The sequence below is a fragment of the Haliotis asinina genome, chromosome 1 (genome assembly GCF_037392515.1).
Source record: "Haliotis asinina isolate JCU_RB_2024 chromosome 1, JCU_Hal_asi_v2, whole genome shotgun sequence".
In the NCBI taxonomy this organism is placed as follows: domain Eukaryota; kingdom Metazoa; phylum Mollusca; class Gastropoda; order Lepetellida; family Haliotidae; genus Haliotis; species Haliotis asinina.
The window spans coordinates 65,279,883-65,340,830 of NC_090280.1; the positions used below are offsets into that span (position 1 = coordinate 65,279,883).

General features: G+C 41.6%; 3 protein-coding genes across 3 annotated transcripts; 1 reads left to right on the forward strand and 2 right to left on the reverse strand.

Annotated features, from left to right (window-relative positions):
• Positions 1-12,218: 12,218 nt before the first annotated feature.
• Positions 12,219-14,239, reverse strand: LOC137281996 (short-wave-sensitive opsin 1-like). The gene has a single exon (XM_067813758.1). The coding sequence runs from the start codon at positions 13,961-13,963 to the stop codon at positions 12,674-12,676; it is 1,290 nt and encodes a 429-aa protein (XP_067669859.1). The 5' UTR covers positions 13,964-14,239; the 3' UTR covers positions 12,219-12,673.
• A 35,539-nt stretch (positions 14,240-49,778) lies between these two features.
• LOC137274550 (nascent polypeptide-associated complex subunit alpha, muscle-specific form-like) lies at positions 49,779-54,396 on the reverse strand. Its single transcript, XM_067807806.1, has 2 exons — positions 54,381-54,396; positions 49,779-51,727 (listed from the first exon to the last, which is right to left on the reverse strand). Exons 1-2 carry the CDS (start codon positions 54,394-54,396, stop codon positions 49,779-49,781), a joined length of 1,965 nt encoding a protein of 654 aa, XP_067663907.1.
• A 474-nt stretch (positions 54,397-54,870) lies between these two features.
• Positions 54,871-56,940, forward strand: LOC137274559 (uncharacterized). The gene has a single exon (XM_067807817.1). It carries the CDS (start codon positions 54,871-54,873, stop codon positions 56,938-56,940), a length of 2,070 nt encoding a protein of 689 aa, XP_067663918.1.
• The last annotated feature ends 4,008 nt before the right edge of the window (positions 56,941-60,948 follow it).

A 60,948-nucleotide genomic window follows, 5' to 3' on the forward strand; every position in this document is an offset into this window, starting at 1 on the left:
CATTTCCCTACGCATGCCTACAGTTGAAATAATTTTACGGAAATCAACATGTTTATTTGTTACACACTAACACAATTTAACAAATAAAATCTGCTACTTTGTCACCACTACTGAACTACTGATCAATTGCCAGGTGTAAAAATTTGCGTTGACCCCAACCACTGCGATTTCACATCCCCTTGACTGAAGTAAGTGTCTAATTAACACGGGGTACAAAGCTATGCTGGTAATTAATTAGGGATTGTTGTTGAAGGTCGCAGCTCAGCAGGGGAACGATCACCTTTATCTATGTTAGTGCAGGGAGTTTACAGGAAGCAGAACAAGCATCAGACGAGGAAGATCAGAATCATATGCTGTTTATATTTTTAACGTCGGGCATCTATCACTTAAGAGATGCGTGCTGATTTTCTAGGTTACTGGGACATGCAATCCGGTGGTGAAGGGGCAAGTTGTGTTTCCGACTGGACAGGTGGTCCACCAGTTGGCCTGGTTCATTGATTGCTGGAATTCAGCCATGAAGGAAATGATGTGTGCATCTGTGTAATGCTTACATGCATGGTTATTTGGAGAATCATATAGTAGAGATGAAGCAGGCAGGAGGTATAGTTGTGTTGTTTGCTGGGTTTATTGCTTGCTGCCACCCCCGATATTGCGGTCACTCTTCACGGTGAAGACCCGGGTTTGATTCATTGTAGACTGGTTCAATGTGTGAAGCCCACTTCTGGACCCCACTTCATGTTGCTTAAATATTGATAAAGGCGTCGAAAACAGCTCACTCACTCACTTAAACTCTTAAAAATACTAGAGGATCTTCAATTTTTTCATTTACGATCCAAAATATTTAGGAAATTTATCGGAGTCAATCAATGTTGATATGATATCACTGGATGTCTTGAGAATGCATTACCATTTTCACTTCTTTACAGCCATAGTTATTACCAATGTAGTTGCTTTTGAAGGATGATTAGTGTATGGCATTGAAGGATGATTGGTGTATGGCATTGAAGGATGATTGGTGTATGGCATTGAAGGATGATTGGTGTATGGCATTAAAGGATGATTGGTGTATGGCATTGAAGTATGGCATTGAAGGATGATTGGTGTATGGCATTGAAGGATGATTGGTGTCTGGCATGCCATTTGCAGGTATATGATTTTCATTTTAAGACAAACGACTAGAAACAAACACTAACAAATGTGTGACTCAAAACGAACTTCAAAATTCATGTTCTAGGTGATTTCTCGACCTTCGTAAGAACCGTCAAAATCAAGAATAGGACCCCATGTACGTGTATTGGGCTACCACGTGCACGTGTTTATCATGCGTTGTGTTTAGGGGTGGTAATAGAGGGAAATGGTGGTACGTTCATAACATGTCTGTCCTTGAAACGTTTGTTAACGTTTACACTTCCTATCCAAATTGAAAGTTCATTTTCCAATACTTCTTTAAGAGTACATAATGACCGCGAGTGCGTGAAATAGTCATACCGGCAGCAGCATATTAGTCACATGAAGGACTGTGACACCAAGGACCGTGTCATTGAGTAACACGTGGGACGTTTTAGAACGCTGAATACACATGGTGATTATAGGTTGTATGAATATGGATGAATGTTTTTATTTCATATATGACATTTACACACCCGGGTTCGATGCCCCGCACGGATTCACCGTGTAACGTCTGGTGTCACCGTGTAACGTCTGGTGTCATTTGTCATGACTTTGCTGGCACGTTTCTAAAAGTAAACTCATTCCCTCGTACTAGAACTGCAGTGCTACCTTACACACGGTTACCCACGACCAGATGGCTAGTCTAGTGACGTTCCAACAGTCCATGTTGTGTTCCGCACGTAGGCTTACTGTGGAAGCCGGATCAGACATTTTGTTTGGCCTGTGATAAGATCGTCGTGGTTGCTGTCGTACGTGTATGATGGAACGTGGGTCTGTGAACTCAGCATAAGTCACACATCATGTAACGCGAGAAAGTATCTGCATGGATGGCAGATCTCGTTCAGCAGCTCGGCAACTGAGAGTGTTTAGGGCCACGTTCTTGCCACACAATGAAGTACTTTCTTCTTGTGCAAGAGGTTTAAATACACGAAGGCTTTCTTGTTCTGACAAAGCTTGGTGTCGTATCAAAAAATAAAAGCAAATCTTCACAAATCTCCCAATACTCCGGATAAGCAGATACTTTCCTCTACCTCTATACAATATTTTTAGCTAGTACGTATACATAAATACAACCAAATGCCCCACACCACGTTTATATTTTGAATACTCTTACTTTGTTTTATCCTTCCGCTTGTCTTGCCGAGGACTCGGGTTCGATTCCCTACATGGGTACAAGCCCATTTCTGGTGTCCCTCATATTGCTGGAATATTACTAAAAGTAGCGTAAAAACATACTCACTCAGTCACTGTTCTGTTCTGTCAGCTTAGCGATTTAGATGGGTGTCAGGTAGGATGTGACGTTCCTGTGACTACTAACCCAGTATACTTCATAGGGAGTTGAACATGAAACATGATCGTGACTGAAGACTTGAATAGGATGATAATGTGAACAAGCCCCTAGGAAGCTTACACAATGTAATTATATGTTATTATACGTTAATCCATAAGATAGGGTTTAGAACGTTTTTAAATTGAGGTAGAAACAGATCAATTTTCGTGTTTGGGTGCATGGTTATGGTATCAACCACTTGCACCAATATTTCAGCAATGTCAGAACAACGCTACGCGACACAATGAACATGTTTTACACATGTTATACAGTTAAGACCTGACACTACCTTATCCACCACCTCCTAAATGCATTACATAGTGAAAAGAGTGACAGTGTTAAGCAGAGCATTGTGCTGTAAACAACCAGATCCTATTAGGAGCAAACCCATAATTCAAACTCAAGATCTGCGGATCCTTACCAGGTATTTGGAATGCCAATGCAAGCTAGGATGAACACGACATACGGACCTCTATATTGCTCTGTGATTTCATGATATGATCTGGAAATTTGAAACCACCAAAATGAAGATAGCTACTCATTTAAACTCAAAAATATAACTTTCATATCGAACGCAACAAACCTTAAACATCCCTTTTTAACAACTGGGCTTTTTCTAAGGCTAAGGCTGGGTTTTTCAGAAAGCTTGTTTAGGTTTAATTTCGCGAAATCACACCAGAGATTTAAAGAAAAATGTCAAGTAAAACATTTTATAATAAACATAATGACTATGACTGGAGGGGATTCATCGCCAAGGCTGCTGCTGTTTCATATCGCTGTAGGGGGTCTGGCGGATCACCCATACACGCTGATGAGAAATCGATTGTTGATTGACAACCGTTAGCAGGAGTCTAGAGAGTTCATTCACTAGGCCTGAGGGACTTCCGTCAGCGGAACACTGAGTCGTGGATTGATAATCCTGTCATCTTGGTTTTCTTTCGCAAACACAAAGCTAACAAGCATTATGAGATTGCCAGACCGTTTCATTAGTTGGGTTAATATTACTTCCACTGGATGGTGTTAGTTGCACAATTTTATGGAAAATGGCATTTTATGGAATAATGAAAAGTGTCCCTTTTGCGACTGTACCCACTCGTGTTCGTCTGTACACAGTGTCGTCTGTGCATACTTTAGTTTGTACATTGTTTAGTTTGTATGCAGTTTAGCGTGTACACAATCAGGTATAAATAACGTTTACGCTGTACACCATTAAGTCTGTTTAGGTTAAATTGTCAGTTTAGTCTCTACATAACGAAATCTCTATACTTTAGTCTTGAACAGTCTAATCCATAAAAACACTACATTAAATTGTCATTAAATGCTTATGTTTGTATACAATCGAGTGGCCAAACGGTTGAATCAATCGGCATCTGAGTTTGTACCACAACTTTGTTAACAGTTTGTTTGTACACAATTACACATGTACTGTCAGTCATCATTCTTAAACAGCTGAGTCTGTACACAGTTAAATCTGTTAACAGTTATCATTGCAGTTGATTACAGTGGACTAGCTATAGAAGGTTGAGTTTGTTGTACAAAATCCAGTATGCTAATAGACTGTAAAGAATCTGTTGAAAGTTGCCATCGTTCACAGCTGAATCTGTTAACAGTTGTTTATGTCCTCAATCGAATCAATGAAACGTTGGGTGTGTACACAACTGCATATGTCAACAGCTGAGTCTGTACATTGTCGGATCTGTTGACAGTTTTTGTACACATGTATCCGATGAAAAGCAGGACAGAAACATTAGAGAAATAAATGACCCACACCTGTATTCCTGACACGTTATGTATTTCTGTAACATGCCGATGTCCGCTGCGACACACGACAAATGGACTTCACACAATGTGATGTCACTGTAACGAGTGTTCCGGTACTACCAACATGTCTATTCTGAGCATTTAAAAAACGCACAGGAGTGACAATTAAAAATAAATACTCACTAATATGTTTCCCACATGTATATATCTTCGCGTGTTTATTTGTGAATTTTGGTTGCTTTCACGTACAGCTTCCCACACAAGATCTCAGTTCAAGAAACATTTACTTCTAGTGTAACCTATGATATCTTGTCTGTCTACACCTGTAATATACAAAACTGGGGCCATGTCTATTGGGTTGAATCCGAGGGGGACAAAGTCGTCTAATTTACGGCTGATAGAGGCTATGATTAGTTTTATTAGTCATTAATTTAGTTTATCTAAAAGACATGTTGATTTCAACATGTGACTGACAGGTGTGACCGGAACCCGGAAGCGAGCTGAACTGAGAGAATCTGTCTTTGACAGGTGAGTGACGTGTCGGCGTAAACTGACAAGCCAGCGAGCAGGTATTTACAATGGCGGCCGGGGGAGATGACAGATTTCATTATCAGCCAGGAACATATTGCACTGGTGAAGATAACAAGTTCATCACAAACTGTAAACTGAAGGAATAAGATTTTTAAAATATATAAAAGACTAAAAACGTTAACAGGTTGAATTGCCAGAGTTATATCCGGTCCGCTTGTTTGGTGATAATCAGATTGCGGTACTGACTTTCATGTCAGTAAGACATACTGCAATAATCTAAACATAATGATATCATTAACATGGGGGAAACAACTCAAATGTGTTTGAAATTACCACGCTACAAGTTCACTATTTATCAAGTGCCACATTGATATCATTGGATATCTAATCCAACATGTACCATTATGATATCATCAGTTACCATAGCCTCATTCTTCGTTTACAGTTGATACCATTAACCACAAATCAAAAACTAATCTGTAATAACATTAACAAACGGTATGTATAACAACTTCCTTCATTCCATGAATGCGACGTTTCGATACAAAAGTCTTGTCACACTGTCAAGCAGTAATGAGTGGAATAACATGAAGTAAAGGTTGTAAATATTCTACTTTCCAACTTCTAAAATGCCACTCAACGCATTGTGTCATGGTGCTGTTATTTATCAGTTGTAACACTGCTGAATTGTAATGTCATTGTTGATCACACCCTACAGTACTCCATTATATAACCCACAACATTGTGGGATATGATTATTATAAAATGCCATTATTTAACATTTGTCATTTTGTTACATGACGATGTAATATACAAGTACATAAAATCCGTCTTCGTTGCATTTTTTAACGTTTACGTTTATCCATTCCTATGAGCCGCCGTGATATGAGTAATTCTCAATCACTTCATTATCTCATATTCATGATGTCAAAAAATATTCCTATATGGTTTCATTATGACTTCATTATTTATCAACATTAGTCCTATATGGTTTCATTATGTCATTATTTATCAACATTAGTCCTATATGGTTTCATTATGATGTCAATATTTATCAACATTAGTCCTATATGGTTTCATTATGATGTCATTATTTATCAACATTAGTCCTATATGGTTTCATTATGTCATTATTTATCAACATTAGTCCTATATGGTTTCATTATGATGTCATTATTTATCAACATTAGTCCTATATGGTTTCATTATGTCATTATTTATCAACATTAGTCCTATATGGTTTCATTATGATGTCATTATTTATCAACATTAGTCCTATATGGTTTCATTATGTCATTATTTATCAACATTAGTCCTATATGGTTTCATTATGATGTCATTCATGAGGCCACTGAACTCCTGAACGAAACCGTCACGTGTACACACATGAAAAACCTGCAATGTTGCTGACTTCGCATAATATATCTCGGCGTAGGTATTCAAATAAACCCACAGCCAAATATGTTTTCCTTCGTGACGGTGGTCTCTACGATAAGGCTTTAAATGGCGCCTCTCACGATCTGAATAGAAAACAAAACACAAGTGCAGTTTTCAGTTTATGTTTTATATTCAATGTGTGAATGCTCACAACCAGAAAACATGACGGACATGGTATTGCAGAGGTCACGCAAACTGCATGACAAAAATAAATAACAAATAACGATTACTTATTCAAAAGCTTTAAAGAAATAGGAACAAAACAATAACAAGTACTCTTTCTCTATGGAAAATGATCGCGGTACTGATTACATGTCATATTTAACTGTATACCTAATAAAGTGAAATCCCTTCAATCCGGACTGTCCTCTATCCAGTGAAATCGTCCGGATTAACACATGTTTACTGGGTCATGGGTATATAAAACAATTTTATCCCTATGGGCGTTCCCGCAAATCATTGTCCAGATTAGCAAGTTCCTAAGGTAAGAGTGTCCGGACTTACGAGGTTTCACAGTGCTCACCCGATACTAGCTGCACGCTACATGTAGATATTTGGATACATTCAACTACCGAACCAGAACAGATGAAACATAATGTCAGGTAACCAACACTGGTTTGTGGAGTGCCCAATAAATTCATTTGTATCACTTCTATAAATGCTGTCTTGTGAATGGTATTTCCTAAACTGACATCCATCTTAAATTGTTGTAGCAATTGGTCCGTCAGAGTATTATGTTTCAGATGGTGGATCATTTGACGAAGAATATGATTATGAAAATTAAAACTTTCTCGCTAACACAATTTGGCGGTACTTTTCAAGGAGAAACGCATACCTCACACATCACGACAATGCACATGCCTAAGTACTCGACCACGTACTCGACCACGTACTCGACCACGTAAACAACCACGACCACATCCGTGATCTCTCCCATTCTCCAGCACACAAATCTTAACAAATGACCACCCAAAAACGACCCCACAGTTTGCCTTAATGAACTATTTGTGCCTTAATAAGACACCCCATACACCGTCTAACATGTGCGGCGGCACACGGAGTTACATCAACAAGATTCTGATAACTGAAAACACAGACGTTAGAGCTGTCGCTCTGCACTAAATAAGCAGCCTCAAGAACTTCCTCCACCTACACTCCAGAACACAACCTGCTGCTTTTTAATCTCACTCTAACATGCAGTGGTGATGTTGACAAAGTTCCGCTTTCAGTATGGAAATATACAGCAGGCAGTCACTCCCATTCAGTGATAACGTACATCGTACAGAGATAGGCATCGTGGTTCGTGGTGCTCACGTATCATATATTACTACAGTCCTGTTTAATCATGTCTACAAGGGAACAGGTTAGTCGTTCTGTCTTCAAGTACACTCTGTTTGTTTATCATTCAGTTATATTATGTCGGGGTCCCGTTCAATGAAACGTTCGTAGCGCTACGGCAATCGTAAACCTATAAGCTATAGAGTTACGACAGATCGTAACATTACGAACCTTTTTGGTAGATTAGAACCCTGGTATACAGTTTGAAACCATGTATAATCGTTTCTTATGTGATAAGAAAATGTATATCATATGGACGACCTAAAATGGCATTTTCATGAGCATCTGAGAATTATGGTTTTTAACAGACAAGAGACCTCATCTTTCGATTTTGTTATGAATCTTCCCTCCGATCTCATTCTAGAAAACACAGCGATCATGAAGTATGTTTGGGATTACACTTTGTCAAAAAAGTACAGATTTCGGAATAGAATGAATCGAAAATCGTATATTTGGCATTGCATCGCTTTTGGGTAAATTATCACACAGTGCCACAATACAATCCAATACTCTGTTTGGCGAGTGGTACCTTATGCTTTTACACACTTTGTATGATATTCTGGCGACACACAACTCCCAACAGTGTGTTGGAAACAGAACTTGAATTGTGAGACATTGTATCTCATGGCATAAATACAAACCTCATTCATTCATTCCTACGCTCACTAACAGCTGCAATCAAACCCAACTCATATGCTACCTCTTTCAAAATAAATAAGTTACCCATGTGTACATAACATAGCTTTTTGAAAACCAAATTGACTGTCCAATTTCTCCACTAGGCATTTATTGATTTCTGTGCGCTACAGCAATAAATCGTGGCTGCAAGTGAGAATATATAACAATACCATAGAATGACCATTGAAGTAGAAAATTCAATACCATCTATACAGACACAGCAGAATGATCGCCACTGACATAAGCTATTAAATAAGTTATCATGTGCTTTGAGCAAACATTTTGAGCAACAAAAAACAACAACGCCATGACCATTAGCGAAATGTGTTAACATTGGCCTTGAAAAATATTGTGTGGACTTGGTCCCTGTCGGATATTCAACACAGAAAAGGTTGTTTGTTATAGAAAAAAACAGTGAGTGATTTACACACACATAAAAGGTGAGTACCATACATCAACAATGCGGGGGACATATCGTATCATGTTGTTATAATGTGGTTCAGTCGCATGGGCTACAGATTCAATCCAAAAATATAACATACTGGTGATATTACAATATATGGTCAGTGATTCCATTACTCCTTGTATCAAAACACCACCACGTATATGACCACTGAAGTATATAGGACAAGGAGGCTGAAAAATAACGTCATATTATTAATAGTTTCATAGATAAATATGGTCTTGCGTAAGGCCTTTCTATGAATCTACAAACTGTACAGATAATACTGTTCCTAAAATAAGAAAAAATACGAAAATCAGCAATAACCACGGATTTATGCTGTAAACCAAGAACTATTTTGTATAGTTTCCATGATGTTTGAAGAACACAATATTTTCTAATACAAATGCTGATTTTCAAAACTGACAGTTCTATGTAAATTTACTATTTCTGAACTACTATTGAACTAAACACATCTTAAGTGTTTTGTGTCTCTTCGCAGTCATGGCATTAGATGAAATACAAATCTAGCTATCAGTATATGCTAATGTGAAAACACTGGTTCCCTGAGGTTAATTGTCTACACAACCTTATGAACGATACTGGCAAAAATACGGTAACTCATTATTCTGAGTTCCTGGTGGCACGAGTCTTGCTATATAGTAATCCGCATGTACAAGTGATGGGTAGAACACTGTATGTCCAGCCATGTATTTGTTTAAATATCAGCATGCCTTAACCGCGTACTCACGCAAAGAGAGATAACAATGTTGACCCAGTCCATTTTTGGTCCTATCCTAATTTTCAAACCAGATGGGATGTTTCATATTAATTCGGGGCCTCCAATGAAACTACTGGAACGAAGGCAAGCATAAGCGAAGGATCCCGACGTTTACATGCCTTCAAGAGCCTTTGGGGTGAGTCTGCCAGTTTAATTAACCTAAGCAGGGGGTCCCGTCTGGGAGTGCCTCCTTGCACTTGGCCAAGCTTAACAATACTACAGCTAACAGATGGCAGCTTTATGGAACAGGCTTGGTGCCGGACATGGTTGTATCTCTCAAGGTCGCAGCGAGTGGCATACGATGTATTAAACTGCTCATTTATGCCGAGATGTGGGGATGTTGGTGTCCATCACTCAATACTGAGCCAGGAGGGGAAGAATTACAAGTATGTTGCCGTGGTTCTTGTAAATCAGTGAGCTCGCAGTGGGGTTTCCTTTCCTAAACGACTTTTAGGAAGTACATTTTACAGCTAATGGTTATCACAGTTTAAACTTTATCTCTCAGGAATACATTAGATGGAGTTTCAGAATATATTAGATGGTAATATGAATATTTTGGTGGGTGGGTGGGTGGGTGGGTGGGTGTGTGCTCTTGTTTTCTAAAACTAAACATTTGCTGAATTTCAGTATCGCTGGAATAATAACATTTCGCACACACAACCTTTGAGTGGAGTTGGGCATATAATGAAAGATATCCTACTGTAAGTGATTTGACACATTTAGATTTATATGTAGACATCTGTTAATATGAAAACATCCTCTTTATCTTTTAATCTATTGCACATCGCATGCAGAAACAACGCCGCTGAAAGAAACCATAAACATATCTAAACTGGTTTATCTCGCTGGGAATTTGATCATCTTTCACTGAACGAAACTGTTATTATAAGGGAAATACTGTAAGAAATGATGTTCTTATTTACTGTGTTGTAATCATGAGTTGTGACTGCATGTCGAGTCTGTGTACGATACCTTGCTCTGTTCATACAGCTCTGCTGCCTGTGCGCATGCAAGCCAACATATCTATGTACTTATCTGTGAAAGACGTTGAGATATTTATGACGTACCAATAAGAAGTTAATGTTTTAGCTAGGAACCGAGTTTGTGTACATAATGCTGCGTCTTATCTCTTAATTGCGTCTCGGCTTTTATCACAACCAATTCGCCATGAGTCCCCCGATGCGAGCTTAGGCGAGAACCATCAACAATAACAGGAAAGGTAGATTTTCAGTAAGTCGAAATTGAAATGAGTTCGTTATCAATACAAACCTTACATACACATTGTGTAGGAATAAAAATACATTAGTAGTATGACAAAGACATTTATCTTCAGAGTTTTCTATTGTTGGCAACAAAGAGTACATGTCAAACGGAAATGGTAAATTTGTGCATTTGTATGTAGATTCTGTCATAACATCCTCCACACACTTGGTCAATGTCCACTCCCTAAAACTGTGTATTACCGAATGAATGTACACATTGTTGCAGTTAATAGTGTTTTTGAGAATTGAAGCTGATATACCATACTGTGCAGAATGGCGTATTTACCAATTCAAATTTCGACCCCATTTGAATACCATCGCCATTATAGAAGGGAATTATGCAATATGTGTCTAAATCAGATATTTGAAAAGAAAATGTCCCGTTTACTGGTTCCATGTGCAGATCAAGTCAGCAGTTACACGTAGACCAGCTTTCTTGGGAGGCCGTTGTGGCAGCTTTGTTAACCCAATGACCTCTGGAGGCTAATCTACACGGCGTGGCTACCATGTGGGGATGTGTCAATCCCGTACACTCAATGCCTTTGGATATCACACTACAATAATCAGCCGTCTTTCGTATCGATCGAGCGTGGAGTATGTTGAGCGGAAGCAGTGTTCGTGAACTGACACCTGATTTTACTTGATTTATATTAATTACAGGTATGTTGTGAGACATGAAAGGACAGAGATCCTAATGTTCAGATACTGTCAAATTTCATAAGAAAATCTCCCCTCTGAGGGTATCTGCCTTGAGAGGCAATTGGAAAAAGTAGTGCACCGACACACTTTTTAAACTGTACTTGTAAATGTTTTCAACACGAAACCTAAACAACGCGTGTTCATCCAAAATGATCTTCTTTAATGATTTAATGTACAGTCAGCGAAACACATACATAATCTTATCTTTTTATTTACAAGATAATTGAGGTAATTACCTTAATCTGAGGTTGGAATTGGAAAGCACCGAGGGACCTTTGCATTAGGATTGCAACATGGTACACACAGCCACCATAACCCTTAACACTACATTTCAGGAGCTATCAGCTTAATAACGGCACATTCTTCCTGTCTATTCCCCGATCTTCAAACAGTTTAAATATATTTAGAGAAAGTTCAAATTGGTGTTTTAAGATATTTACCACAGCGCTGAAGTGCAGACAACAGGGTCTAATCTTTAAGTGACATTAGTTCGGAGTCTGAAATAACCCATTAGAAGGCATTTATTGGGATGAAGAAGCTTTAAGATCACATTTTCTTCAGGAAATCTTAGCAGCATAGACAGCCTAAATGCAATGTTACCCATGTTACAGACAAAACATAAGAGGCGAGGTAAACTCGCAAACAGCCAGTCCATGTGGAGGTATATCCTATTTCTACCAATACTCATTATTTCTGTTCAGGTTCACACATGAGGAAATAGACATGAGTCAATAACTCCTACAACGGTAAGTGATTGAGCACCTTTCAGATGATTAGAGAGAGTGAAATGAATTCTTTTTTAAAAAATATAGAGTTTAAAGGAACGAAAAGTTGACATGCGTGTATTTTACAACGTGATAATTGTACCCAGTGCGTAAATTCGCACTGCACGGTAATACGTTGCCAGGCTTATTGGGATTTTGTGAGGAGGAATCAATGGTGGTACGGCATACATCATGGCGGTACAGTATATATAACAATACAAAACAAATATAAATATTAAATGGTCATCACAAATACAAATATCTCAGAACGTGCTTTTACCTTGATAAGCAATCATACAAACATTTAACAAAGGGTCACTGTGCAATTTAGGGCCAAAGCTGACAAGACAAATCTCTTGATGCAGATTGTCAATAATATCACATGAAAATGTAAAATGACCCCACCAACCTTTCGTTCGTAACGCTCCATATAAATACAAAATAAATATATTCACAACGTATATCTTCCTTCGTATGAAACTACAAACATTCTTGAATTTCTTCTTCTAAACAACTCACGGGTTGTCCATTCACGGCCATGACAGAAAAGGAATGAGGCCGAGGTAGGCCTTTTTTAATGTTGACAATAGGGCTACCTTGAAACCTCGTGGACGCCACTTGAAAGCTGTGGGTACGCCTCATAGGGCCCCGAATGCCGTTTTGACACTTCCGGTTTAGGTGAGAAAGCTTCTGGGTAGAGGAAGACTTCCGGGTTAATGATTTAACACTTCCTCTTCTCCTGTCTTTGTAACAAGCATGCTGGAGTCTCCGTCGAACGTAACGGTAAAATGAAGCCCGTAATATCTTATTTCGTAAACCATAAACGGAAGCATTCGTACACGGTGAGGCTTGGAACAAGGTTGTAGCTACGGAGACAAACGTACTATCAGGCATATTTTGTGTTATGACAGCATACATCAGCACAACAGCGTATGGTATGTACGTGACGACAAAGGATCCCACAAGCTGGAGAATAGTCCCCATTGCTTTTGTACCTCTCATTGATAACGAAGTGGTTGTATTTGTAGGAGCAATTGGCGCTTGAATCACACTGACCATTCGGAGCATTGTCGCAGCTATTCTGCTGCTTTGTGTCCGAGCTATTTGGAATATATGAGCATAGCAATAAATCATTATACAGAATGGCACAAAAAACACTACACAGACATATACGATGGTGTACCACCTGCCTTCAGAGTGGGAAGGGTTAACAGCACAGAGCCCCATAGCAGGATGAAAGATGAACTCATTAGTTCCAAACAGCGGCGGAAGTGAAAGGGTTAAACTTGAGACCCAGAACACTGAGAAACACGTCGACATCTTGACGAATGTGGCGGTGAGAGAATGGTGAAGGGGTGATGCGATGGTCTGATACTTATCCCAGCTTAATGCTGTGATTGTCCACACAATTACACAGGTGAACACGGAATTAAGAAATGCGTAGATCTGACACACAACGTCTCCGCCGGACCATTCTTTGAGGAATATAACCACAGCCGAGTACAACGTGGTCGTGAGAGAGGCCGCCAGTCCAACGGCCCCGAGATGAACCAGAAGGATGTTGCGGACATTCCTGAGTCGCCTGTTCGGGACAATAGCAATAATCATGAAGGCATTGAATGCCGTCCCTAGTACACACACCAACGTGAGAAAAACACCCCTGAGAATGTACAATGTGTTTGGGTACCATAAATCTTCTATGTTTCCTTTTGTTCCGTTGTTCAGTGAATATTCCGTGTGGTATTGTACTTCAGTTGCATTACGTAGCATGTCCACATTTACAACTTGATCACAGACAGAGGCACGATGTAACAGGCTCGCTAATCTCCCTCATTTTCCAGCGAGTCGTCCCTCAACAGCAGACCAAGGGAACTTTGTGTTCAATGACGTCCATGTATATATATAGCTGTTCCACTGAACTCTACGCACGCCGGAACAGACCTTCCCCTCCGTGGCAGTGGTTGTTTCTGTGAATTGCTAATACATTGTCTGCGAATTCCATCTATCATGCCTCACTAACTCGTCTTCCTATAGTTGTAGAGTTGTGGCGCAATCCCCGCGCCTGCCTTGGGCTGGTAACTCAACACCACGTTTTCTATTTGTAGATCCACCAGTGTAGTGAGGACGGTTGTGCCACGGGGAGACAGGTCTTTAAAACTCACCTTTTACTTGCAGCAAATCACAGTCCACGGCTGAATGTAGCGCAAACTGACCCGGGATAGGTGGCAGCACCAGGCTCTGCTCTCGGAACCGCTTCCCGGTGCTTCTTGTCAAGCTGATTGCGTGAACGGCTGCCTCACCGTTCTTCCTCACCTCGCAGGGTTAAAGTGTAAAAGATGTCTAGATATAACTTGTAAATCCATGTGGTTGTAGGGAAGTATTTCAAAGTTGATCACACAAGTCAACGATAAAAGATGTATGGAATCACCTCTAAGCGGACGATGCGGACTCGCTTTTCTAAGAGTGCACAGATGTTTTCAACATTTATGTTAAAGGTAAACATTTGAAGGAACAGGTCGTTAAAGCTTCATTTCCCCACAACGTGTGAAGCAATCGGAACTGTCTTGACGTAGATCACTCGGTCGCTACTCACAGACTTTAATGGCCTTTCCATGGGGTGTGGAATCCTCTGGGCGACCTATGGTAACTCGTGGGCGGAGACTGGACAGCACTGGTCGTGAAGTAGCCGCAGTAATGCTATTGAATCTGAACAAGGTGGCGATGGCCTAGCTGAATCTCCCACTCGTGTATAGGGCAAATCCATCGGCTGACGAGCCAGTTCTATAGTGAGCCAGTTTGCTGTCATAAATACTTAGTGCGCGTTCTTGCTTCTCGGCAGTGAACGTGTACACACGCTTCGCGGAGTCCACAGAAGCGTTAATTAGACGCTTTTCATGCAAACCTTCTGCGAGGATAGCTTAGTCTTAATCTTGAATTCACAACAATACACGAGTTTTGCTCAAAAATTAGATATTCAAAACAAAAAGAGAATCTTATTCATCCGTCTCTGTACATTAATCCAGTTATCGATTTCAGTCTGTGCTAACTGGACGATGCTGCTGTCACATTCAGGGACATGTTTGCTAGGGAGGAGTATGTAGGCTGTTTTATATGTCTGTGTCCGGATCTCGTAAAGGGCTCAGGGAAGGTCTCCTTTACTCCTGTCAGCGACTGAACAAAACAGACATTTTATTACCTTTTTCTTAGGTGCCTTGACGAATCGGCGGTAGATACTTCATTTACGTTTCTGTGCACGTTAATAAAAATCTTACAAATATTTGATATGTTTCTAGCTCCTGCTTCTAACACTTCCTAACTTTTGTCAACGGGTAAGTCCGGTTCATATAGGATTTAACCAATCAGAGATATATTTAGACGTCATTGGCTACAAACCTTAAGCGTAAGCAACGGCTAATGTCCATTTGGTTTAGATGAGATAAGAGTCAGTGTCAGAATTATTCAAATAACTAATAATAATAGTATGATAATACATACAGGATGGGACAATTAAACATTAAACCGGATACGAATTACACTAAATTCTACTGGTTCGCGAGTTATAATGCTTTTGAAACATAGCTGTTCTAACGAGATAACAAGACGAGATTTACGTTAACATATTTCAAGCAATAAATGTGATCATTTTTAAAGTTATTTACTACAGTTTTAATATGATTACTGTCTGATACTTTTTATGACGTTTATAAGCTGCAATTAATATTCTGTAAAATCATGTCAACAATTAATATTTAAATAGATAAAGACACAGTAACAGCACATGAAAGTAATAAACTAATAACAAAAGAAAATACGAATGATAATTCTTGGGTTTGGAGCTATTAGTTCATGTTGCCTTGTTGGGAGTAAATCCCACTGAAAGAGTGCGGAAGATGGTGAAGAGAGGTGATACTTACTCTGTATAAGTTACAATTACTAAGACATGAAGAGTCAATGAACACTGCGGGATGCAGATAAAGTTGACGACACATATCTGAATCCTGCTGTGAGTCATATCCGTCTTACTCAACTGTCATAAACAATAGCAACCTCTAAATGGACTGATTTGTACAGCAAACAAAAACAAAAACACAAAGGCGCATTACAATTGAAGCAATTCTCCACACCCATCCAGTACAATTCTGTACATTAACTACCAACTTCTATACAACTATTTTTCCACTCCATTGGACAATATAGCAATTACCCATAGACGGTTCAGTATTAACAATGTCATACGGGTGAACGGGGATGGTGGGGTTGTTTAATGCGATCGTCACGCCGTTGGCCTGGGTTCGATTCCCAACATGTGCCAAGCCCATTTCTAATGTTCCCCGCCGTGATGTTGCTGGAACATTGCCAAAAGCGGCGTAAAACTAAACTCACATATGCAACCACACAGCAGTCTTTATCAGAAAACTCTGTTCGGTAATATCTCATCTAGTTTCCGAAGAAGAACCTTTTTCTTCCATTTGAATGATATTCATTAAACATACACGCTGTTGACATTTTGTGTATACATACACACACCAACAGAGTCCATTGTGAACTGAAGTGTGCATTGTGCACATGAACTACTGGAAGACGAAACGAAATGCAGGTTTACTGATCATGTGATTTTATCACCACATTTGATGTAGAGTTTCCGTAAGCACAACCCCTTTGAAGTAAGCTGAATTTATTAGCAGCTAGGCAATACAACCTATATACCCTCAAACACTGCCATACTAACTCTTGATATGCTTCACATGTCGGAGAGGTGATGTTTCATTATCAGCGCATGTTCTCTTAATTACACAACGTTTAATGTACAAATAAAGTCCAGTCATTTCATCAAATATGAGACGTGCCGACGGATGAAATATCGACCAGTTCTCTTTGATGTGTGGCGGTCAGTGTAAGGCGTCCGTCGGATGACAAGGACAGGATTATGTCTGCACACCAGCTTGCAGCTCGACGGATGACGGAGTTGACAGCGTCTCGCGAGGGAGCCAAAGACGACGGTTCAACAAGCTGACCGGGAACTATTGCTCTGCAGAACACGGAAAGGTCAAAGTGGTCACCTTGAAAGGCCACGTGGTAAGCTTGACCGCACCATAATCATTAACAATAACTGATTATGCCATTAACAGTAATGAACATGTGAAAGGCGTTATATCAATTTACAGAATTCTTGGTTCACTTCAATAATAACAATAGGAATAATATTGATCAAGAAATCGAGAGGTACTAAACCAAGGGCACCGCGAACAAAGTGGAGTCTCATGGTAACATACCTGGGAAACAAGCAAGATATCTCAGTAGCAAGGTCTCAGTATTCACCATGATTTTTCAGAATCATGTCAAACAAAGTACTGTCAAAAAAGATATAAAATTAAAATGAATAATGTTTTTGGTTTTATCAAAGAGAACAGGTTCTCTTGTTGGTGCAAAGAACTTTGTGACTGACACTTGCCATGAAACCCTTCACATATGATGGGTTTTGCCATGGATGGAACTCTTATTCAGAACCACTAGCATCTCGGAGACGCTTATGAAGGGGCCAAGCAACACCATCATGCGCTAAGATACCGTCTCATTACATACTCTACGTGTATTAGATTTTGGCATAAAATCACACATTGAAGTGCCTGGTCTTGAACAGCAAACAGAAAGTGATCAAAGACAGAACGCATGGCTGGTAGTAGTTCAGAAGATGGTTACGTTAGTTATAGTCCGTTAATTAAATGATTGTGACTAAATCCTGCAAGCTTTGTTGCTCAAGTAAAGAGGACGTTGAACCTCGTCTTACATGAATCCCCTATTACATAGATGACCTTAAAACATCTCACCAAGGGGTATTGCACATTGTAAAATGAATTCTCCTTCTAGGCTCCTTTCCCAATGGCATTTGGATATCCTACGGACTCTGGAAAGGCTACATTTTTCATCTGAACCGTGAGACGGTAGAGGAGGAAGGATCGGTCAGTTGACTTGGAGGGAGACTTATTTACCATTCCGATGAAGGTCAGTTTTATTTGTACGGTGGGATGTAGGCCAGCGGCACACACCAGAACATCCATGTGGAGGATACACCTGGGGCAAAATAGAAATGTAGATAAAATTAACTATGAACTTCTTAAGTTGGCTAAAAGATCTCCATTGAAATGTTTCACAGCACATGTACTTGTCTCCCCAGGTTACGCGCGGTGATTCCCATGTTACAATAAGACGAAAAAAATCCCTGTATTCCTGTCTTCTGTATTGGGGACGTTTCGACATAGATTCAAATGTCGTTGACAAACAAGTGATACGTGAGAAGTAATTTTAGTGGTTATATATACATGAGAAGTTTGGACAATAGATGAGGGATGACGCGAAAATGAGTTGTTTAGACAATAAACGAGGTTGATAACACAGACAGTGTACAAGATTAATTGTAGTTACTGGAAGCCAGTACTAGTAGAGAAGATGTACAAACAAATGGGATTCAGGATGTTCTTATTCAATCAGTAGGGAATGATGTACGTACAATGTATATATACCACCCAACATTACTTCTCATGTATCACATTCTTGACAACGACATTAGAATCTATGTCGAAACGTCGCCTATACAGAATAGAGAAATTGTATGTCCATAAAAAACCCTCATTCTTCATTTACTCAACTTCAAAAATGCCAGTCAAAGATGTTATTCCACATTTTCGTAAGGCTGTTGGACACAGTTATCAGTGTCAACATAAATTATTTCATGGGTCCTAACAGCTGGAAATGAGTGTTGACCAAGCGCTGTACCACTACAAATCGGCTAAGACTCAGTTTATTAAGGGGTGATGTTTATGTGCTGTGCGTTGAGAAGAACAGAGACTTTCGCTTACATGAAACGTTTGACAGAAGGTTGTTTGCTGCAGGACTTATCACTTCTTTGTCGAAACGGTCAAAGTGTGACATTGCATGTAAGCAAATCGCATACCTGGCAACAGGAAACAGAGCCTCGCGCCATGAAACAGCGGTGATGTAAAGAAATCAATCATCAATGTCAGTTTCGAACATAGTGACCATTTACGTTGATAAAGGCTAAGCAACCGCGAGGCTACGGCGAGGCAGCTTCCGATGACTGAAAACGGAATCGGCATGTTGTTCAAAATGTCAACCAAAGACTTGTCCAACTTTGTTATTGTTGCCTCCTGCATCTCACCCTCGTCGCGTCGACCCATCTCCTACAAGACCTGTTCTGCCAGGGAGATGTCTCGAGTAACAGCCGATCCGGGCAGCTGCAGTGCAGCAATGTCCTCAAGGAGTTTATATAACTTGATCAACGTTGGGTGGACAGTGCCATGTCACATCCTGTTATGCGTAAAGCAAGGTCACATACAAATAACTTCTTGTTTCTCAATACCACCAGACACTAAAATTTGGCCCTACACTATTTTATTAAATGTGTTTAGCATTGGTAAATTTGCTTGTATAAAGAAAGTATATACGGCTCCCAGAATCCGTATCAGCTTCCGGCATTCAATTTTTGGTGGAAAAATTTGAATTGGAAATCAGAAAAAAACATTAAAAAATAACAATAATGTCCTCTCTATCTACCCATTTACTCTTTCAAAAAGTCATGAGAAACAAAGAAAAATATTTTACGCGACAAATTCCATTTGCACAAAAGAAATAATAGCACCATTAAACTTAAATTTGTAAACTCACGACTTTGGGTCTAGTAAACGTAGTTAAGACAATCTCCTGTAGGTACCCGGACGACTGTGAGAACGATTGACGAACAGCATCCTGTGCACCTACTGTCCTCAGTTGCTCTCTGCATCATGTTGGCGTGTCTGAATGTGACATGGAAGGGCAATAGAGATTTTTGCTGGACGTTGGCTCCGGCATGTTGTATTTCTTCAACTGGTTACGGCCATACTTGCCACAAACTGAGTCCACGAAATCTCTGAATTGTTGCTCGTTATGGATTCCATAGATACACCAACCGAATATGGTTGTCTTTGCTGCACATGCACAACTGGCGCATCGGATGTAATGAGATAGTCCCTGCTGTAGATAACGTCTAGTAAACATAGTGTCATGTTTCGTTAAAGATTAAAATGTCTGACCACTTTCCTGTTTGCAGCAAACCCACGGCTCGTGGACGTTTGTTGTTAGCATGTCATGACATTGCAAATCCCTTTTTTGCGATTCAGCAAAAGTGTTTGTAAGACTACCTTCTTGCCCAAAGAATCGTCGTGTTCTGTTTACATTTGAAAAAAAACATTTATAACTTCTTCGTGTATGTAGATGGACGTTTTATGTTTCAGGATAAATATGTTTTCTTAATGAGGCACGGTTACATTGTCCCACTGATATATGTGCATAATACATAATCATACATATCGTTACTGTTGGATGAAACCTGTTTGAAGGAGTTTTTAAAATCCATTCTCATTTTACTTTTCCTATATTGCTATTCGGAGACTGCACATTGAAACACTCATACTGGAACTGAAGGTGATGGGCACCGTGTATAATATATAGCGGTATTAGCAGTTCACTCCAACAGTTCTCAAGAGCGTTTAAAAGTTTGCCCATCTCAGAATTCCTGTTTGAAAATAACTAAGAATCCACTTTTCGTGATTGGGTTGCGATGCTACACACTCAATAAAGGATATGCGTGACACTCACACATCATAGTTTCTTGACAACTTTTTCTGAACACCTGTCACTTCAGAGCACAAGCCGAACGTTGTTAACAAGTCATCTGCGGGCCGGAAATACTCCTTCTCAAAGGAATTTCACTCTGTTGAAGTGATGGTAATTTATGTAATCCATGAAGAACTACTGGATGGTATGATTCTAAGAAGACTACTTGAGATTATTTTCGATCGTTGATTAGCATTTACAAACTGTGAAACATGACATCATTTTTTCACGGATAGCATTTTTTACTTCCCAAGGTGTAAAGTTGTTGCTTTCTAGATGTGTGTACTGGAGGATATGAATATAACGCCAAACCTGATATTTCATTTATTTTCGTAAGGAGTTCTGTTCCAAATGAAATTTAGAGACTATCAATTCTGCCTAACATTCATCTCATTAACCAAATTGAACACAGTACGTTTATCTCCTAAATGTATTAAACAGTGGCAAGTTTAATCTGCAACGATCTGAGAGAACCCACAATTACAAACGTATTAGTTTGTAGGTGGATGCAGCCATCTTGTTTCTGATAGTTAAAGGTCACATGCAACGTAAAACACCTCTTTGCAGATCCTTTCGGTATTCACTTACCGATACAAATAATCAAAAATGCCAATTCAGCCTATAAATTTGAAAAAAAACGCGATGAGCAAAACCCGCGAAATAGGAGTTCAAACGATTCACTAGCTGGTTGCAATAGGTATGCTCCGCTGCGCTGCGCTCATGACGCATGCGCAGGGACTAGGTTCGCGGAGCTTGCAACGGCGGCGCTGCCCGGAGTATGGGTTCGTGAGCAGCAGTGTAATCTTGGTTGTGTACATATACAAGTAGACAATCTACTCGTTACATAAAAAGTAACAAACAGAATTGATTGTCACAGAGAAAACTGAATGTCTGGGTTATTGACACTTACATGTCTACACGATCTGCCTGCCTGTCTGCAGATGACAAATATACAATGCACACCTTCAATTACTGACCATTTGCAATTTGAGATTAACACCTATCGGACATACAAGTCGTAAACAAAGAGCCGGCTAAGCGTATCGGCAAATGAACCAGTGGCCGATGACAAGATGCCGTTACACATGAATGCACACTGGGTGCTGTATCGTTTCGAGGGAGGTAAACCAAAGTACAAAATATTGCACTTTTGATTTGCGATTATACGCTTATCATTTTGTTTGTTTGTTTTTTGAAAATCACCAATACATTTTATATATCACTAACGAGTGATAACTGTGTTTTAAGTGTGTATGATATTTTGGTTGCATGTGACCTTTAAAGGGAGTCTTTGACAGGTAAAGTAATGTGTGATGTTATTTCCCACTGTGGAAACTCTTTCTGCACTCAAAGTTCACACCAGTGTCACCAACCATCATATGAAAACATGTTTTAATGTTAAGCAGTGCAATAGACACAGGATTCAATGACTACCCTTATCACTGCATGTAATATGTCAAATCTTTTCCGTAAAATGTTGGACTGGTAGTTTATGAAAAAGTGAGTTGTCCTTATTCAGCTATTCGACACGCCTTGGATTGTTGGAGGTGTGGTGTGTGGGTATAGCTACTGAGGGTCACTATTTGTTTCTTATGGAAGTTTTTCTCTAAGGGGATATCACTGTTTCTACCACAACCCTAGCGAATTAATTTCGTTTGGTTTTGCATATAAATAATCACTCCTACAGAGGGATCATGTTATGATAACAAATTATTAATATGGTTAATGAAAATGCGCATTATTCTTTACCATCACATCTAATGTACTCGCATGTATCAGACAGCTGAAAACTTGGTTTGTGAGAAGGGGAAAGTTCTTGACCATGATTAACATTGAATCGGTTGTGTGATGGTGTGAAGCGGTGCATAATTTGGTTTATTGCGGATGGAAATTTGCCTGGGCAAAAACAGTGTGTGATTTGGCTGTTCCCGTCTCTGTACATATCTTCAAAAAGTGTGACAGTAAAAGTATGCTACAGATGCCAGACCACATGGTGACTACGACATAGCCAGTTGTATTACTAAACCCCACTCTGCACTAAAGTATACTTTTCATTCTAAGCAACGTTGAATCAAATCATTAACAAGGGCCAAGCTGCAACTGACATTGTAACTTTTTGCTTTTTTATTACTTTTTTATTTATATATATTTATAAAGCACCAGTATCCAGATCAAGTGTTCAAAGGCGCTTTGTTTTCCCTTCGACCACTGGATGTCAGTCTCAGTTATCAATCTCAACTCCCTGGAGATAATACATCTACTTTTATGAGGTAATTGTTGTGTTGCAAAAATATTATTGTTAAAAAATTTAAGCATTTATTTATTCACTAAACTTTAGTGATCAAAGGTGAATGGGTGAGGTTTAGCACAAATCCAGCAATATCACATCGGAGGCCACCAGAAAAGGGCTTAACACATTGTGTCCATGGGAAGCGAACCCGGATCTTTGGCGTGGCATGATTAAAAGGATCAAAGCTATTTCAAAAAATAGTTTTTCAATATATGTAAATGTGGATTATAAAAAGCAATATTTGTAAACATTCATTTTGTTTTATCGTCATGGTTAAAAACCTAAACTTAACTAATGACAGTATAGATACCGACAATTTATATATGTGTCTGTACAGTCGTTAATCGAGTTCATTGAAGATCACACCACACACAGTCCAACTGAAGTTAAGCTCTAAATACAACTTAACAACCTTCAACAAGGAAGCTCACGAGACATATATATGAGAAATCCCCTCGTTCCGTGACCCTAACATCTTTTATGAGTCCGTGATGAGACACAACAACGTGATGCATGTACCGCATCTACAGTGAGATTTACAGAGTTGTCTGGTCGCTCTTGACATGAAGGATTGCACCTTTAGTGTGGAGCGTGCATAGTTTCAAAAGAATAGACCATGTGTATGCATTCACATTATGTACTGTCAACAGGTATTCTCAGGTAATACCTTCCACAATTTCAAAGATACACGTTTACGTGACATCTATTTATCTTTTAGGTCATTTTTCAAATGGAACATAAAATACATTTGAAGTTGTAATTTATGGATAGGTGACGGAATTTATGGATAGGTATGTGTGTGTGTGTGTGTGTGTGTGTGTGTGTGTGTGTGTTGACATTACTTTAACGTACTTAACACCGTATTTTATAGATTGTATTAAATGTCAATACTTTTTTCCATTTTCGAATGAAAGAAGTGGGTTGTTTATTTCAGCATTAAAGAGTACATGTTTACTTAACGACTTAACGTCGACTATCAATACAACCGGAGAGATGGTTTCATCCCTGAACGGATTCCTTCCAGCTCGTAACACCAGTTCCAGACCCTCATTGCTGGTCCGGAGCACAAGGTATCGTTGTTGAGAGCTGACAGTGCTGAAAGGCGATGGAATGATTTCGACAAGCTGGATTCCACCGAATCTGTTCTCCGCCCCTTCTTAATTATTTAAACCCTCGTTCTGTTGATCGATAGTTTTTCTGTGAAGAACTTGAAGACAAACGCAAATGAAGTAGACTCATCACCTTACCCTCAGTACGATTCCAGTCTCATCTCCATCCTTCATATAATATTGTGAATGTATCGCACTGTGTAGCACAGCACTAACCCCACCCCACCTCACCCCCACCTCATGCCCACCTGCCCCCACCCCACCTCACCCCACGCTCCCAGTTCTCAGCCATAACACAGTCTGAATCTCATCTGTCCAAATCATGCAAATTACATTTTCACCTCACACCAACATAATCTTTGAAAAGAAGCATTCTTCTCCATACTACTTTCTAGAACAACGACATTTTCAGACCATATCACGTCATAACGTGGTGACGATCTGTGCTTGTTGTACTGTATGTAGCACACTGGTTATCTCAGCCGGTATTATTATGTTGCATAATACCTATATCAGCCAAATGTATTTTAGAGCACAGTGACTACATCAGCTAATTACATTTTAGAGCAGGGGGGCTATATCAGCCAATTGTATCTACATATATACCACACTGGCCTTGTTAACAGCAGTACTTTATGACACCATGACAGATAGAAACTATTTGTAACATTTGCCATTCCCAAGTCTTCATCAGTCTGCCAATTTATATCATATGTACAGAAGTAGACGTGGAAACAATTACAACTATTAACCCGATTACGATAATGCAATATAAGCAACCTCTGTTTGCGTTTAGCTGTCACTTTAACTAACCACACACACACCCCTAGTACATACATACGTCGGTTCTCAACGGCTGCTATGGCAGTTATGCTGATTGGCTAACGGCAAGGATAATCTCATTGAATCTCCACAGCAGATGAAACATCTATTGAATCTAAAGATCTTACCAAACCAGCACGGGCAGAAGCAGAATCTGAGTTTGCCTTCATGTTTGCAATGACCACCTCGAAGCTCTTTTTCCGAGGAGGCCTGCTTTATTTGGAAAAGATCTTGAAGCTAAATCCGTAGGACTTAAACACTAACTCAAATACGATTTTCTGTCCCCGCCATCTCTAATACAGACAAGCTCATTTATCTAGTAACATGAGTGGACCACTACACGATAGCTATGAAGCAGGAGTGTGGCAATGAACTTTGTTTGAGGTATGTAACTCTTCGTTCTTCGTTCTTGTCTGTCTTGCTCCTCCTTTAGAGCACAACGCCGGTATAAGGTCTTAGAAATACAGAACCCGCTTATATTACGTATGAAAGATAATATGGAATGTTTATGGATAAAAAATTCTTGTTTATTGTTCTGTGTAGATTCTTTCACCACAACGGATGACTACGACGGATGACGATTGCAAACAGCAAACCTCCACCTTCATCTAATCCTGTTCGACAAAGATGAAATCCTATCAACCAAAATTTCAAATACTACAACGATGCATTCATTGAACTCTTCCAAGCTTATTTTACATTAGTTTTTATATGAATCACTTTAGTCACAATAAACAGACAGTAACTCTGTAACTGTACAAGGCAATAAACGTACTCATCCTAATTAAGTGACCGTTTATAGTTGATGGCACAGGGAGAGGGGTAGTGGGTCGAGGATTCCTATGTAGTAAAAGTACAGAACAAAATCGTATTGTATTGTCTAAATACTAAGATTAGTTTTAACTTTCCAAGCTAGTTTTAAGTCAACTTGTGATATTCTTGTTGTATTACGGTCTTTCGTTGACTTTTAAAATAGGTTCCATTATTCCATTTCAATGTTAAATGTTTTCGTCACGATATGGCCGAGATATTGCCGATGTGACGTTGAATTACTCTCTCGCCCTCAAGAACTATACATACCTGGGTTCATCTGTTTGTAACGCTGAGTGGCGTACTCAGTGGTTCAAGTATTTCACACTGAAACTTCCCGTGCTGATAAACACCTCTCTCCAATCACGTACATTTTAATGTTTTTCTCGCTCTACTGCAATGTATTTTCAGATGCTGATTATATTACCAAATGTTATGCTTATGTGGAGGCTTACAGTGTGCTGTTATATATAGATGTTAGTAAGTATAGACGTGGTCAGTGGAATTTTGCTTCAGTTATAGCATAGAGCTGTAACAAGTTGAAAGCGAAACCGGAATATAAACAGTGAGAATCTCGGAGAAACTGCCCACGGATCGATCCTCCATCAGTGTACTGTGGTACGCAGGAACGTTACACCTCATCAGTTCCTCTGTTAAACTAACACACTGTTTCATCAACATCCAGTTCAAGGATCAAGCACCTTATATTTGTCACAACCTTTACTCAGCCGCGGTACCTCAGACTGTACGCAGCGTCTGACTGAAAGTGGCAAAATCAGAGCAATTCAGTAGTAAATACGATTTGAGTTGAATTGAATTTCCAGTCAAATAGAAACGAGATCATGTTTGCACACACACATATTTAAATCAAATGTCCAAAGGAGTTTCTTAAAATACATGTCTCTTAATTACAGTGTCATCTGCAAATGGAAAGTAAAAACGCCCCATTTTCAAACAACCAGTTTGTCATACATGCACAGTTTATGATACAGATCACTTTCTCTCAAGTAGTTTGAAACATACTGCTTGGTTTTGTTTCTTGTATTGGTCCTTGTGTTACGTGCGTGCTTTTAATCAATGATGTTTTGAGATATCGAAGGACTTGGGCCTATTCTGGAAAGACGTTTCGTATTCATTAAGTTAGAATATACTGTTAAATAGGTGTTGAGGATGAATTTATAAGTCCCTGCCTTTTTGGTCCAATGGAATGTGTGTTTGTATGTATTTATACATATGTATTTGTATTGGCACTGCTATTAGTAATGTGAACATGTGTAACGTTCGTATAGATCACAGGCATGTTCTAATAAATGGTTATAATATGCCTTTCCCTTTTGCACACGTACATGTTTAGTTTGACTCCTTGCAGGTTCAAGTACAGTCTCACTGAAATCAGATCCTGATTCCGACTGTCAATTAAGAAATGACATCACGCTTCGAGTCATGTCAACACGACCTTTCGTGAATTTTGACCGACCATCAAAATAAATAACTAGAAATCGATATTAGCCACGTGAGAAGTTATCTTTGCATAAGTCTGTCTAAAACAGAGAGGATCTTTTTCGAATCTTTAAAACGGAATCATGCCGTGGGGAAGTCCTTAACCCTACCTGATGCCTCTACAAACATATTTAGCTACATCACCTTGGGTTTCAGAATTGCCCATATGGAACATGATGTCTGGAATCCCCCAAATGTATTTTTAAACAGATTCACATTTTAGCTATTTGTAACACGTGGAGTTATTGTGAGCCCAACATGCATGTGTTTGAAGAAAGTCTGATATCATTCATGTTATTCATTCATTTATTCATGTTTAGTTTACACACTTTATAACAGAAAACGTTCATAAGTGATGCATTATGGCAAAAATAGCATAAACGCTACTTCCACATTTCTAGGGGCCTTCTGTAATGTCTCTTGCGCAAGTGTGCATAGAAGCGTTATCACATTCCATTTGGAACCTTTAATGCAGCATTTAGCTAAACGTCAGAAAAAAATTGAGAGTTTGCATAGCTGTGTACTCATGTGTCTCATTCTTGAGAACGCATGGAAGAAAGACCATATATAGTCTTCTAGTCTATCCATCCGTCCGAGAATATACATCAGTATCTTTGTAACACTTCTTTATAGTCACCTGCTTGTTGTCCACAAGTTTATTGGATATACGTCTCTTCGTGCTACGGGTCGTGTCGACTATTTTGGCGTCCTATGCGTGACGTAATTGTTTTTGCGACGCACTGTCATTGTGACATACTGAACTTCCTAAACATTATATTCCATGCGTGTCAACAAGCGCTCGTGTCTTCGCTCCTAGCGTTTTCATTATTTGATATAGATACATTCAGGGTTGGCACAATTACGCTTGAACCGCTGGGAAACGTCGTGACCTTGACCTTCGGAATGCACATGGGATGCATCAGCTACAACAGTCCGCGTATGACCGCATGTTTCCAAGAACACTACAAGATGATCGCTTTCACTGCAAGGGTCAGATTCATGAAAACCGAGCGAGGTGTTGAAACTTTATAATTGCTTTGCTTGCAGAAATACACTACCAGTCCTTCAGTATCGCTTGCGGTGTACTTTCGGCGTGCTGGGCTAGCTCTCCCTACTGGCCACGTCGAGTTGGACTACAAGGCTGGTGGCTGTTAGCATCACTTGTTTGATGTGCACGACGGTATTCGGAGCAATTTCCGGACCTCGCCTCAGCGTGGAAGGATGTAAATGTCCCAAACACAAATCTGACGAGGCTTAGACGTGTTTGTAATCAATTTTATGGATTTAATTTGGTAACCTAATACCTCATGAGGCAAATTCAGACGCCACTGAAGGCCACCATTGTGGTTCTGACAATGGATTGGCATTAGTATGGAGACTGGTGTTTTACCCTGGCTTACTGATATGCAAATACCGACATTCTGTGGCATATGCTGACATTCTCCACGCTTCTACTCTGTCAAAGTAAACGTCATTTAGTGATCCTAACAATTGCCTACTTTGGTAGTCTTAAGTCAGACACTCAGCCAATCTTACCTCTCATTTTACAAAGGATACAGTAACAGTGGTCACTACAGCATATGGCAATTCCCAAATTGTTCCATGATATGTTTATGTAACATAGTGACCACAAGTTCACATTCATATGACTTCTTTGACGCATTTTACTAACTCTGTTGGTTATTTATTGGTGGGCCTAAATATGACGATGTACAGATAGAGTAGTAGACAGTACAGAGCAAATTTGTAATATTTTCCATAAAAAGATCTGAAAAACACAACTGTTTAAGTTACTTAAATCGGTTATACTCCAAACTGTGTACCAGATGTTGGTGAAAGAAATTCATCTATTTTACTAAGTCTTTATTCAGTCTGAGATTTAGAATACATTAGTGCGGCAATCTTTTACGCGTGATTGCGACTGTACCTGTTGCATCTGAAGACGCAAATATATGGAGTATGTATAAATTCTCGTAAATTTAGCACTATAGTTCTTCTATTGATCATATCCTTTAAAAGTTTAACCACCAACTGCACTCATGAGTAAAAGTGTGAATTTCATGAAGTCGAGAGAGACTGTTATTTTTGTGCAGAAAAACAAAGGTCCTATCTGCACCAGCTATAACACAATACATATTGTCTTATGCGGAGAAAAAGTGCTTTTGCAGACCAATTGGAGAAACCTGATAACTGATCTTTGGATTTTCTGGTATATCGGATATGCGAAGTAACTGAGGACATTATAGCACACACAACATCTTTTTTACTTACTTACTTACTTACTTACTTACTTACTTACTTACTTACTTACTTACAGCATGTTTCGTCAACGCAGAGTTATGTTAAGATATTATTATAAATACATCCAAAACAATGAAGTGTGTTATAAATATGCATTTTACATCGAGTGAAGTCACAAATATCCTTGCCATCAAACGTTCAGGCTTATTAAATACTCACTACATGTTATGTATACTGTACATTCATACATTCGCGCGCTTCTAACATTTACTTCTAAGGTTGATTCGTGACAATAATCTGTTCAACATTTCGAATTTGTTTTACAATATACCAGTCCATGTGTAATCAGTAATCAGTACCTTTAAACATCAAGCTCGTGAGTCTAAACTTTTGATAGGAAGAATATGTATGCATACACTGACTTTTATTGTTTTGTCATGTTGGATGCACGTCCACATATTTGCATTAACAGGCGAGATAAACAATGTAAGGAGGGACACATTCCTTTTATAACGACTTGGTTTTGTTTTAGAATTGATCTTCAGGTTGTTGTAAGAGGCGACTAACGGGATGTTGGTTGATGCTTGTCGTATCCTACTTGCGTAGATGGATGTTCATGCTGTTGATCACTGATGTGTACATTCCGGATTATTTACAGCTGGAATATTGCGTTAAACAAACAAAAAACCAAAGCAAACAAAGAACGTTCCTGTTTGCTATTATGTCTTTATAATATCAGTGGATTCGGACACACGAAGAATATCCATGACGACGTAAATGTTTAACAACCACAGTAAGATGCAGTTCAATAGTGGTCTATTCAAAACGGAAGAGATTCCCTAAGGATGTATCATTTTATCACGTTTCTCTTTTGTCTGTCACAATTTGCAGATGAATCCAACCAGCCTACGTGCATGCCATGTTAGTAACTAGTCACAACCAACACTAAGTAGAAACGTGACACAAACAGTCGAAGGTACGACATAATTTCACAGGGTTCACATGCCAAGACTTTGGCCGTGCTGTATCTCAAATATCATTAGTCGATGACAGAGCACGTTTCCACCCTACGTTTTTCAGCTTGCCTTGTCTAACGGTGGAATGAGTTGTTGGTAGAACAGAGGAATCAATACCCGTATCACGACTTATAATGACTTTCACCGAATCATCCCTGATGTTAAACAGACTGCGTCCACAATGACATAAGCTGATGGTTAAGGAACATGAAGAATTAAGAATTCATGAGACTCAATCCATTGTACGATTACGATAAATCTATTTGCGTGTACATGACGTCTTGTAAGTCTCAGTTCGACAAAGCTAACGGCCCTTAGTTTATAAATGTTAATTTGCCGTGTACATCTTAAAAGATACTGCCTTTGAATGACGTTATATGAAACTGAAACTTAGTTCTGTTCGCTCTGTTGTTATAGACCCATGGTACCTCTGATAAAATATCACTACTAAGATACGCATCTTTTATAGTTAAAGTTTTACATGTTCATGCGGACAATCATATGAATTACATTGAACATTATCAAATATTGTCAGACAACATCTTTTCAGCATTTCGGGGTCTTGCCAACTGGTACGCTCAAAACATTTAGGATCATTGTATTTCCAACCGGAAATGTCAGGAAGTAGCCCTTGGGAGTACTTTTTTGAATAATTTGATGTGAAAAAACAAGCAATAAAAACAAAAGCGTCAACACGGATTTCTCCGTGGACCACAGTATCACATTTGCATTCAAGGAGTATCACGGATGCATTATTAGCCAATATTCACGACACAGATCTCTCCCCAGCTTTCCTTCACCTAGACTGCGACCCGGTCTCAAGGGAACGTGTCAGTTGATGCCTGCGAACGCGTAGCGCTACAGAGTGAACATATACATATATAGCCTTACGTAACTAATACCTAATGGGAATAGCACACCAGTTGCAAAATTACGTCAGTGCTAATTGTCCAAATTTTTATGACTGTGGTTCCCTATTTCCGTCTCGGTTGTTACATCCACCATCTTTATCGTAAGTATATGTTACAGAGAATATTTACTGAAGAAACGAAAGTATTTTGTGACGGCAAACTCTAGCTCAGTTAAACGTGGATTCACTATGCTGCTAACTTATGTCTGTGAGCCTGTTCCAAATGCGTGACTTTCGCCATGCCTGTCAGTGAATGTGGAAATCATCGTGATGAGCATGCTGTTGTCAAAACATTTCTGACGATATACTGACGTGTAAATCAGTAAACAAAGTGACTCTTACAGTTACTGAATTCAGTTAAATGTGCCAACACCCGTGAAGATATGGGTTAGAATTGGTCTCCAGCAACCCATGCTTGTCGTTTGATGCGACTAACGGGATCCGGTGATCAGGCTCGTGTACTTGGCTGACACGTGTTATCGATGCTCATGATGTTGATCACTTGTCCAGGTTCGATTATTTACTGACTTAAATGTTCCTGAGTGAAGCGTTAAACAACAAGCCAATCAACCAATCAGCTAATCAACCAAACAACTAATGAATATGGCAACACGGACGAAACCCCTGCTCAGATTCATCAAATGACTATTATTATGATTCAAGTTGTTTTAATGTGTCAGTGTTTCTCTTCAATGCTTGAAATATGACAAGTGAAAAACAATCTCATTGGGCTGCACTGGCGTAGTTGTGGGAAATCAAAACAGTTTTAAAATGAAAAATGCAACTGTCTCTGCACAACAGAAGGAAAATAATCCGAACTTGTCATAATATAGGGTTTTCATACGTTAGATTAATGATACCGTCACCCTGATGTACATAAATTGATCCTAAAGCACCCTACACATTCACACATGGCTCAGCCCGGTCCCATTAGTCGCATCGTACGACAAGCAGGGGTTATTTACTAACAAATCTAACCCGATCTTCACAGTGTCTAAGATTCGTCGACAAACACGAATTTTAAAACTACGAAATCCAAAATGTGAAAGCACGAAGAATGGCCCATCATGGAATCATACACAATCTGTCCCTTGACATATGTTTGCATGCAATATCCAAGACTAACATCTACTTTCTGAAATGAACATATTTTACCCAAAAATAACTGTTCTTAACAGACAATCATAAATTATAATGAAAAGGTGTCCAGAGATTTTCTTCATTTTCATACACGTGCTTTCTTGGAGTTATACTAATGGCCAAAAGAAACATTACACATATAAAAATGAAGTAATTCGAATGAAAAATACTTTTAGCTCTGTTGTCTCTCCTCGTTGGCGGTAAACACGTTGTCTTCCATCAGACCTGAACATGGAGAGCCTGCTCTCGTCACTGAAGACGACCCCCTGCCGACCAGGTCACTGCCATGGACATACAGCTCCGGCCCATGCCCATTCTCTAACTGTCCTCTTAGTGGTCGGTGTGCTCTAACAAACGCTGCATCAAGTTTGTTCCAGCAACACGTGAACAACCGAACATTCTTTCAATGCAGGAGTGGGTGACCCCGATCTTGACGCTTCCGATGGTTCGCTCTCGCTCTGCAGCTGGAAAATATGGCATTTGTTTGAATTTTTTATTGCAGTGAACGATGGGTAAGCCTTCAAACCCAATTTAATACCGACCATAAGCGTTTTTTTCATCTTTTCTGGTTTTCTTCGACGGTGGCTGTGTCCAAGCGATGTGTTTCCACATGGGCCTATAAACTATTCATTCCAATTCTTTCATTTTTATTTTGTAGAGTTTCTCTTGCTCGTTACAGTGTTTGTTGCAGAGTCTGTGTGACAGCCCAACAAAGTCCTTGCAAATCACCTGACCATGTAACTCTACAATACATTTAGGATTGATTAGACCGGGGTGAGAGTTTCCAGCACCAAAAGCTTGGAGATGGCGCCTAAGAGGATCGGGTGGCATGCTGACTCGGATGACACATGTCATCGTATCCCTATTACGTAAATTGATGCTCATGATATTAGTCACTGGACTGACTTCATTATTTACGAGGAAAAATGTCGTACAACTGGAATAGCACCGAGTGCAACAAACAAACTAATACTGAGGAGATATGCGTTATGGTGGGTCCAGGGAGATATATACACCAAGGGCTAACGTTTCTTAAATACACTCCAGAGTAAGAGTAAAGAGTAAAGTCATAGGCACGGGACTACACTACTGGGGGCAGAGACAATAGATTGTGGAATTTCTGTTTACATGAAGGAAAAAATCTGTCTTTTGCAGTTCAGTATTCATTATCTCAATCCAGTGTACGATTACGATAAATCTATTTGCGTGTACATGACGTCTTGTAAGTCTCAGTTTGACACGACCCTTAGTTTATAAATGTTAAAAGATACTGCTTTTGAAAGATGTTGAAGAATAGTATTTCTGTGATATAGGAAACTAGTTACCATCTACTTTACTTGTACAAGGGTTCTAACTAACACTTTAAACTTGACTTTTACCACCACCAACATCCCGCCATAAATCAGGATGCTAGATCCTTGACTTACAGACGTTATTGTGGGTGAGATGGCGAGCTGAGCACAACAACTACTTTGTAAAACATTTACCTCTTGATGTATTCTTGTTGGTTAGACGGCAAACTCGACGCAGTGATTACTTTGTGAAGTCATCAACACTGGGTGTACACACATGCGTCAGATAGCGAGCTCCATGCAATGATTGATTTGTAAAGTCATCAACACTCGACAAACACACAAGCGTTAAAAAGCGACTCCATGCAATGATTGTTTTGTAGTCATCAACACTTGACATACACACTTGCGCTGGATAACTAGCTCCACGCAATGATTGCTTTATGAAGTCATCAGCGCTCGACATACACACATGCATCAGATGGCGAATCCCTTACAATAACAATCTCGTTAAGTACTTTACACACAGACGTCAGAGTAACAGATGAGTATTTCATCTACATCTGCCCCTGCAACAAAGCCAGGAAACTGATACTTAGATCGTCATTTACTCCAACGTCATCTTTACTCTGGTTAGAACACTTTTTTCCACGTACAACGATGCTGTTGTTTTCTGGTATTTTGCCCTTTGCTAGTGACGTGGTGCGAACCGCGTAGTTAATCATATCTACATTCGACATATTGAAAACAGTGGTACACCCAGATACAATAACCAACACAGACTATACGTCAGTAAGGCGTGCACAGTCAAAACCTGTTTATACTTTTGCAGTAGAACGAACTATAAATTTTTGCCTGTTGATATTTAACCTCGGCATGCTGAATGATTATGTTACGAATATCACGAATTCCTTGTTGATCACACCACGTTAAAACGAGGAACTTGATATCCTCACTGACCCTGCAAGGTACATGTGTCATTGCTTATACTCAAGTTTGATGGACCCGTGAAGGTCCCGTGGTAGAATGGACCTTCAGCAACCCATGCTTGCCACAAAAGGCGACTATGCTTGCCGTAAGAGGCGACTAACGGGATCGTGTGGTCAGGCTCGCTGACTTGGCTGACACATGCCATCGGTTTCCAGTTGCGCAAATCGATACTCATGTTGCTGATCACTGGATTGTCTGGTCCAGACTCGATTATTTACAGACCGCCGCCATTTAGCTGGAATATTGCTGAGTGCGGCGTAAAACTAAACTCACTCACCCCCACTCAAGTTCGATGTGAAATATCAATCTATATGTGATCTGTGAGTACGCTCTTGGTGCTTATTTGTTTGAATCGAGTCACAAGAACACATCAGATTGAGACTTGTGTTGGCACCCAGTTAATTGAAATCCGTTGTCTAACCAAATGACTTGTTAGTTTCAAGATATGAACGGTTTTCTAAATAATTATGACAATAAGAAGAATATGGTTCTGTGAACAGTTTAAGAGGTGTAATGTGACTGGGATCGGGCATCCGGTCATCATAAAATCACATCATTGATGTATGACATCTGAGATCATAATCACAGACAGTCGTGTAAACATGTGCTCAGTAAGCTGGATTGATGATTCATGTCACTGCTGCCTGTCATACACGATTATTAACTTGTACTGGTTACGGTGTCAGATTATTCGTTTGCCAATAAATCAGGCTTTTCCCATCAAAACCCATTTTTAAAACAGTGTGTGAGCGTGCATGGCTTTACACAACGTTCAAGCATATTCCAACAACATCATGGCGAGGGACATCTCAAATGAGTTCGAAATTTAACGAAGCGAGCGAGCGGTTTTATCACTTGGTTTCACCACAGCAGATTTGGGAAACAGTTGCAACAAAAGACGTTTTGACTTAAACAAAGAACAAAGGTATAGTACATCTCGGCGTCAAAGATTGTGGGAGCTTTAGATTGCTTGACCCCAGGGAGGAAAGGAACTGCAGACCTCAAACAGGATTATATTTTCGCATCAACATTACATCCAAAAGATTGCGTCAGCCAACTAAAGAAATCTACATTCAATGAGAAATCTATGCTTCTAACTTACTTTTTATGTAACAGTGGAGATACTGAGGCATTTGCGATGATTAAAAGTGGCATGAAGTGAATAAAAAAGCCTGAAAATTGTAGAGATCTTGTGGCCGGATTATAACGGGGTAGTGTGAGAAGAGTTACCACCCCTGCTTGTTGAAACACCGGCACGTAAGATGGTGAGGTTTTGTGTCTGAAAGACAGACTGTCTGTGGAGCGAGCGAGACGATGTCGATCTGACTGAGTCCTTTGGCGACCACCGTGGAATTTTCTTATCGATTACATTTGAATACATCAAAGTATTGAAATAATATCCATTTAACGTGGATAGTACCTCCACCCCAACCACCCAACCACCTCTATTAATAAAAGTTAGCTCCAGTCCTGCTGAAAAATGGAGCAAGTGCCAGACTCGACAGTGTAACATTCAGCACACGGGTGTGTTCACATAATAGTGCTGCACCTACTTCATCAAAGTATTGCCATTTGTGACTATACAGCTCAGTGTTCAATTTTAGTATTTTACCCTTTCATCTTGCGTGGTTGATTACTGATGTCGCAGTTTAGTGGTTCGGACAACCTATCTGTTCCTCTATGCGATACAAGTTGAAAATCGCCTCATAACCGTCTGTGTATTTATGCCATAACCCTGGGGAACTGAGCTACATGATTAATTCATAGTACAGCGGATACGTGTCTGAATATGGACACTTCCAGAAGGAGTGTTTCTGTGGCGTGGGCTGACCTGATAACCTTTACATCCATGGCGCCGAAAAAATGCCTATGCTTGATGAAGCGAGTACATTAATATTGCAATTGTCTCCAACTGAAAGCGATTCAAGTTTGCTGTACCATTGTGACAAATGTTTTGATCAGTTCAAAACAAGGTATAGAATGTTGGATTTTACATAATTGAATTACGAAGTCGGAATCATTGGAAATTATTCAATCAAGTGCTCCTTGGTATTTCAGGCATACGCACGTTACCCCAAGGCGTAATTCAACGTAGTCAGGATTCTTCGAATGTTTTTCTGATGCGTTAAAGGGCTGGAAATAGTTGTCAAATTTCGTATAATTAGTAGCTTGTTTAGTTGCTCAAATGTGAAGATTTCTATATCTGTAGTTGTTTACAGAACACCACGTATTTGTCCAAATGGCGTTGCATAATAAGATGCATTGTTGCATCTTACTTTTCGTTCTGTATTATCATATTTCATGCTCATTGTGTCTTTGTTTGACTTAATGAGTTAGAGACTATACGTTTATATAATTCCTAATTATATATACCTGGCGAAAACATGGATATTGTGTACAGCCTTCTGCAATGGTTTGGGAATTGTAAATGGACTTTGATATTGTCAGGTGAAGGTCAGGGAAGTAATGAAAGAAAAGGATTTCGCAATTTGCTTTCCCTAGAGCTTTTCAGAAATCCACTTAGACGTCCTCAAATCCAGCAAGGAAATTGCTGGGATAATAATGCCTTATGAAATGAATCTAAATTTACAGAAGTACATGACTCGATGTATATTTCAATTATGGCACATTTTGTGTCTATTATTGATCCTCTTCCAACTGGCTGCTACAAGTAGGCAGAGTATTAATCGAAAGTCTCTGCTTATTATTGGAATATTTGGACCTGTCAAAACATATCCATATAAAGCCCACATCATCATTGTGCTGTTCACAACCCGCGTACGTCTTTGGGGGAAATTCAGTAACCTAATTAGCATTGACAAGTTTTAAGACTGAATTTGGATATAAGCCGAGGGGATTTGATACGTGACTTATTCAGTTTACTTGGTCAATAAGGAAATATCCTGGCTCCTTTCTGAAATCCTGATTGAAACTGTATTTAAATATTTTGTCCGTTGTTTAGTTTTCAAGGCCATATCTGTGTTCAGGATTGAGTTATCGAAATGTGGTGTTCGTCATTTTGTTGGACTTGACGGCGGTAAAACGTTCTAACGGGTTCGATATAGTGTTTTTATGTTTTGCTCCATGTGAAACATTTTAGCCCGAGATAGTTATCAGACTAAAACGCTGAGATATGCTAATGTGACGTGGGCTGTTACCCGACGTGAGTGAATGGGTGTTTGTGAGCAGAATGTGAGCTGTTACCTTTGTGTCCATGTGTGTGTGTGTGTGTGTGTGTGTGAGAGAGAGAGAGAGAGAGAGAGAGAGAGAGAGAGAGAAAGAGAGGGGAGAGATCAGAATATGACGTGTGTTGAGTGAATGGGTTTTTGTGAGCAGAATATGTGCTGTAGCCTGACTTGAGAGAGAGAGAGAGAGAGAGAGAGAGAGAGAGAGAGAGAGAGAGAGAGAGAGAGAGAGAGAGAGAGAGAGAGAGAGAGAGGGTCTGTGTCATAAGGATCGACGTTATTTTCGAACCCTGCATGAAAATGCAAGCGCGACTATGTATGGTGTCTTTTCTTGTTTCTTGCTGTAAGACTTTACCTGCAAACCAAATAGACTGGCAGTTGTTGTAAAATGGTACATGTTTGCCATGTTTGCCGTCTGGCAGTCATCTCGTTTAACAAAGTGCGAGATTCAGTACCTCGTTTTTTAAGTGGTAACTTCACGCCTGTGTGTAATTGGTTTCATGCCAACACAATACTGGGAGCTGTAACAATTGCTTGATTTAAGATCAGGCAATATATGTACAGGCTGCTTCTGACAGCGAAGATGCTGTGTCATATTGACATCATCTCCTATTGTGTTACACAAGTCACGCACCGAGTGAACTTTCATTTGCAGTGCATTTCACACCTTGAAGTAATAAGAACATCCCAGTAGGTGCATTTCTGTTTCCTTGCTTAAAGCTTGAAGTGCATAATTAGTGCACTTGGTTACATCTCAAACCATCCTTCACCTACTGACCACTACCATCACCATTTCTAGACACGGATACCCTACTACACACAATCCCCACCAACATCTCCACCCTGATGTCACGCTATTCTAAACGATCAGCCCTACCACACCTTGATGTCCCTCTGTTCTAACCGATCAGCCCCACCAACATCTCCACCCTGATGCCACGCTATTCTAAACGATCATCCCTACCACACCTTGGTGTCACTCTGTTCTAACCGATCAGCCCTACCAACATATCCACCATGCTGTCACTCTACTCCAACCGATCAGCCCTACCAAAACACCCCCACCCTACTCTACCGACCCCCCCCCCCCCCTTCCCCTCCCCCACTGGCACCTCCACCCTACTACCCTCCACCTCTACTAATAAACCAACATATCCATCTTAATGCCTACCGACTGCCACACATTTCCAACATCTCCACCCAACTCTATCCCACCATTCCTACCAACATGTCCACCCTAATCTACCTGAACATCCTCCATCCCACCAACATCTCCCCTCTACTCTACCCAACCATCCTAACCAATATCTCCACCCTAATCTACCCCAACAATCCATCCAATCACATATAACCCCTACCCACCATCAGTACTGATTATCGAGTCAGAGAACGGTGTCACCTAATAGCTAAGTCACTGACCGCCAATCTCCGTGACCATTAATCCCAAATCTCAGTCCTAATGTTTCCACAAGACATCGTCGTGTTACTCATCCCCAATGATTTATGATATATGACCATCACGATATCTGACCATCACGATATCTGACAGGACTTTCACAAGCTATCTCAGCGTGATCGTCTTCACAGTCGTCATATGGCATTCACGTCTTGACGCTGCAGCCGTAAATAGCTTTGTGCAGCGTGGCTGAGACCAACATGGACAGAGCGAATACGACCCCGTTACGTCAACGGCAGACAGTTCAAACCACAGACTCTGGCAGTGATAAACGTCATGAGATCTTACGTTTTTCCCAAAGAATACAAATCAAGCAACTTGTTTTCTACCAGTAATTACTCGCCTCGGTGTTGGTGTCAAGAAGTGTTTGCGTTAGCATGCGTTACTTCAAAGTACGCCATTCGGAGATGCAACAGTTGCAGCAAGGCGTCCTGACACATTTAAACTGGCATTGAAAACCTTCGCTTATTAACATGGCGAGGTATTGCTTCCTTGAAGTAAAATCAATACACCTGAAATCTATATACCTGCAGTATTCTGGGGAGGTGGTTCTTACTTAAACATGAGTTAAGATATAGCATGTGTTTTAGACGTGTTGTTATTATCATTATCGTTGCTTTTGAAGTGGCTGTCGTTGTCGTTGCCGTTGTATTTTTCGTGTCGTTGTCGTTGTTGTTACAATTGTTGTCCTTGTAGTCGTTGTTTGCTATTGCCGTTATGGTTGTTGTTGATGTCGCCGTTGTTGCTGTCGTCGTTGTTTTTGCCGTTGTTGCTTCTGTCGTTATTGTAGTGAATAGCATATATTTCTGAAATGGTTTCAACTTACACTTAGAAACCTGAGATAAACTTTAATAACAATGGATTACCTGATTCATTACCATACAGTACAATGTATTTAAATATTAACTAACTAGCACTAAATACTATGTATACCGAAATTTGTCTATTCACAATGAAAAAAACCCTGAGACAGAGGATAATTAACCTTGATTGAACCCTTCAATCAATTCTTTACTAATCGCCTGAACTGATTGTAATAAATAATGAATGCGTGTCAGTTGCACATGTCTACATTTGCTTTCACAACAGTGCTGGTCACTGAAATAGAAACCCATTATCGATGTGTTCACGTGCTGGTTATTTTCGGGTCAAAATCATCTCAGAATATCTGATCACATCCTTGGGCATATATGCTATTTTCATACCACCACCTCCCCTCCTGCGGGGGATTCAGCGAAATGGGCGAAATGCATGCACATTGTATTATGACCTTTCGTAAAAGGTCCACTGAAGGCAGCGTTATTTGCAGAGACCTACTGTCGGCATGGCTGGTTGTTGTGTCATTTGTCATTAGTGATTGACATCTTGCCCGCAATATAGATTACTGCCTGGAGAAGAAGAATATCGGGCAATCCCTGTTATGAATAACATCATCTGACCTGTCCTATTCCAGTGTAGGTGTCAATGACTAACGCGCCTTTCTGATGTTGCACGTGATGACTTGGGCTTTAACCAACCTGCCCCGGTGTGTTCACATGGCACTTACTTGTATGTGTTTCTCTTATTTCTTCCGAGAGCGCGTTCTCTGTGTGTCAAGGAGAGAGTGTGTGCGTCCGTGTGTGTAATCGCTTGGACCTGTGTGTCCGCGTGTGTGTTTGTTAGGTGTGTGTCTTTGTTATGTGCATATGTGTTTGTTGTGTCTGCTTGCCGTCGTAACGGTCGTCCTTTATAATTTGTGTGTGTCCTAGTTATGTGTGTGTGTGTGTTTGAATTTCTGTGCCTTTGCTATGGATGCCTTTGTTATATGTGCATGTCTTTATCAAGTGTCTTCTTGTACTCTTTGTTACGTGTGTGAATGTGGGTTTCCCATCGTGATGCTTGCCACGTGTCGTTTGAGCGTGACAGCCAATGATCGAAGGTAAAACAAAGCGCCTTTGAACAGGTGATCTGGATATTGATGTTATATAAATACGTATCACGTGTAAGTGTGATAAAATAAATAAACATTATAAAATAATATGAGTGTACCTGTCGTGTGTGTGTGTATATCACGTGTAATTGTCACCGTTGTTTGTGTCCTCGTCAAGTGTGAGTCCACTTGTCGTGCGTGTCCTTATCACGTGTGAGTGTCCATATCGCCTGTGTCTTTTTTGTGTGTGTCTCCGTCGTGTGTCATTACCATGTGTCAGTGTCCCTGCCTTATGTGTCCTTATCATGTGTTAGTTCCCTGTCATATGTGTCTTTATCATGTGGCAGTGTCTTTGTGTGTGTAACTTTCACCTGTGACTGTCCCTGTCGTGTGTGTTCATATATCATGTGTGAGTGCCTTTATCGTGTGTATCCTTCTCATGTGTGAGTGTAGTTGTCGTGTGTGTAATTATCATGTGCAGATATTCCTGTCGTGCATGACCTTGTCTAGTGTCAGCATTAGTCGCGTGTGTGTGTATGTTTATTTGTGTGTGTGTGTGTTGGTATGTTATTGCTACATATTTGTGTCTTAATTGTCTTTCATGGAGATTATGTAGCTCTTGTGGTAATAACAATAAGTCTTTAACGTCTGTCTTTCTCAATTGTGCCACGTGAGTTTTTTTGAGTGGGATCATTTAGAAGTTGGCGAATAATATATGGACTCGCTTTATGGATGAACAACTTCTTTATTCAGATGATGCCACGTTTCGATACAGATTCTTGTATCTTGTATCATACTAGGATGAATTTTCCTTAGGCATTAACGTGCAATTTCAAGTAGAAAACACCAACCGCCCGTGTGTAAGTTACTAGATCAACTGACATCGGGCATTGTTAGAGAAGTAAGAACTTGGTTGGCACAGAGGGCGGTTAAAAGGTAAATTACATCAAATCATCTTTTGAAAGACTACATGGCGTTTGTGGAAATAAACGGGACTGTGTTCAGACAAGAGAATATACACCTTTTTAAAATATGACTGAACAACAAGAAAGAGAGAGAGAGACAGAGAGAGAGAGAAGCAAAATATCTGTTGACATGAAACATAAAGCATACATGTGGGTAGTGCAGGCAAAAGTTGAAGTGAATATAGAATACAGTGGTTGTGAAAGTAATATAGTGAAGTAACAAAATAACGAGAGTAGTATTGCATGATAATACAAAAGCAGTCTTGAACTTATAGTTCATAGTAAATGGCAATAATGATATAAATTTCAAGCAGATGTCAACCAGCACTTGAGTCAACATTCATCAAGATCAAGATGCCAGAAACACTCACTACATACTGCCGCATATGCCGCAGAGTTTTTCCTTGGTGATCAGTTTCACATATTTTCAGCCTCCAAATCATTAATTCTGAGATAAACTGAACATTCTCGCGCGTAGGACACTGTTCATAGTACAGTCCTACGGCGCGGTTGTTAACATTTTGAGTTCTCGTTTTTAAAAAAGAAGATTTTTTATCCTTAGCACATGTTCATGACAAATGCATGTTGAATTTTATCAAATCCTTTTTCAGAAAGAAATGTGTGTTCAATGCTTATGTCTTTCGTAATTACTTTTGTACATGTTGTTCTGTTTTTTCCCAATATGCTTTAAGTGTCTGGGGTTGATAATTGTGTATCTTTTAATCGATTTGTTAACATATTACAGTGGGTTTAATGTGGTTACTGCGTAGTACATCAGCACGGCTGTTGATAGTATGTTACTTGTATAGCAGTACAATGTTCCTCAAAGTACTGTAGACTCGCTGTCGTCAGAACTGGGTCAAACTTGTTAAATTTCATTATTTGCCAAGTTACGTTACTAATAACAGATTAAATAAGCTTCAGTCAAATCAAATTATGCCTCGTACACAAGCATAATCTGCAACATAAACGCATGTATCCCGACAGCATCGAGTAACTTAATCAAGTTCGGTTTCCTAAGACTTTCTAAGCTTGGCGACGTTTATCTTTGTTTCCGAAGTCTCCTACAAGCAATTTTTGTCGTTATATATATATTTCAGTAGTGGATCAACGGGTAATCTGTGTAAGGAGACAGTAAAAATACCATTTTCTTGTAAAGTAGTATGGATCACAGTTGCCTTGAGGTCACTTATGCACAAAGTCTACTTGCGCGGAACACTTGCTGACAAACGATGGTGTAATTACATGTATTGTCATACACGAGGGTATTTCATGGCTTAGACACCGTCAGTAACGTCAGTGGATTGAACGGCGACGTATGAGAGGCACGGTTATTGTATCGATACTTGGTGCGATTGCTCAGAACGAGGACCTACATGGGTTGATAAAACTGTCTTTACCAACTTCAACCATTTCACATTTATATAATGTGTCCAGTTTTACTTTTCTCCGATATTCACTGATATGGCATATTGCGCCTCTAGACAATACTTATCATACGTTCACGTTCTACTTGTATCTTGATTTTTAGGATTGGTATACGAGGTCTATATTCTCCTTGCTGTGTTGATGTACATTTGGAACCGTCTATAATCTGCACATTTATACAGGTGGTTCAAGTCATCAACTCGCCTGATTCTGTTTTGTGAGCGGTGTATCCAAAAGTGTGAGCTTAACAAAAGTACAAATTATCATCACATCTGAATGCTTTCTCAAGACTTTATTTTACAAAGATCTCCATATGAACTCTCTACTACCAACCAAACAGAGACGCCCTGAAATAAATGAAATCATGTTGAAGTCGAAAGTGAACTTCCACGTCGCTCACCAACCAACCAGTGCACGTGGACTGATCTGCAGTTCTCGGTAGCAATGGTTTATTCTGGGACTCAAGATTTGATAGGTTTTAACAACTTTTGTCGACGTCATAGACACCGGTTCAGCGCGAGAAGGGTGCTGGGAAATCACCATGTGAAGTGGACCCAGCTAAATCCGATATACACTGGAGGTCCCTGGTCCAACTAGGTCACGATGGCAACAGGGCAAGCACCGGGACTTATCTGACACAGTCTTTCCTCTAACTGTGAATACGGTATCGGTTCATCGATCTACAACCTGGTTCGTCGGGAATGGGTTGAACACTCCCTTTGTGAGATAAGTAAATCCTCAAGTAGAAATAAACACTTCGCCGTTCTTCGTTGCAAAACTCAATTACTTCAACGGCTGTGATGGTGATGTAAAAGTCATTACTGATTGCGTTCAGTCTGCTGGTTCTGGTAAGATTTCTTCTTTAAAATGATCGATGTTTTGACACCAGTGGCTCATCAAGATAGTCTCCCTGTCTGATTACTTCAACTTAAATATTCCCCAAGTAAATATTTTTGGGTATATATTCTGCTTAAACGTGAAGAATAACACGGTTCAACATAATATGAGGGTTCATTTGATATTTATGTATCCCTTTTTCGTCTTGCTGATGTTATACGGCGTTCACAATGTGTATATGCACTACAGGACTAAAACGAGAGAACACGACACTAACTAGACTGTCCTACCTTTCAGTAATGTGTGAAAGCTTCAGTGACTCTGAGAACAGTATTGACATTCCTTGGACTTTTTCATAGGTGTTCAAGGGGAACGAATTTTTGGCTTCCGTCACTGTGCTTGTATTCTGCTCACTGACTTTAAAGTTGTACTGCTGTACAATTTTGTACTGTCACAGTGATACCTTTTGCTTTGATTTGCATTGATTTGTGTGAACTCAGTTACGTTTATAATACAACGGTTAAATACAGCATTATTTCTTTGTTGTTTGTTGCGAGCGCCTCCGTGGTGTAGTGATTACAGCGTCCGCCCGGAGACCGGAAGGTAGCGGGTTTGTTCCACGGCAGTGTCATACCAAAAGACGTTAATACATGTATATGGTACTTGTTGGGCACTTGCCTGGTGCTCGACTTTAATGGGTACAATTACTTGTACGATCGGAGTCAGCATATTGTATCTGAGTGAGGGTTTCAAGCTTGACTGACATGGTGTCTGGTGTGTTAGCACTATAAAACTAGCTTGAATCTGGGTTAGTACAGGCAAACACACATCCATGACGTCATGTGAGCAGAATAATCTTACGCACGAGTTAAACCCCATTTGTTTTGCTACGAACTGATTCCGGGTTGCCTTTATAATTTCATTTTTAGAGCTAACACTGAACAATAAGTAGAGTCTTCTCCAAGAGAGACAATGAAACATTGCCTTGTAGAAGCCCGTCAGTGATGTTGTTACATGCATATGAATTCAGACTCAAATCTTTTTCTGTCATATTTCTCAAAGATACTTAAAGCTTCTGCGCGTGAATTTGGTGTAACGATGAAACAAGCATCGTTACGTTGGGATTTGTGTGGTAATTACAAACGTTTGGACTGATACTCCCCAGTGCGAGGATAATATTCTTACATCAAGTGTGGCTAGAACTTCCGACCGGTGAATGTTAGCATTATAGGGACATAAACACGTTGTTTTTTCTGAACAGTTAGCCACCCTTAGCTAGTTTATGCGTGTCGGCTTCCAAATAACACTTTAAATAACCAAGAAATTGTTTTGCAAACAAATTTAGTGCGAAACCGACAAGTAAACATATTGTTTACAGTCGTAGAAGATCCAATGTCATGTTAAATTGGTCTGTAGCTGTTTTAGAAGATTCCGGATTAAACGTTACTCATAAAGTATCAACTTCCACGCAAAGCGTACATTAGTATAGTCCAGGGACTACCCAAGCAGCGTAGATCGATGCTCATGCTGTTGATCATTTGATTGTCTGGTCCAGGTTCGTTTATAAACCGACCACCTTCATGTAGCTGGACATATTGCAGCGTGCGGAGTAAAACAATAAACAAACACATTTTTAGACAGTGATTCATATTCTTCTGAATTTTAGTAGAAACAATTTCACTGTTGTCAAATGATATATCAAGTGAGTGGGGATTATTGTAACAACAGCCGACCAACCGACTCCTTCTGTAATTATAAGACTGAAAGGATCTCAATAGATGCGCCGCGGTCTCTTAGCTCATGACGTCATTGTATCTCGAGTGCATGGATCGCTGTTAACACAGACATTGCTGGATTTTCTTGTCCAGCCCGAATTGTTTACACAACCGGTGTAGCTGGAGTATTACACTTGTTTGAACACCAAACAAGTGTGCTACTCCCGGTAAACTAGTGGTCTGGGGCACTTACCTCACCTTCATGCCAGAATGTTGAGATCAGGGGCTCCTTTCACAAAGCAGCCTTCACTAAAGTTAACCTTAACTCCCATTATTTAACATGACACCAGGGTCATCTTGGAGACTTACGATCACCTTAGTGCTCTGTGAAAGGAAAACCTGGATAATGCTTTGTGGGCTCCAGAATAAAACAAGGAAAACAGGCCGCACGTGCATTTTTGAGGAGGAGTCACCTCCTGATCCTCTGATTGTCTACGCCATGGGGTCTTCAGACTGTCCCAGCTCCTATTGTTTCAGTAGAAAAATCACTGGGGTGTGATAATCTGCTTTAATCTCTTATTTTGTTCCCTGTGAAATAGTATCCGGGACCAAATTCAACAGAATATCAACTACTTTTGACTCATTGTTTATGTACATTTATCAAATCATATACATATACACGTTATCACGTTATCTAGTTATACAAGTTACAAATACAACATCAACACCATATGAAATCATATTGCAGGAATAAAACATCAATATTTCACGACAATACCAGCTACGCACGACTTTACATTTCAAACATGGAGGGGTCAGTTTTTGCAAGTCCATTACTTGCCCAATCTTAACCAATATATGATTAAGTACTTGATCAACTATTCATCAGTTCTCCCAGTCTGCAATAACCACACAGATTTCCCCAAACCTTCAAATTATTATGCTGATCGTGACAAAAATCATTCTGCTGTACACCGGACAGCATCATTCCCACTGAGCCCGGTTGCATAAAACAATACGCATAAATGTATTTGTTCAAATGAGAGTTAGATCCTCAATCTTCTACAATAAGACTTGCAGATATAAATTTTATGGAAATTTGCCATTAAGACAACCCCATTAAACGTGCGCCAGTGTTTCACAGCCATCTTTGTACGGAAGAACAGTTACTGTCTCCACATTAACAGAGTATCATCACCCAGTATTGACCATTAGCGGAAGGAACTGTGTGTTTGTATTTTCTCCCTGACGCTGGCTCTGGACACAGATGCAATGTATCATGAGCGGTTCTTTTACTTCGATACCGAAGTTGAGGAATACCACTGATGTTGGTGACGATATTTGACGATGGTTTTAAGAAAGGTTAGTTTCTTGTTTAACGGCGCACTCAGTGATAGTCCAGCTACATGGCGGCGGCCAGGGCCAGACAATTCAGTGCTCAACAGCATGATCGTTGATCTACCCATTTGGGAAACGATGACACCCTTGAACCAAGTTGGACCACGCGATCCGTTAGTCGCCGCTTACGACAAGCATGGGTTGCTAAGGATCAGTTCTTACCCGTGTTTGGAAATGTGTAGTCCACAGTGCAAGGATACAGGCCCATACTGCTAATCTGGTTCTTGAGTGAATGGAGATGGCAGTTTATCTTCTAATTAACATTACGTGAAAACTGAACATTATGGTTTATTTAAGATTAGAATAGTTATATAGTTCTATATGTTGAATTCCTGACAGTCGTATTTGGAACAAACTGACAGATAATAAATTAAATGTATCCGACTCTGCCAATCTGCAGGAGAACTGCATCCGAAATATGTTTGGTTTTTGTTGTCGTTGCTTTCTTATTCTCCTGCCTAATACTGAAGCACTATCGGGCATAGAATGAGTGAGGGAGCCAGCAGGGAGGGAGGGAGCATGCATTAATACTGATCGATACACACATGACATTTCAACTCCTTAAATAAGACTGACTAGGGCCGGCTCGATGACTCCATGGAGTACATTTTATATGGTTTTATAAAACCATCATGAAAATCTGTAGAAAACTGATAATCATAAGTGCGTTTTCCTCACATTCCTCACTCGTGTATCCATGACAAATGTTCAGTTTCTACTTTAAATACGCATACATAGTGCTAAAGCTTCTCAGAGATTCTAAGTAATAAGTCGAAACAAACCAACATTTAACTCCAGTTAACTTAATCATCAGTGATACGGAGTTGGGTCTAATACGATTTATTTTGCTGAATATCGTGTCTCGTTCAGCAATTACACTGTCTGTGATGTGATTAAATTTGACAAGACTCATAAAGGTCAATCTTTGGTTCCTACCAGTTCGTCAGAAGAGCGCATGACAAAGAGCCTCGATTTCGTAATCAAGCTGAATGCTCAATCTAACAATTTCTTTGAGAGACCGCACCGAGTATAAAATGTCTCCGTTGCCGAACATGGACGGTGCACGCTCTATTAGTACCTATTCACACTATTGGTCAGCCGTTAGAGTCACGTGAGTTTCCACTAAGTCAATTAGCTAATAAGTCTTATTCATTTGACTTTCTAGAATAGTGCAGTACACAAGTCGGGAGAAAATCTCTTACTCTTGTTAAAAGCAGTCACACTAATTACAGAGGATCTATTAACGTATTAGAAATTAAAACGATGTTTCTGGGCAAATCATTATGATCAAGCACCCTGGATTATAGATATAACGACGCTGTTTACTTTTTAATTTAACATCAAAACGTTCATCTGGACCAACAGGCTCCACTCTCGATTTGTCCTTTACATAAAAATGTGCCTGGCGCCGCCCAAAGAGGATAGTGCTATAACTTTTAGGCCCATTTCCACAAAGAATATTATTCCTCTTAATAAATGCGATGTACAGCTGATGTGTTTATATTTAGACAATGCTTTCAGTTGTTGGTTTCCTGCTACTTGGAGAAAGAACGTGGATCGAAAACTGCCAGCATAGTTTCACTGGATGACAGACGTGGGTCTGTTAAGTTCCGATAAGCCCAAAAAGGTGTCGCGCGCCATTTCAGAGAAAGACAATTATAGGGAATGGAAGAAGCAATCTTCAATGGCCGGACACTGATTCAGGCAGACCTGCAAACTACTTCCGGCAGGATACTCAGTGGCTAAGGGAGAGAAGTGGGAGGATGGCGGTGGTTCGGAGTGGGAGGGTGGAATGAGCTCGGGAAGCTCGGGAGGCTCTTGGGTGGAGCAGCATAGAGGCTCGGGGTACTAGGGTTTTGCGTCGGGGTAGGAGAGGCGGCGGCTCGAGGAGGAAGGATGGGTTCAGGGAGAGAGGGCGGTGGTGGCTTTAGGTGGGAGGGTGGCTGGAACTAGGTGAGGGAGGGCGGTGGTGGCTTTAGGTGGGAGGGTGGCTGGAGCTAGGTGAGGGAGGGCGGTGGTGGCTTTAGGTGGGAGGGTGGCTGGAGCTAGGTGAGGGAGGGCGGTGGTGGCTTTAGGTGGGAGGGTGGCTGGAGCTAGGTGAGGGAGGGCGGTGGTGGCTTTAGGTGGGAGGGTGGCTGGAGCTAGGTGAGGGAGGGCGGTGGTGGCTTTAGGTGGGAGGGTGGCTGGAGCTAGGTGAGGGAGGGCGGTGGTGGCTTTAGGTGGGAGGGTGGCTGGAGCTAGGTGAGGGAGGGCGGTGGTGGCTTTAGGTGGGAGGGTGGCTGGAGCTAGGTGAGGGAGGGCGGTGGTGGCTTTAGGTGGGAGGGTGGCTGGAGCTAGGTGAGGGAGGGCGGTGGTGGCTTTAGGTGGGAGGGTGGCTGGAGCTAGGTGAGATAGGGCGGTGGTGGCTTTAGGTGGGAGGGTGGCTGGAGCTAGGTGAGGGAGGGCGGTGGTGGCTTTAGGTGGGAGGGTGGCTGGAGCTAGGTGAGGGAGGGCGGTGGTGGCTTTAGGTGGGAGGGTGGCTGGAGCTAGGTGAGGGAGGGCGGTGGTGGCTTTAGGTGGGAGGGTGGCTGGAGCTAGGTGAGGGAGGGCGGTGGTGGCTTTAGGTGGGAGGGTGGCTGGAGCTAGGTGAGGGAGGGCGGTGGTGGCTTTAGGTGGGAGGGTGGCTGGAGCTAGGTGAGGGAGGGCGGTGGTGGCTTTAGGTGGGAGGGTGGCTGGAGCTAGGTGAGGGAGGGCGGTGGTGGCTTTAGGTGGGAGGGTGGCTGGAGCTAGGTGAGGGAGGGCGGTGGTGGCTTTAGGTGGGAGGGTGGCTGGAGCTAGGTGAGGGAGGGCGGTGGTGGCTTTAGGTGGGAGGGTGGCTGGAGCTAGGTGAGGGAGGGCGGTGGTGGCTTTAGGTGGGAGGGTGGCTGGAGCTAGGTGAGGGAGGGCGGTGGTGGCTTTAGGTGGGAGGGTGGCTGGAGCTAGGTGAGGGAGGGCGGTGGTGGCTTTAGGTGGGAGGGTGGCTGGAGCTAGGTGAGGGAGGGCGGTGGTGGCTTTAGGTGGGAGGGTGGCTGGAGCTAGGTGAGGGAGGGCGGTGGTGGCTTTAGGTGGGAGGGTGGCTGGAGCTAGGTGAGGGAGGGCGGTGGTGGCTTTAGGTGGGAGGGTGGCTGGAGCTAGGTGAGGGAGGGCGGTGGTGGCTTTAGGTGGGAGGGTGGCTGGAGCTAGGTGAGGGAGGGCGGTGGTGGCTTTAGGTGGGAGGGTGGCTGGAGCTAGGTGAGGGAGGGCGGTGGTGGCTTTAGGTGGGAGGGTGGCTGGAGCTAGGTGAGGGAGGGCGGTGGTGGCTTTAGGTGGGAGGGTGGCTGGAGCTAGGTGAGGGAGGGAGGTGGTGGCTTTAGGTGGGAGGGTGGCTGGAGCTAGGTGAGGGAGGGCGGTGGCGGCTTTAGGTGGGAGGGTGGCTAGAGCTAGGTGAGGGAGGGCGGTGGTGGCTTTAGGTGGGAGGGTGGCTGGAGCTAGGTGAGGGAGGGAGGTGGTGGCTTTAGGTGGGAGGGTGGCTGGAGCTAGGTGAGGGAGGGAGGTGGTGCCTTTGGGTGGGAGGGTGGCTGGAGCTAGGTGAGGGAGGGCGGTGGTGGCTTTAGGTGGCGGGGGAGGTTTCCAGCTGCTAGAGAGAGTCTTACAACTGCTAGAGATAGTCTTACAGTTGCTAGAGAGAGCCTTACAACTGCTAGAGAAAGTCTTACAGTTGCTAGCGAGAGCCTTACAACTGCTAGAGATAGCCTTACACTTGCTGCAAATGTAACGGATGACGCAAGCGTTGTGCGATTGGGTGTTCCTGTGCGATATCTCATCATCATCAGTCGGGGTTTTCGTAAAGTGTACTGGTGGAAAGATTCACACACGTATGTACATATACACTCGTACAGATGTCAGGGTTAGCAGACAGTTACGGGGTTTTCGTAAAGTGTACTGGTGGAAAGATTCACACACGTATGTACATATACACTCGTACAGATGTCAGGGTTAGCAGACAGTTACGGGGTTTTCGTAAAGTGTACTGGTGGAAAGATTCACACACGTATGTACATATACACTCGTACAGATGTCAGGGTTAGCAGACAGTTACGGGGTTTTCGTAACGTGTATTGGTGGAAAGATTCACAAACGTATGTACATATACACTCGTACAGATGTCAGGGTTAGCAGACAGTTACGGGGTTTTCGTAAAGTGTACTGATGGAAAGATTCACAAACGTATGTACATATACACTCGTACAGATGTCAGGGTTAGCAGACAGTTACGGGGTTTTCGTAAAGTGTACTGGTGGAAAGATTCACAAACGTATGTACATATACACTCGTACACATGTCACGGTTAACAGACAGTTACTGCGTCATGACCCTGACCGACATAGTAAATACATTTACTTAGATTTTTGTGATGAGACGTTCCTAATATTGCGAGAAATAAATTTCATAAAGGACTGCAAATGGCTCGTTTTGTAGGTTTCTAGAGACAAATACCAATCAACCCACAGTGAGAGAGCGGTCAATATGAAATTCACACAGTCAATAACAGATCTGGGGATTTAAGGGACAAGGAAACATTGTGCTTCGTCAAGAACTGCACAAAAGCCCGCCCCACCCACACATAGCAGACACGAGGTCTGGCATTTTCCTCCTGGAAGGTGGTTCCTGGACCCTTCTGTTGAAGAAACAGTGTGACCGGATTAACAATTTCGTCTCTGTACCTGAGACCCTTTAAATTTCCATTGATAAAATTAAAATGTACGTTACGTCTTGCACTCACCCCAAACCATCACTCCACCGCCGTCAAAATGGCCGGCTCAACTACACAGTTGCTAACAACTCGTTAAAAAATAACGGTGTTCCGGTTTCAAACAATCCAGTGGCTCGCCATCTTCAATTTTCAGTTAACCATGACAAGAAGTGCAAGCAGATTCTTCCAAATTTTTGTTTTTCGGACCGTACGTCTAAACAATGTCTTGGGTGACAATAATTCGAGGTGCATAGCCCTTACTATGGGCACGTTTTATGCCTTTGTCTTGAAGCACGAATAACGCAGGCAAACACACTAACTTTTCACTTTTCTTGAGCTTACACACTATCACGTGGAATCCGTATTTAATATTCCTCTGATTCTTTTGTCAAATATTTTCAGGAAGGCCACAAAACTCACTAATCACACCATGATTCATATACACTGCTCAAACTCCATTCAGTTCTGCCGTTTTCGATAACTTTCTAACAAAGGTTTCTGATCATCCAGTTAGTTGTGAAGTTCGAATATATTATGTTAGATTTGCTGCGTTCTGTAGAGATTATATTCCTTTCAAGAATCACTGTGGTCCATGCTGAGAATGTTTCGCGAAAGGTCTACTGATGTTAGGTGTCTTTTATTTGCCATAAAGCACCCAGACAGTAATTTGAAATAGAAATATTAACCTTAAAAGTTATTTTTGCCATGTATGATGAAAGTGTTATGTAAATAGCAACCTATTTTTTACCATTGCGGACATCTAAATGCCGTAAGCAATATAGCATGTTATATCAAAAGCTTTAATAAACTGACGACAGGGCGGCATCTCATACACACTCTGTTCTTTATATTTCTTTGCTTGTACTTTCCCGTGTACATGTGACATTTGTTGTGGGAAACACACATGCTACCTAATTAGTCAGCCTTTGTCCACCATGCCAATATAAGGCGTGCACGGAGACATTACTTCCTGGAGATCACTGTAGCACTACCGGCACATCGCTACGGTCTCATTAAGTTGACATTATGTGTGATTTTCAATTCTTTGTGAAAGCTTTCTCACAGAATAGCGAGCTTATTACTTTCTCATTAATTAACCATTAAAGCGCCTTTTGATGTGGGATGAAAACCGGACCGAGGTAAGTCGTTAAAGAGACGGTGGAATAACCTTGTGGTTAAAGAGTCCGGCCGTCACGCTGAAGACCGGGGTTCGATTCCAAACATGGATACAATGTGTAAAACCCATTTCTAGGGTCCCACGCCGTGATATTGCTAGAATATTGCTAAAAGCGGGGTAAACCTAAACCCACTCACTCCCTGGCAAGAAAATTGAGTGTTCCATATTTTGTCATCTGGAATGAAAGTCCCGTGCTGTGAAATAGATAGGTGTTAGATATCCTCTCCCCCTCCCCAAACCATCCCCACTACACCCCCAACCCAACTTCAAATGCCCCAACATTGGAACCAGCATGCAACGAACAGAGCTATTGCTATCAAAATATGTTTCATATTATCTGTATGTGGTTTTGGATGTTTACTCTATTGACATGCATGCTATTTCATGTCCATTATAAGTTTCTTGACCACACAGATACTCTAAACGAAGATCAGTAGGGATCTTGGGTTGAAAACGCAGCAGTATAGCTGAATACTTGACAAAACATCCAGTTTGTATGGGCCGCTGTTTATGCTTTATCGATGGGGTAGGAATCTCTATATACACATGCACCCGCTGTCCATGGGTCTTTTGTCACCTTCAGCCACAGCCATTGTCGTTGTCCTCCATCGACCGCTGCCTGTGGGGTTCAGACTTAGTGGAGTTTTCTCGTGCGGTAGCAGGGATCGTTGCCCTGGAAACATTGGGTAATCCTGGAACCAGTGGGATGTATCAAATCATATACGATCTAGTGATTTCTACATCAAATGCACCCATCCCCACGCTAACATCGCCCATCCCCACCCCTCAAACAATAGCTGCCCACGTGCACCTACCCATACCCTAACATCCCGTCCCCACCCCTCAAACAAAACCTGGCCACACGCAACTATCCACACCCTAAGATCCCCACACACACACCCTCAAACAAAACCTGGCCACACGCAACTATCCACACCCTAACATCCCTCATCCCCACCCCTCAAATATAACCTACCCACATGCACCCACCCCACCATAGCATCTCCCATGCCCATCCCTCAAACAAAACCTGCCCACAAGCACCCACCCGCACCCCAACATCCCTCATGCCCATCCCTCAAACAAAACCTGCCCACACGCACCCACCCGCACCCCAACATCCCTCATGCCCATCCCTCAAACACAACCTGCCCACACGCACCCACCCGCACCCCAACATCCCTCAGGCCCAACCCTCAAACAAAACCTGCCCAACCCCATCCACCTACCTCCTCCCTAACATCCTTCTTCCCCACCCCTCAAACAAAACCTGCCCACACGCACCCACCCACACCCTAACATTCCTCATGCCCATCCCTCAAACACAACCTGCCCACAAGCACCCACCCGCACCCCAACATCCCTCATGCCCACCCCTCAAACACAACCTGCCCACACGCACCCACCCACACCCCAACATCCCTCATGCCCATCCCTCAAACAAAACCTGCCCACAAGCACCCACCCGCACCCCAACATCCCTCATGCCCATCCCTCAAACAAAACCTGCCCACAAGCACCCACCCACACCCCAACATCCCTCATGCCCATCCCTCAAACAAAACCTGCCCACACGCACCCACCCACACCCTAACATCCCTCATGCCCACCCCTCAAACACAACCTGCCCACAAGCACCCACCCACACCCTAACATCCCTCATGCCCACCCCTCATACACAACCTGCCCACACGCACCCACCCGCACCGCAACATCCCTCATGCCCACCCCTCAAACACAACCTGCCCACACGCACCCACCCGCACCCCAACATCCCTCATGCCCACCCCTCAAACACAACCTGCCCACACGCACCCACCCGCACCCCAACATCCCTCATGCCCATCCCTCAAACACAACCTGCCCACACGCACCCACCCGCACCCCAACATCCCTCAGGCCCATCCCTCAAACACAACCTGCCCACACGCACCCACCCGCACCCCAACATCCCTCATGCCCATCCCTCAAACAAAACCTGCCCACACGCACCCACCCACACCCTAACATCCCTCATGCCCATCCCTCAAACAAAACCTGCCCACAAGCACCCACCCGCACCCCAACATCCCTCATGCCCATCCCTCAAACACAACCTGCCCACACGCACCCACCCGCACCCCAACATCCCTCATGCCCATCCCTCAAACACAACCTGCCCACACGCACCCACCCACACCCCAACATCCCTCATGCCCACCCCTCAAACACAACCTGCCCACAAGCACCCACCCGCACCCCAACATCCCTCATGCCCATCCCTCAAACACAACCTGCCCACACGCACCCACCCGCACCCCAACATCCCTCAGGCCCATCCCTCAAACACAACCTGCCCACACGCACCCACCCACACCCCAACATCCCTCATGCCCATCCCTCAAACACAACCTGCCCACACGCACCCACCCGCACCCCAACATCCCTCATGCCCACCCCTCAAACACAACCTGCCCACACGCACCCACCCGCACCCCAACATCCCTCAGGCCCATCCCTCAAACACAACCTGCCCACAAGCACCCACCCACACCCCAACATCCCTCATGCCCACCCCTCAAACACAACCTGCCCACACGCACCCACCCGCACCCCAACATCCCTCATGCCCACCCCTCAAACACAACCTGCCCACAAGCACCCACCCACACCCCAACATCCCTCATGCCCATCCCTCAAACACAACCTGCCCACAAGCACCCACCCACACCCCAACTTCCCTCATGCCCATCCCTCAAACAAAACCTGCCCACACGCACCCACCCGCACCCCAACATCCCTCGTGCCCACCCCTCAAACAAAACCTGCCCACAAGCACCCACCCACACCCTAACATCCCTCATGCCCATCCCTCAAACAAAACCTGCTCACAAGCACCCACCCGCACCCCAACATCCCTCATGCCCATCCCTCAAACAAAACCTGCCCACACGCACCCACCCGCACCCCAACATCCCTCAGGCCCACCCCTCAAACACAACCTGCCCACACGCACCCACCCGCACCCCAACATCCCTCATGCCCATCCCTCAAACACAACCTGCCCCAGGAATAACATGCAGGAAACACAATGTCATGCCTGTGCTATTTCAGAATACAGAAAATATAGTACGAAAATACATTGTTGCATCACATAATAAGTATAAACTATAGCTGACAGACTATTGCTAGAAATGAGGATATTATATATTAGTCATCTGCCACAGGCAGTAATGATTATTTAGTCAGATCCGGAGAGCCCGTGATTACACATCTTTACAGGTGAACACAAATATTCCTGCATCCAGAACATAAGGAATTCATCTATGTATCAAATGCTTTAAACAGATATTGTCAGGACGCGATAGACGAAACGCTGAAATGGGAGAATGTGCGGTTTCCTTCTGAAATAGCACAACCTATGAATATGTATTAACTGAATAACTCCCCAGGGAGCTGAGATTGATAATACGATGAGACACCGAGATCCAGTGATCGAGAGAAACACATATCAGCGCCTTGAGCATGCACTAGCTGCGTGGTAATGTGCGCTATATAAACATCCTGTCTTATCCTTCAACTACCTCTAACAACATGTATGACGTTTCTGCAAAATGACATGGCATATCTGAACGTTTCCTGGTCTGTATTTCAGAATACCGACCCTCAGATATGTTACTGCACTCCAAATGTCATTTATTAAAAACTAAGATTACCTGAAACACTTTACAAAATTAGACGAATAGTGCCATTAGGGGACCGTCCATAATTTAAGGCTAGGCGGGATGGGGTTACGCTCAGAGGGGTGATGATTACAAAGGGGCCATGTGTTTTGTGCTGGGGAGATAGGGGAGTTTGCAATTTTGTACATAAAAATACACAAAATATCCTTACAAACGGGCAGGGATGTCACTTTCTTCGTACATATATTTTTGGTTTGGTCATTTATACACTGCATGCTATTCAATGCAAAAAATCATCAAAACACTCCTACCACCACCTCCACGGTCCCTACGTGCAACCTAGTGAGCTTTTCAGCGCATCTGTTATAAACTGACTGCAATAAAGTAATGCTACCCGGTATCACTAAGTGTATGGAACTCTCACTTTCCGAGTTTTCGCTGTGTGAAGATATAGCTATTTCGTCGTATATATCAACGTTAAGCAGGTGAGGTCAATTAATCATTCAGTCAATTATTATTAGAAGATATTTATATAGTGCTCTTGCCCGTGCAGTTAGTGCTTGCTCATCTCAGTGTCACATCGTATTTTCAATCTCAGAATATAACTCTTAAGGCGCACCGAGTTTAACATGGCTTTCTCATCCTAACGAGGTACCCAATTCACAGCTGGGTGGACTGAGACACTTAGTCACAGTTCTTTGTCCAGGTTTACTGCACGTTTGCACGTATTCATGTGACCACCATATGGTCATATACCGACGGATTACCAAGAAAAAGAAGAAGACGAAAAGAAGAAAAATAGTTTATTAAAGTGTCGCATGCTATATACATCGGTACATAGTGACAATAAAAACAATTATAAATAGCATCCGGCCGTTCGGCCTACGAGACACATAAAACAACTGCACTCTTGACATGAATAGATAAAATAATTTTACACACAGGTTTCTCGAAAACCATACTACACTTTCACATACGTACGTACAAGTATACAAGCATATACTCGCACACATCACCCTAGGAGTTACACAATCTCCTCCGATACATACTGCTGCCAGAGGATTTACCATATCCGTTTGTTCTAAAATACAAACTGTTTGCTGAGCGGCGGGCAACAGAGCAAAAACAGGATATAGCTGGTTCATATCTCTCAGAAAATTATACCGTAGATCCTCATATAATGGACAGCCAAGCAAAAAATGAATCTCATCTTCCACTGCCTGATGCTGGTACAGCTCACAGAGGTGATGTTCAAGAGGTGTTTTTGGTCGAGTGAATCTTCCACGTTTTGCCTCTAAGGGGAGAGGACTACAACGCAACTTAGCCAGAATACTGCGGTGGGACCTAGGAATCAGTTCTGTAACGTAGGATTCGGTCACCAAGGAACTCTTAAAAAGCCTATATGTTCCAAGTTTATTTCCACGTGACTGACCACGATCGTTCCACAACTCTCTCAACCACTGTTGTTCATCAAGAGATTGGATCCACTCACAGGACATTTTAACATCCAAGTCCAGTCGTGTTATAGAAGTCCTGAAATGGGAACTGTAAACTCGAAAGTAACTTATTGGTAACATTTATCCAGGATCTGTTAAACTTCCGAGACCACCTCGTAACAACACTTGATAATCTATTATCTGGCATATGATTCAAGTTATTCTAATCTCAATATTTCTATCTTTAGTTTACAGAAAGGACTTGTCCATCTCTCCCCTGAATGCCAAAATTGGAGTTTTACAACCGACTCCGAGAAAACATCTACAAGACCGGTTTTGAACTGCATTTATGCAGCTAAATTCCTTTGTACCCCAGATAGCAGTGCCATAGGACAAAATAGGCTGAACTAAGTTATTGTACAAGGTATCATAATTATAATTATAAGCCATACCACCTAGAGTCCTGAATTTGCAAAAAAAGCACACCCAGATTAGCCTATTTAGCCACCTCTTTGGCTGTATACTTTAAATCGGGGTTTTCTTGCAACCAAATTCCATGATACTCATATGCGGAGTTATAGTATTCATGTGGCCACCATCTGGTCATATACCAACGGCTTCGTGAGTTCTTTTAAGTGCACGGGGTTGTGTACTGCAAACTAGCGGGTGTGACAACACAGACAGAGTCTGCACACAACGTTGACTCCAAGGTTTTTACACCCGACCACAGACATCTCAACCCCGACCCCTCAAACTGGCAGGATAACTAGCCTGGCGGTTTCACCAGCTCGTCCACCACGTCAAAATATTTTTTGCCCACCATTGTCCTCAGTGTCCTGGGTGAGTGGCTGTGGCTGGATGTCCTCGATCTCGGGACAACCATCCTTCTTGCTCCAAGATGTTGGTCGGGTATATATGTCAAACAGAAAACAGTGCCATTACTTCTTGTTTATGATAATTATGTAGCTTTTGAGTATCTTCAGTTAAACGCAGTGAAGATTATTCAGCATTTGAAGCATATCCTCAGCTTCATCGAGTCAGCTCAAATACTGTTCACCTTGATTACAATTATTTTTTAGATTTATCACCAGATCGGGCTAACGTGGTGAAGGATCTGTTTTCTCCAGACTCTCCAACCTCCATGAAATGAGAGCTCAGTCAGTTTCCATTCAGTGTGAGTGATGGTTGCCATACCAGCTCGAGTATAATCCAATTACACATGAATAATGTATGCACGTTGTATTGAGTCTTAATCAAGTCTGTCGTTGTACTCAGTGTACAGTCGACGTGATGAATTGCTCTACAGAACCATTAATAATTTCATAGTGATTTTTACAATACATTAACATATTATACTCACAAAACATAAACGTTATGTTTTCTTAAGATATTAACAAATCATACTCTAAGTGAGTATAATGAGTGAGTGAGTTTAGTTTTACTCCGCACTCAGCAATATTCCAGCTATGTGGCGGCGGTCTGTAAATAATCGTGTCCGGACCAGAAAATCCAGTGATCAACAGTAGGAGCATCGATCTACGCAACTGTGTCAGCCAAGTCAGCGAGTCTGACCACCCGATCCCGTTAGTCGCCTCATACACAAGCACAGTTGCCTTTGAAATTATAGGCCAGCATATGGGTTACTGAAGGACTCTACTACTCCGAACCTTCACGGGTTCTAAGTGTGTATGTAGACCCTAGCTGGAATGAAGGATAGAAATTGGCGCCAGTGCTTGTGGTTAGTGGTACAAGATTAAGATCAGGGCGCATTGTCCACTTGGGGAACACAAAGGACTAAACCAATTACACGTCTAGTCACATAGACAAAACACTGTTCAGAACATCACCACCTTTCTTTCAGTGTTCTGATTCACTGACACAGTTTTGAGTGGATCAGGATATGTGTCAGTTCCTGGCAACGTTCCAATGCAATCTTATACATTTATCTTATGGCAGCTGCCTCATCCTAAATACCACATTTCATAATCAGATATGAAAACCTGTGAACGAATTCAAGTATTGCGAATTTCCTGAAGAACCTAATGTG

Bases quoted from the DNA above. Each gene is read 5' to 3' on its own strand.
- LOC137281996 (XM_067813758.1), bottom strand. From the start codon at position 13,963: ATGCTACGTAATGCAACTGAAGTACAATACCACACGGAATATTCACTG.
- LOC137274559 (XM_067807817.1), top strand. From the start codon at position 54,871: ATGCCCATCCCTCAAACAAAACCTGCCCACACGCACCCACCCGCACCC.